This window comes from Nicotiana tomentosiformis, chromosome 6 (assembly GCF_000390325.3).
Source record: "Nicotiana tomentosiformis chromosome 6, ASM39032v3, whole genome shotgun sequence".
In the NCBI taxonomy this organism is placed as follows: domain Eukaryota; kingdom Viridiplantae; phylum Streptophyta; class Magnoliopsida; order Solanales; family Solanaceae; genus Nicotiana; species Nicotiana tomentosiformis.
Window position 1 is genome coordinate 138,553,605 of NC_090817.1, and position 72,089 is coordinate 138,625,693.

Below are 72,089 nucleotides of genomic sequence, written 5' to 3' on the forward strand. Positions count from 1 at the left end.
CCGTATGCCCGAAATTCCCAAATATAATGGAATGACCGACCCCAACGAGCATGTCACTTCTTACACGTGTGCCATCAAGGGAAATTTTTTGGAAGATGATGAGATCTAATCTGTATTATTGAAAAAATTCGGTAAAACCCTGTCAAATGGGGCAATGGTATGGTATCATAATTTACCATCTAACTCTATTGATTCTTTTGCTATGCTTGCAGATTGCTTCGTAAAAATATATGCCGGAGCCATAAAGGTCGAGACCAGAAAATCGGACATGTTCAAGGTAATACAAAAGGATAACGAGATGCTAAGGGAGTTCGTATCTCGTTTTCAAATGGAACAAATGGATCTGCCACCAGTCACAGACGATTGGGCTGTTCAAGCTTTCACTCAAGGTCTAAACGAGTGAAGCTCGTTGGCTTCACGGTGGCTGAAGCATAATCTAATCGAGTACCCAGCTATTACTTACCGATGTGCACAATCGATATCAATCCAAAATAAGAGTTGAGGATAACCAATTGATTTCTAAGTCCGTTACAAAAAGAACTACCAAGCAAAGGTCGACTAGAAACCGATACCGGCCATATAGCGGAAATCCTCCAAGCTCGGTCTGATAAAATGGCAATCAACTACCAAGCAATTGGAACGTGTAACGCCTAAAACGATACTACTGCTGAGGTATAACCCCCCCCCCCCCCCCGTTCAATCATATTTCTAAACTAACCCTTGCAAGTGTTCGACCAAAGATAGACAGATTATTCAACTCGAAGCCTTTAGGACATTACAAAGCATGGTGTTTGTCCCAAATAGGGATTTTGGTGAGATTTTTTTTTAACAAGGCAACCATTGATCGTGCAAACAATTCAACAGTATCCGAGGCCTCTTTACAATCAACCTCGAATACTGGAGGGCATTATCATTGAACGTATCTGTGATGATTATCAAGTTCGGTGCAGAGGAAGTTACTTCGTTATTTCATGACCAACAGTGTCTCGACAGGAAACGTTGTAAGAGCCAAATGATCAAAACGAACCATGCTCATGTAGTTGGCCCGAGCCTTGACGCAAAATATGAACACATGTATAATGACTTGCAAAAAAAGTTCTCTTCTTTACCGATATCTTATATCCAAGATTTATTATGCAAACAGGATAGAGTTCGAGCAAGCACTCACTCGATCACTAAACCTACGGGCTACTTTTATTTTGAGTTCGGGCGAATCAGCCACTCGACCAATCAATGACTATGAGCTACATTACTTCGAGAAAAATTACTCATTATTTCGAGTTCAAACGAACACTTGACTATTTAAGGCTGAAGGCTGTTCGAGCCCGATAAAGCAAATGGGACTACCCACAAGGCCCGAAGGCAACAGAGATTAAAATTCAAACTATCTATTTAGCTTAAAAGGCTATTTTGCTTCAAAAGGAAGAAAGATTTATATTTACAAATTTTTGTACAAAGGCGGCAACTCAGCCAAAAGGAAGTTCTTTATACAAAAACCGAAAGCGGTATCAAAAGAACGCAACAAACTACCTAAGGCCCTAAATGACTCAATCTTCATCGGAGGCCGTGTTCTCGGCATCTTCCTCATCTTCAGACTCCCCCGAATCATCGGAGTCCTCCTCAGGAAAGGCCAACCTTCGAGCTTTATTCTCCTCCACCCTGGCGACTTCAATATCGGCCCCAATATCGAAGCCCTGAACTTTGACCTCCTCGAGAGCTTCTCTCCGAGCTTGCCATTTTGCCTGTTCGACCATGCTCTTAGCTTTGGCTTGGTTAACCTCAACATCGATCCTGAACTGAGCCACTTTGGCATCGGCTCTTTTATTGGCCACAATCACCTCAGATCTGGCCACTTCAAGTTCTTTAGCCAAATCTGCTTTATCTGAAGTGGCCAAATCCAACCGATGCTGAAGCTCTTTCATCTTTTCGATCAGCTCCGAAGCATTTTCTTTCGCAGATCGAAGTTGGGCATCAGACAGCTCCAACTACACTTGAATGACTTCCTTTTTCGAGGCAAGGATTTCCATACACTTTTTAAATTCTTCTGCCTCGGCCAGTAGCGCATCTACCTGTGAGTTAAGACGTCCAATTTGCTCGATCCTCTGTCGAACCTGCAGAATCGAATCATTAGTGGTTATCTCTTTTTCATCTTCATTGTCATGGAACATTCGGAATACCTGCTCAGCCATCTCCTCATGCTCTTCCTGAGCCGCTGTCAAATCTGCTTGAAGTTTTTCACTAAGGAGCTTTTACGAGTCACTCTTCTCAGTGAGGCTCCGAACCTCGGCATCATGCTCCTCCCGAATTCGAAGAAAGGCCTCGTGATTCAACACCGAAGCCTACAAACAGAAGGAGAAACATTAGAATTACTTACAACTCTAAGTGAAGAGACAGGCAGGCCCCACCGCATTCATTACTGATTGATCTTCTTCGATCACCAAGGACCGAAGGTAACTGGCAATCCCCACAGGGGGAGAAAAAATTCGGCTATCCTCAGGTATGGAGAGCACTATCTTCCGCCTACGGTCGGGATCGATACTCGGGGATGGGAATCGGTCCACCAGTTTGTGAATCGATGAAGGCTCGGTAGAACCCGACCACGATGCTTTTTTTGGTACCGGCATTCCACCAAAATCGGTAACCTCCTCCGAAGCACCTAACTCAAGCCCCTACAGAAAACCGTGGATATCGGCCGACTCCTGAATGCCCTCATAGGACCGATCCTCCAACATGCTGGCCTCTCAAATCATGGCATCCGAAATCTGAGGGGATCCGCTAATGTCAACTATCCCGAACGCATCCCTTGAAATATATTCTACTGCCCGAGAAGACCCACCCTCGGTATCCCTTTCAATCATCTTAGCTCGAGAAGGGATAATCTCGGCTTCTTCTTGTTCTGGGATTATGGCCAGGGTTCCCTGATTTGCTTCCACCAAATTGGAAGACTGTTGAATCATAACATTAGCCCGTACGCAGGCTAAATTCTCCTCTCCTTCTTCAGGCTCGTCCCTTAAATGGCGGACCACTTTCGAAGACATAACACCAGAGCCCCCATTCGGCTTTCGAGATCTCTTAGCCGGTTTCTTCTTTTTCGAGCTCGGGGAGCCCGGTACGTCTTTTCTCTTCCTTTCTTTTACATGTTTCAGGGCAAGAACTTTTTCACCACCAGATGGGGGCCTCATGACTACATCTTTCCCGAGTCCTACAAAGGGGAAAAGGGGAGATTTACCATACAAACTGATAAAGAGACAAATCGATAAAAAGATTTACCATGACTGTGGGCCTCCCATCGACCCTTTGATAATTCGATCCAAGCACGCTCGGAGTACGGTCTCTGCAACACCAGACCTTCGACCTATTGTTTAAGATCGGGGATCGGTTCCGGCATCCGAGCTACGACTGTGATAAGAAAAGAAAAATGGATCAACAAAATGAAAGGCAATCACAAAATCAAAAAGGGCAAAGAGAAACGTTTACTCACGGCTCATATTTCATTTCTCGGGAAATAGCAAGTCATCGGTAGGGATCAGGTCCGAGGTTTTGATTCAAACAAAATGGCCCATCCAACCCCGATCCCGAGTCTCGTCTATGCTCGAGAATGGCGCTTTGGTTGCTCGGCGAGCAAGCTTGATCAATCCTCCTCGATAAAGTCGGGGACTGTAAAGGCGCATAAGATGATCGAGGGTGAAGATACGCCCCTCGACCTTGCTCGAGAAAAAAACGAAGAAGAATCACTATCCTCCAAAAGGAAGGGTGGATCTGGCCGAGGGTCACATCATACCTCTTATAGAAGGCAACGATGACAAGGTCTATAAGGCCTAATGTGAAAGGATAAGTGTAAACACTTAAGAACTCTTCGACGTGGGTAGTTATTGATTCATCAGGGGATGAGATTACTACGAGTTTATTATCCCAGTTCATTCTTGTATGACTTTATCGAGAACTTTCTCGGTAATTGAACAATCGTACCTCGACATCGGCTCACACCGACCCAGTATCGGAGAAGGCTTTTCAATTTTAAAATCGCCTACAGTCGAGCACCCTACCGGAATGAATTCCTCAGGGCGGGGCTCTTCCACATCTTCGCCACCAGCATGTCGAGATGAAGAAGCGGTCGCTTTTTGCGGGACAGTTCTAGACATTTTTTCCATTTAAAATCCCTTGAACAAAGAATGGGAGTATTTGGTGTTTTAAGAAAGAATTTACAGTAAAACTCACAGATTTGCAGACAGAAAACTAAGAAAAGACGAAAAGGAACTTAGAAAATTTGGAAGATTGAAGACGTAAAAGAGATGAATGGTAGAAGGAAGGGCTATTTATAGATTGAAGCAATGACAGTTCAATATCAGTGGTGGCCGACCACCGTCTCACACATATTAAATGCCTTGGTAAAATTGAACCGATGGGACAGCTATCACGTACGTCATGCTCGGGATCGATGCAAACGTCAGCATATATCTGATCGAGCTGTTGGAAAATCATATCGTTTCTCGCCACATCCTTTCCCGAGAAACTAGGGGACTATCTGTATACGATCGAAATAGATTTCGACCTTCGTACGATTGATCGAGGTCAAAACATAAAGGATCGAAGAAAGACTTCGTAATATCAAGATGGGTTCCGAAGATAGTATGAACGAGCTTCAGATTTCAGGTATAGATCAAACACCGAGTTCGAAGTCATTATCGAGCTCGGGTCCGAATCAAATTATGATGAGATGATTTCGAGCTCTAGAAGCAATACCGACCAGCATCGAGGCCGATCGACCCCAAATCATCACCTGGTTTCGAATCCACATCAAGCTCTAGCAGCAATACCGACCGGCATCGAGGCCGATCGAGCTCGATCTCACAGACAAGAGTCGTTGCAAACACACTAAGGAAGAGAATCTCGGCGGAAATTAGGAAAAAGTTGATTTATAATAGGTTCTCCACTATGTATTTTTTTATTATATCTAAAGTAGGATCATCCACTATAAAAAAGATGAATATATTTCACTGGAAGAAGTTTTTTACTTACATTGTAATTCAAGCACCATATTGTTCCATATTGAAGAATTGTTCTTGTAAGCTTTATTAATTGGTCCATTGTGCTGAGTCCTAAAAATCATCTTCTTTCCTATCTTGTTTTTATCGCATTATTTACGATCCATATTCGATATTTCTATTTATCCCTACGGTTTGTATCAAGTTATATCATATATTCTTAGAACTACGCACAAATTCAACTCTATCCGTTTTTTGGGTAAACGGACAAGAACGAGTGAATCTAGTTTCGAGAGCATGCCTTACTCTAATTTTGTAAACATAAATTAAAAGAGATGTCTTCTAAAACTGATAATATTAATCTGGAGAACCGCATCGGATATATAGGGCAGTCTTAAACCTCACAGAAGAATGCTATTCTTCCTAGATTGTGACATGAACAGAAAAGTAAAGAAGGTTGTGAAATGCACAAAAAAACAGAGAAGCGGTGAAATTGGAGATGGGACTGGATTGGACGCGAGAATGAACCCTTTCCTTTATACATGGGTTCTTAATTTTCAAGCCCCGTAACTTTCTGTTTTTGGTTGCCATAGTTTTTTCCTATTAAATAAGAAAAATAACAAATCAATATAGAAACACATTGATTGAACAATCCTCACCTGAACTTTTACAAAGAAACATGCAAGTAACAATTTTTTTATTTTTTTTCTATTTTTTTATCAATTCTATCTGCCATCTCCAAAAGAGTAAACTTATGGCATTGAGATTCTAGTTTCACCTTTCCAAATGAGAAGAAAATTACTCCTAAAAATAATGTTAAGTTAAAAGCAGAACATAAGTAGAATAATTTCACTCCTTCTAGGAATACAAAAAGATAAATGAAAATTTAAAAAATTACCCGTGAGTGTAACATACAAATTGCTTTTGATGGTCATATCTTTTGCTACCAAAATCAAATTTTCATGGCACTTAATAGGGCATTCTTTCATAGCAAGAACCATTTTTTTGTGACCTTGAAAAAATATGTACAAAATAACGGACAAACACTGACAGTAATCTATAGAATAACTTATAGTTTTCAATTTTCATGAATTAAGAAATATGATAAAACTAAAGAAGAACAATAGTAATTTAATCAAAATAATGGATGCTAAAAATCATATTTAAAGTGAGTGGTATTTAATTTTAAAGACCTATATATAATATTTTAATCCTAAACTTGTACATGTTTTACTATTGTTATTTGCAATGGAAGATGTTGCTTTGCCGATATTAGAGAACCAGTTAAACCTTATTTAAATTAAATAAGAGATCGGCCACTTTAATCTTCATAAATTGTTAGAATTTTATAGTTAATTAAAGAAACTCTATTCACTTCTGTCGTTATTTATGTTGCAATAAATTAGAATCGATCAAGTTTCCATGCTTACCTAATTAACGTTAGGTAATTTTTCTGTTTCTCTTTTTGTTAGAATAAGAAAATCTTTTAATTGATTTTAAAGCCTAAACCTAATATAAATAAGGAAAGATTTAATAAACTAAATTTTATTTGATTTTAATGTCCTAAATATTTGGAGAAGTGCTAAATGACAAGATTATCCGATGTAAAATCATATTTTAAAGGGTAAAAAAGACGAACGACATTTCGCTAAGGACCTTCGTGCTTTTAATATAATATAGATAGATTATAAAACAAGTAGGCTTTATTGTGATATATTTTATGGGAATCTTACAAAAGTATCCCAAGTAAGTCCTAACTTATCAACCTCTACCCATTAATCGTAGACTTATTAAAATTAGCCAAACACATATAAAAATTAAAAACCCAAATAAATAAGGTTCTTTCTCTCCAAGAATCACATGCAAAGATCTCCTTTATATTTTTAAGCATGATCAGCAAAAATAGATGCAAGAAATAAAATTTCATGGATGAGGTAGCAAACAAGATGATAAAATACAATATATATATATATATATATATATATATATATATATATATATATATATATATATATATATAAGATTCCAAAAATCTAAGCAAAAAGGACCTCTTTCAATGTGTGGTTAAAATTCATTGAAAACATATAGATGAGTCAATATACAAAATTTGAGGAAGATTGGAGGTGATTTGGACTGATTTGGTATCAAAATTCGTAGTTAAAATCGAGTTCAAAAAATTCCTCTGCGACACATGTATCACACACACAAATATACATGGATATATATGTAATACACATTTGATACAAAAATAATACATATGTGATACACAAATGATACACAGTGTGATGTACATATTATTTATTTCATGTTCATCTTCTACTTCGAATTTTTAATTCAAATTACCTCAAAACTCCACCAAATCATCCCAGAATCGAGATTCAAACTCCTTAAGATGTTCTCAATCTATTCTAATGACACTCACTCAAAAAAAAAAGAAGCAAAAATTTAACCTTTTTTAGCTACAAATAGCTAATTGACTAATATTAGTAATATTTTATAAATTGACCAATTTTTGTAATAAACTACTTATAAATGAACATAACTGATAGATTCCCATATTTTACTAGAGAAGACTACACAACCTACCTATGAGGCGCAAACTAATTACCCGTATTTGCCCATTTAAAAATTATTTACAATTTCTACCTATTTGATCCAAATCTATTTTCGGACTACCTATTCCTCTTTCTCCCTTGAATTTGTTTTACTCGATATACCAAACAGTGCATTTTCCAATTTAATTAAACTCCCTAGCTTTCTCTTTGTGAAAAAGTATGAAATCCATTCAATAATCCAATAAGCTACCTTCGTTCATGTTGCGGTGCATATTTGCCTTCGCATTTGAAGTACAAAATATTAAAACACCCAGCTTCATTTTTGCAAGCTTACTTAGTAGATATTACAATTTGATAACTAAATAATTTGGTCTTTCTTTATTCTAGGTAGCACATACGATTACTTAATATATTAAGTTTCCCAAATCTAATTTTTGTATATGTATGAAGACCCACCATTATTGAGCTTGAAGCCCATGAATTTGAAATTTTATTTTGAAGTTTATTATTTGATTCGAAGTGGGTGCTATAAAATATTGCTTATAGTACCATCGAGTAAGTTCAACAGATCTAAATTTTTGTGTGTATTTTGATATCCACCATTATTGGGCTTGAATCTCTTGAATTTAAAATTTTTATTTTGAAGATTTCTTGTTTGATCCAAAGTGGGTATTGTTAAATATTGTTTATAGTACCTTCTGGAAGTTTATATTGAAATTTGATCGCATTTGGAGCTGATTTGAGGTGATATATTGTAGGAGTATATAGCTATACTATAACAGTATATTGTTATAGTATATAATATACTGCAACAGTATACTGTAATAATCAAAGAAGAACAAAGTTACCCAACAGTATACTGCTACGGTATACAATATATTGTAGGAGTATATAGATATAATGCAACAATATACTGTTATAGTATACAATATACTATAACAGTATACTATAATAATATGCAATATACTACAAGCGTATATTATAATAGTATACAATATACCATAATAGTATATTTCGACTGTTATTTGTTGAATCATCTAGGTGCTATTGTGCAAAGCTAAAGTCATGATTATAGCAACATTATACTATTATAGTATATAATATAACATTATACCGTAATAAATAAGTCTTTTTATTTTTTTTTATTTTTTCCAACTAGGTCCTTACAAATATTTTCTTAAATGAATTTTTTATGGAGTTGCATAAAAATAATATTCATTATATAAGAAGTAGGTGTTGGAAGACATAAAATAGTAATATACTTATTTGGTATATTTATATGCAGTTTTGGTATATATTGTGACAAGTATTTTATAATAACATTAAATACTAATATGCCATTTTATTATACTAATACACCATGTTATATAATGATATATAATTTTGGATCCTATGTGCTAGAAATATTTACAGTAATACATATATTTAAAAAAAAGAAAAAAATGAAAGATAAAAAGAAAACTAGAAATAAGATCTACTATATAGATTATTTTTTTTATAATTGATATGGAGAAAAAGAAAAATATGAAACAAAGAAGGGAAAAAAATACTCTATCAGTTATTTTTTATTATATAACAAATGGAGAAAAAAAATAAAGAAAAGGATCAAAAGAGTGGTGATCATCAATAAGTATTCTATGATCCATGGAATAGGTAGACCAGGTAGATACTTTGGTTTGGGTAGAGGCGGGTAAATTATTTGTGTTGGGTAGGTATTTGTGAACTTATCCCATTTTACTAACCAAAAACATAGTTTGGACCCATTTAAATGGAAGAATCTTGACTAAGCCCAAATTCCTTGTAAGTTGTCACATAAGAGACAAACAAATACAGCCTAAAGTAAGATAACAGAACTTCCAGGCTTCTTACTATAATAGAGTACATTTTATTAAAAACCATAGCAATGGATGTATTAGGTGCAGTTGCACCCATAGCCTAGACTCGAACTACATACTATAGTGGTGCATACAAAGTAACAGTTGTATTCTGTATCGAGACTTCAAATCCTGAATCCGTATCTGCATTAAATTACCGGACTTAGGAGTTTGATCTGCAGGGGTTTTGTTTGCTTCTCAGGAATAATCCATTTTTTGCCATGTTCCAAAATCGTAGAAATATTCCACAATCTGCTCTGTTCTCAACTGCTTCATCCCTAATTTGTGAGCAAGAAATTTTCCTTGAAGCTTTAGCATTTTGCTTATATACACCTCCCAAACACTTGCTGTAAAAAGGAGACTTTAAAACACCAGAACTTTTGGGAGAAAATGAGCCAGCCGATGCTTTGACAAGGGCACGATTTAGCTGTTTGGCAACAGCTTGAAGTTCAAATGAATCGTAGAGATCGCTGCCATTGTGCCGAGGGCTGAGCCTGAACATACATGCCGGAGTAGCAGCTGCCATTTTTCATTTATTTCTTAATTTGGTGACATGAATTGATCTTCATCTAATTGTAAAGATATATAGTTGGAGTAACGAATACGAATATTCAACTCGTTACGTTGGAGGTGACGGAGTTAGTGAACGGACTTCACAAAGAAATCTTTAGTTGATTTTTATGCTTTATTGTTGGCAGTTTCGTTAGTTGCTAATTAATCCAGGCTTTGGGATAATACACTATCAACTCGTACACATTAATCTCAAACTAATTTGTGATTGAATCAACTACATACAGATCAACGCTTTGTAAAAAAATTATAATGTGTGTTTATTTTTCTATGAGAAAATAAAGTTATAATGATAATGTTGAACCCACTTAATTGTGCTAAACATAATACACAACTCATTGGTAAAGTGGGTTCAATTGTTTTTAAAGGATCCTGAGTTCGAAACCAATCAACAACAAGTACAACTCTTTTCCAATATAAGCTGTTTCTATATTCATTAGGAAACAGAAACCTATACGGTTTTTATTTCTTTTTTTTATTTTTAAATGAAACTATAATCTAAAATGAGTATACCTAAGTTGCACATTTTGCTTCTTCTTTTTAAGGTGCAAAACTTATTTCTTTGTACATTACTTCTTCATATGTTTGATGAACTCGCTTGGTTAAAATCCTGAATCCGCCACTGACTAAATAAATCCATCCGGTTAGTCTATGTAATCAGTGGCATACCCAAAAAAATTTATAGAGTCAGTGTTAATCTATTGTCCTAATTCGGCTTATACATCGGTTTGGAGTAAGGGTGATGGAGTTTTAAAGCTTTACTACTACAACAAATTGATGCTGACTTCGCACTATTTTATAAATGGGGTTTATTTATTGAATACACACGTTAATTTTTAGAAGAATATTATTTACAAACATTCTGTATTTATCACTTTTGATGATATTTTAGGCATTTTTAGCTGTTACCAATTACTATTTTTAACTACATAGTACCTTTGCTCTATCATTAAATCAACCTTAATTGCTACTAAGATGACATAAATATATATATATATATATATATATTCGTAAACATTTAGAATTAAATCGTTATTAATTAACATATGTGTTGCACATGATACTAAATAAAAGCAAAGAAAAAAAAAATAATGTTTGGATGTTTATTACTTATCTTTATACTTCATGTAAGCATGATAATATCACTTAGAGTTGGTAAAATTATGACAAACAATGTCAAAATATTAATATAAACACTTGTATACTAGTTCTAGTCAAGAACAAAGGATTCAGGATTTAATTAGGTTAGTGGTTTCGAGGGGGTAATATACATATACACTTTTATGCATATGTATAAAATGTCTCAGTCGAGAACAATGGGTTCGACTGAATCCGCTACAACTATATCTACCTCTGAGTTGTACACATACTCTAGTTAGATACAGATTCAGGATTTAAATTTTATGTACATAATTGTGGAAGTTGTCAATTCAATTGAACTTGCTTCTAATAGTTAGTAGCGAGTAAATGTTGCACATAGTCTTTTACAATTTGAATAAAAGAAAATAACCCTGCAAAGATCTTTTGTTGTGTGTTTTCTCAAATCTTTTGTATGTAAAAATAAATATCTCTCGAAAAAGATGTAAAAGGGAAAATAAATTTGGAGAGGGGCACAAAACCAATTGGCCCCAAAACTAGCCATAAAGAGGAGAAAAGTTAGAAGTCTCCGGTCAAGAAACTAGCCATAAACATAAAGAGAAGAGTAATGTTGGAAAATTAAAAATCTCAAAAGAGGGTGTTGCTATCAATTTGCTGTCAGTGTCTTTTGCAGCTAGTAGGGATAAGTGTATCTTTGAATCTGCGGTAAAGCCAATATGCCAGTGTTTTTAAGAGCGAGAAGCGCAAAAAAGCGACAAGGGCTCGCCTCGCTTCAAAAGCAAAGCGCAAAGCGAAGCGCACGCTTTATTAAAGTGAAGCGCAATTCTTAAAAAACATAATGTAAACCTTGCAAAGACACAATATAAAATTATAAATAATCAAAAAGTTCAAATTGTCAAAATCAAAGCTACTAAATTACTAGGATCAACCTCTTATTCTTCTACTCTTCTTGTTCTTCTTCAAGATTGTCAAAATCTTGAATTCCTCTATTATCTTCATATTGCTCGTCATCTTCCTCCCCTCCCTCCTCTTCCTCTTCATGATCACTTTCATCTTCATCAATTAGGGACAGGGATCGACTTGTAGTAGCCACACTTTTTCCCTTCCTAATCGAGCTTGAACTTGAAGTATTCCACCTTAAACCATAAGGATTCTCCCCAACTCCACTAGCAACCGCAACATCACCCCAAGCGAAATTAGAGTCGCCTTCAAATACTTCTTCATCTTCACAATTTTCGGGGACTCTGGGTAGCCACTCATTAGCCTCATCAATATTGTCCAAAAGAATTGGATCAATTAGATTGCGGTGGTTGTAGCGACGCCTCAATGCTCTATTGTATTTTATGAACACTAGATTATGGAGGCGCTTCAAGGTTAGTCGATTCCTCTTCTTTGTATGAATCTGCAAACAAGATGTGTCAACTAATTAGTAGGAGTTGGGACAATTGAGATATAATTTACTTTTATCTCAAAACACAAAATAATTCTTTTTATTTCTCACGTGTTCAAAAACGCTCCAGTTCCTTTCACATCCGGATGAGCTACAAGTTAAACTTAGAACTCTGATGGCGAAAGTTTGTAAATCCGGAGTCTCTACACCATATGGGTCCCACCACTCAACTATAGAAGTGAAAAAAAAATTTCAAGAGTTAATAAGTATAAAAAATACATTAAAGTTAGAGCTATAAAATATAGAAGCACTTGGTCACCTGGCAATTTCGTCTTTCTTTGTTTAATAGCAAGTCGGAGCTTAAAAAGTCCTTCAGCTGCCTTGTAAATAGCAAGCTGATCTACTATCTTTTCTTGCAAGTCTTCATCTGGGGTCAACTTGATAACAACCTTATGGAATTCTGTCCACACTTCTCTAGCCATTGAATTATTCTCATGCTGATCATAAAAGAGTGACGGGTTCAGAATAAGTCCAGCTGTATGCAAAGGTCTATGAAGTTGCTCACTCAATCTTGCATCAATGATCTGAAAGACCTTTGCATATTTCTGCTCATCAGTGAATGATGCTTGAATAGCCTCCTTGGCCCTATCCATAGCTTCATAGAGGTAGCCCATTGGTGTTTTTGCTCCCCATCTACCAAACGGAGTACTTTAACCAAAGGGCCACCAATTTTAAGAGCATGAAGGACATTATTCCAAAAAGAATAAGAAAGAATAATGCGTGCAACATCTTTCCCTGTACTTTCCTTTGCAAATTTACTCTTGCTCCATTCCTCTGAAGTGAACAACTTTCTCAAATTGGATTTTTGCAAGTGGATACTATGTAAAGTCAAGAAAGCAATGGTGAACCTTGTCTTGCCCGGTTTCACCAAATTTTTTTGTCTGGTGAATCTTCTCATCATATTCAATAACAAGGGCCGCTGAGAAATATAAGAATGTACCCTAACGCCCTGGCCAAAAACTGTAGAGAAGGGTTTTTCCTTGAAAATGTCCCCGGAGATTAAGTTGATACAATGAGCCGCACATGGAGTCCAATAGACATTCTTGTACGCTCCTTCCACCATGCCACCCGCTTTCACATTTTCACTCGCATTATCAGTGACCACTTGAACAACTTTGCTTGGGCCAATCTTTTCAATGGTGTTCTGAAAATGGTGAACATTTTGATGTGGTCAGTGGATGAGTCGCTAGCATCAATGGACTCAAGAAACAAACATCCCTTAGGAGAATTCACCAACAAGTTAATAATCATTTTCCCAGTTCTTGCCGTCCACTTATTCATCATAATGGAGCAGCCATACTTGTTCCACGCAACTTTATGTTCCTCCACAATTTTATTAGTCTCCTCCACTTCCTTATTTAGATAAGGACCTCTGATTTCATGATAAGTGGGAGGCTTCATTCCAGGTCCGTATTGACCAACGGCCTCAATAAAGTCTCCAAAAGTGTCAGTATAGTTGACACAATTGAAGGGGAGCCCAGCATCATAGACCCATCGTGCAAAAGCTCTAACTGCACGATCCCTCAAAATGTCCTTAGCAATTTTTTGTACATCTTTTCCACCGCTCTTTCCTTCCGGCTTCTTTGGGAAATAGCAATCTATAGGACCTTTAGTCCTACTCGTACCCGTCGATCCATGGCTTGAAGAGATTGCATCTCTTCCCCGTTTTGTTGGAAGTGACAATTCTTCAATATCATCATCACCATCATCATCAAGATTGGTCACCAATGGTTGATGACTCATTTGATTTTTTTGCTCCTTCTTCTTCTCAACAAAATTCTTTATTTCATCCCTCACCTCTGGTGGACATTTCGGACAACTTGTGACGTTTCTATCGCCACCAATAAGATGGAATTTAAAGCGATAAATTCCACCCGTTGTAATCTTGTTACAAAACTTGCATACAATATTTGTAATCTTCTCATTAACTCTATCGCCATATCGCCAAGCCGGGTCTTTATCTTTCGATCTTTGAGACATTTTGAAATCCCTATTAAGATATAAAAAAATACATAATCAAATAAACTGAAAATACATATAATATATATAATAATTAATTTTATAAACCGAAATACACATTAAAAAAATCAGATAAACTAAAATATAACATATATAATTTTCTAAAATGAAATACATATAAAATTAATCAAATAAACTAAAAAATATAACATATATAAATAATAATTAATTTTATATACTGAAATATACATTAAAAAAATCAAATAAACTAAAATATAACATATATATATATATATATATATATCAAATAAACTAAAATATAACATATATATATAATAATTAATTTTCTAAAATGAAATACATATAAAATTAATCAAATAAACTGAAAATATAACATATATAATAATTAATTTTATATACTGAAATATACATTAAAAAATCAAATAAACTGAAAAATATAACATATATAAATAATAATTAACTTTATATACTGAAATATACATTAAAAAAATCAAATAAACTAAAATATAACATATATATATATATATATATAATAATTAATTTTCTAAAATGAAATACATATAAAATTAATCAAATAAACTGAAAATATAACATATATAAATAATAATTAATATTATATACTGAAATATACATTAAAAAATCAAATAAACTGAAAAATATAACATATATAAATAATAATTAATTTTATATGCTGAAATATACATTAAAAAAATCAAATAAACTGAAAAATATAACATATATAAATAATAATTAATTTTATAAACTAAAATACATATTAAAAGTAATAAATAAGAAGAATAAAAGGGGGGAAAAACAAAATGGGTTAGAGATAAAAGGAAGAAGAAGACGCTGAATTCTGAACAGTGCAAACTGGACTGTCAGAGATAAACGAAGAAGAAGAAGGAAGAAAGAAGGAAAAAGAAAGAAAAAAAAGCAGAATCTGACAGGAACAAGAAGAAGAAAGAAAGAAGAAAGAAAAAAAAGAGAAGAAAGGAGAAGAAGAAAATTACCTGGACTGGTCAGCAATGTCGATGAAGTTGAACCCTAAGCTTTGGTCGACCTCGATCGAAGAAGAGAGAAGATGAAATGGCCAATTTTTGTCGATTTAGGGTCTGTTTTGTATAATAAAAAAACAGACCCAAAGTTTTTTTTTTTTTTAAAAAGGGCCCTCTGCGCTTTTTTAAGAGAAGCGATCGCTTCATCGCTTTACTCGCTTCGTCGATTCCTCCATTGAAGCGTGCGCTTCCCTCGGTCGAGTAGCCTCACGCAGCTAGAAGCGACACTGGGTCGCGTCGCTTCGCGTTTAAAGCGACGAAGCGATCGCTTTTCTAAACACTGCAATATGCACTATCAATCGATCAATGGACTGTGCCTCGTTCAATAAACGAACTGCACCTCAATCCTAAACTAGGTGACGCGAACTATGTGAGTTCTGAGTTCTCTTTACGATTATTCAGTCCGGATATGAAATATTTTCTTTTGTTATGCTACGAAGTTTTGGTTAGAAAATATTATTTGAGAAAGGAGAAGTTAAAAGGGATCAGCAAGTCTGAAACTTCTATTTTTGATGCACAAATGATAACAATGATGGTGAAGACTGGAGACCGAGGAAATAAATTTGTTAGAAAGAAAACTACTCGATGCAGAAGATATTAAAAGAAGATCTAAAGATTTTAATTGGAGAACGAGGTAGAAATAAAAATTTGCAAAAACAGAAGAAAATTATTAAATGAGACAAGAACTAGAATCAAACTCAACAAGTGAAGCTTTTCTTTGTTTTTCTTTATCTGTTCTGATAGTAAGTCTCCCCATTGCTTCCTTGAGCAACAAACTAGCGTACCAGCACCTCTTACACACTTGGGTTTTTGACTTCAATCAGATTCAGAGAGATTAATCATAGTTATCAGAATTCTAGACTTTAGTTTCGAGCAGTAAATCAGTTTCACATTGATAAACATGAAAAGCAGAATATACTTGGCCACATATATGCAGACAAAGTTTTGAACCTAAAGGCAGTTACGATACAAGAGAGCAAGTTTCCTGACATAGCTTTTCATTAAAAGACTTATAATAAACATGCTCAATTTTTGCAAGCAATATGCACCTTTGATTCTATTCATCTCAGATTTCACGAATCTGTTTGCTACACAGGATTGATTTCAAACATACAACTTTTGGAGGTTTTTCCAGCATCCAAGACAGTCTACCTACTCACAGCATAGTTAGCCACTTCTCATTCACACAACTAGAGAAAAACCAAATTCTCTACATAGGAGATAATCTATTCTGTAAACTAGGATCTTATGTTAGTGCAACTACAGATGATTCGCTCTTTGAATCCTTCTCATCCTTCTTCTTGGGGTTCTTCCCCTTAGTAAGAATCCTGTTTTTCTCATATGACTGCCAACTTTGGCTTTGTGATCCCGTATTGTCACACAAGGAATGATATCCTTACAGCATCATTGACAACATTAACTTAGTTTTAGCCCCCCAAAAATACTAATACTCTCCATTTGAGCATAAATGAAAAAGGAAGTCACTTGCATGGGTAAAAAACCATCTATTTGGTTGATATATCAGAAGATGGAGGAGCCTTGCTAGTGGCAGCAGATGAGCAACTTGTTGATCCTTCAGCTTCAACAAGTTTCCGGAGTCTATCTTGAAGGACTCGAACTCGATTCTCAGTTTTACGTAGCTTTCTCCATCTATAGGCAAACCAAAGCCCAAATCCCCCATATACAACTATATATGAACCCCAAACATAGGGGTAAGTTTCTGCATTCTCTTTGATCTTCTGGTACTGTTGTTGTATCTTGTCTGCGCAATTAGTATATGAGTAACTTTCCAACTGCTTGTCTGATGCAGCTGGATGTTGACTACCTTCACTTTTTTCCGGAGAACTCATTGCTGGTCCCTTGTTTACCGCCTGAATCAGTCCTTAGAAACAGCAAACCACCACGTAGATGTTTTGTCGCTTGGCTGCTGAAAAAGTGCACTACTTGGTTACGTAGAGCAAGAACATCATAAAATACTACAAATACCCGAAGATTATTTGGTCTTAACCCTCCCTAGAAGGCAGACAATGTTCTCCAATACTTGGTTACTTTGACGCTTTCACATTTGCAATTTGTTACGAGTTATTACATAGTAGTAATACTTAGTACATGTTATGATGCAAACAATTTTTGGCAAACATCGATCTAAATCCGAAGATACATCTTAACCCCATATCCAAGATACGCTCCATCATATCTGGAAGGTTTCACCAGGATAATGCTAATCTCATGCTTTTTCTATTTCACAATATCTATGAGATATTGTATACTATTAAAAATTTCTACATAATTTCAGAGAAACAAATAAAGAGACCTTGTCTCTGAGCACACTGAGAGGCAAGGATAGAACTCTGATATCAAAACCCCAAATCATGAAAAAATGTCTATCTTGCCTTTTCAAAAAAGGTGCTTGGAAAGGCAAGGATAGAACTTCATAGTCCATAGTAACAACTGATTTGGTCACTAATTGAGTAATGGAAAGTTAAATACAGGGCTCGAGTTTGTTAGTTGTTTGGATTGGGTGTTGTTCCAATCAATTGGAAACATCAAGAGGAGTTCAAAACTTAAATTTGAAGTGATTTGGAGTAGATTTGAACTAAGTTTGAGTTAAATTCCAGAAGAGAATCAAAGATGAAGACGAAGTCAGTTTTAGTATAATAATGTATATGGGTGTATAAACACCTCTTATACACTATTATACACTTTCATACCCCTTTATACAAGCCCCTGTAAACGAATTTCTTTCACGATTTTCAGTTGCAATTCACGTTCAAAACACGTCCAAATCTCCTTTAAATGGCTTCAAATTTTGTATATAACCTCCCTTTACTATTTCTAACAAGTCTAAATAACTCCCACTCCAAAATTTTCACAAAAATGATATTCGAAATTTAAACCTGCTTATTTAAGCTTATTCAACAATGGTGGATTACCTTAAAAATCTAATTTTCACTGCCCAAATAGATTTTATTTGTTGAACTAATGTTTGAGTCACAATTACTGAATCTAAGATTGGATTAGAAGCATGAGCATGTTAAAAAAGAAATTGAATAGCAATTTCGAGAACCTATTTGGAGTTGGATGTTGAATCTTAGCCTATTATTTTTGGGCTACAACTTTGCAAAGTTAACTATAGGCCACCTAGTTGCAATGCACGTGTGAGTTGTATTTATGTGTAATTCCCTCACTTTTTTTGATAATCGACAAATCCCTCGGGCCAATGGCGCAAGGCCTGAAACTCAATAGATAATGGCACGCCCTCTACCCTTCTCCACTTTAATATCAAGCTTTTTTTGCGTTAGGGTTGTGCGCCTAATCCGCACATCATGTGTTACGCTCTTACTACTAGAACAAACCCATGGGGGCAATGATCGACACTTCAACTAATATTTTGAAATGTAATTCTTTTTCCATTTTATATACCAGAAAAATTGTGACTTAAAAGGTCAGCAGAGGATTCAAAAAGACTTGCTTTTGATGCTCCGCTGTACCGACCAGCAGCGGGATGCTACTTACGAGCTGGTCAGGGACAGGTTCAGGTCACTCTTTTGATGCCATGACTAAATCACATTTCAAATAATCTAAAATTTACTTTTAAGACTACTCTAATCACTCCTTCTGTCCAAACAGATCGGGACAGAGGGAGTTAGCTTCATCAAATTGGAGCTTTAATTCGTAAAATACCCAAATAAACTCTAAAACTTCGTACCTTCAAACAAACCTTGATCTTAAATGGTGTAAGTTTGGGTGGGGTGGGAGGAAAGGGGAGCGGTGGTAGGGTTCAAGGAAGGGAAGAATTAGAGCTGCAAATACTAGCACAGCATATCATGAAGAACAGATTCAGGCATTACATCACATTGCTAGTAAATGAACGGCATTTTGGTTCATGCGGAGATAGGTCGAAGCAGTAAATTCAAGCCAGAATAAGATAATCACTAAAAGCAAACAAATTTTCATATTAGACCAAAACTGAAAATACAGATGTGAGAGAAGAAAATAAAAACATACCTAAAGCAGTAAAACAGCACTAATGACCAAGCAAAGGTCTGGAAATAGAAGATGAATCTCGAGCTCCCGGCAGCGCACAACAGCAACAAAGTTTCTTCCGCAAACCCAGAGAAATCGACACCAAATTCCAGAAATATTGAAGCCAATCCCTAAAATTCCAACTTCCTTTTTTTTATTTTTGTTCGAAACTCTTTTTTTTCGGATTTTTCCAGATCTCTTTTTTAATTGCAGAGTGTTTCTGCGTGAATGCTAGTGTGTTTGTGTGGATCAGGGATGAGTGTGAATCTGTGTGTTTCAGCCGTGAGAATGAAAATGAGAGAGTGAAGAAGGAAAGGGGGCGGCGACTAGGGTTGGTAAAAGGGGGGTCATCCGTTCTTTTTAAAATGAGGAGATTAGGGATGTTTTAATGAGTGGGGAAGGGGAAACGACATCGTTCTGTGTCTGAACGGCGTCGTTTCTGAAGTGGGGATATGGACCGGTTTTGGGTAGTGGGCTGGGGCGAAATTGGGTTTCTAAAGGGGATGGGCTCATATGCTGGCCCAATTCGGCTAATTAAGCTCCAAAGTCAAGCTTCTCTATCTCGGTATTTGCAGCCGTATCCTATATTTGCGCCACCTTTTAACCAGTATCCTATTTTTTAAAATTATTGATTTGGTAGCCATCTCACAAAAAATTCGTAATAATATGACAATTATACCCCTGACAAAAGATATAAAACGATCTCCTCCTCTCATCTCAGCAACTTTATAAAAAAAATCAGAAACTTGTCCAGATTCATCTTCAGAATCACACTTGCATGAAGTTATTTCACCTTGAAGCCAAAACTTAATGCTAATATAGCATGAAGTTGTTTCATCCTTAAGCTAAAACTTCATGCTAATATAGCATGAAGTTGTTTCACATTGAAGCTAAAACTTCATGCTAATGCATGCTGAAATTATTTATCGTGCAATCTATAGTTTTATCATGAATTTCATCTGAAACTCCACTCTAAACATGCTGAAGTTATTTAGTTCATTTGCTAAAACTTCAGACTAAACATGCTGAAGATATTTAGTTCATTTGCTAAAATTTCAGACTAAACATGCTTAAGTTATTTAGTTCATTTGCTAAAACTTCAGACTAAATATGCTTAAGTTATTTAGTTCATTTGCTAAAATTTTAAACTAAACATGCTTAAGTTATTTAGTTCATTTGCTAAAACTTCAGACTAAACATGCTTAAGTTTTTGTCTTGTAGTATGTGATTTTCTAATGAGTTTTTGCTAATGCGTGCTGAAGTTATTTAGTTCATTTGCTAAAATTTCAGACAAAACATGCTGAAGTTATTTAGTTCATTTGCTAAAACTTCAGACTAAACATGCTGAAGTTTTTTAGTTCATTTGTTAAAATTTCAGACTAAACATGATTAAGTTTTTGTTTTGCAGTATGTAATTTTCTAAAGAGTTTTTGCTAACGCATGCTGAAGTTATTTAGTTCATTTGCTAAAATTTCATACCAAAACATGCTGAAGTTTTGTAACGCAGTCTACAGTTTTGTCCTGACTTTTATCTGAAACTTCAGTCTAAACAAGCTGAAGTTTTTTAGTTTATTTGCTAAAACTTCAGCCTAAACATGCTTAAGTTTTTGTCCTGCGGTTTGTCAATAGTTTTTTATTAAACAAGGGCAAAATCATCTTTTTAAAACATTTTTAACAAAAAAAATGGGTACGGATGCAAACGAAAAAATAAAACGGATATAAGTTAAAAATAGGCGACCAAATAGGGCGCCACTTGCAATTTTTACTCTCTATCTTCTTTTAAATCTCATTTTTAGCCACTAATTGAATTATCATAATGGGTAAACTAAAATTGCAAAATTAACCTCTTTACTACTTTAACTAGCCATTAATTAATTAATTAACTTTAAACTATGTGAACTAATGGAAGGTAAAATCAAAAGCTAAAAATGTAACCATGGCTATTGTACTTTTTGTGATTTTCATTTGACAATGAACTTAGTTAACGTAATTAAATCCTAAATGCAATTAAGATCTAAAATTCTATGGTTTTAAAATATTTCTAAGCATGCATGAACAATGCAAACAAATGCAAAATAAATTAGATAAAAATGAAGAACAATTCCTACAATTTCATGAAGTAATTAAAGAAAACTATTAGGAGTGATTTGCATCAGGACAAAAATTAGGTGCTCACAATAATTAATAATATGGTATAATATTAAAATAAATCATATATATTTATCATAACATCCTTATATCCTGAAAAATATAAAATGTGACTTTGGTTAGGAAAGGGAATAGGGCAATAAATAGAGCTTCAGCTTAGAATTAGACCTTCTGTAGACGGAACTTCAAACTTCTGGATAGGCCTGAGAAAGCCTAGACAACACATATTTAGTGGAAATATAAAAGGTATATAAGTGGTATAATATATATTTTGAATTATTTATACGTTTGGTATAATTAAAAAATCTTAGATAATACCTTGCTCCACTTAAAGTGTGTATCATTATTATACAAAATGGTATAATGATGGTATTAAGTATATTTGCATTTTTGTTTCCTGTGTATATCTAACAAATATGTTAATGGTATATATGTGAAAAGCTTTCATAATTTGATGGTATATATAATTTTTCGTTATCATGACAACTACAACATTGGTTAAGAAGTGCTCTTTTTAGGGGTGTGGCGGAGTTATTGAAGGGTAGCAGTCAGATGATTATTGTGTAGGGATAGAGTTTCACGGTGGAGAGGTGACTATGAAGCTTTTGGGTACGATGGAGAAGAAGGAGAATCAACGGTAGAGTGGCTGCTAGGGTTTCGAAATAAAAAAAGTGATACTTATTATTTACGAAAGAGAGACAGAAATTGTGATGACCCAATATGTCTTCTTTATTTTTAAATATTTATTTATGTATTTTGAGACCTCAAAAAGTATTATTCAGTATTCATCGACTTGCGTGCATAATTCGTAATTTTTTTCAGAGAGTTTTTATATGAAAAATTGATTAAAATGTGAAATAGAGCTTTAAAACTCAACTGAGTTGACTTCTGTCAACGTTTTGAGCCAACAGACCCGGATTAGTATTTTTACAGTTTCGGTAGGTCCGTATCGTAATTTGGGACTTGAGCGTATGCCCAAAATCGAATTCGAAGGTCCATAACTCAAATTATCAGCATCTAACGGAAATTAGAAATTTAAAAATTTAAGAATTCCTAAATTTGGTCATAATTGGGGTTTTGTTGATATTGGGTCCTGATTTAGATTTCGAGAGTTCGATCATCTTCGTAATAATATTTATGACTTATGTACAAAATTTTAAATTATTCTGAGGTACGTAGGCACGTTTTCCGTTAGTTTTGAAAAAAAAGGTTTGATTTTATAAAGCTTGAATTTCTAAAGTTTAACCGGAGATCTGACTTTTGAGAAAACGACCACGAAATAAAATTTTGATAATTTTAATAGCTTCGTATGGTAATTTCAGACTTATGCTCATGTTCGGATTTGGATTTGGAAGTCCGTAGGACAATTCGGCGCATTTTGGCGAAAGTTGGAAAATAGAAAATTTTTGGAAAGTTTGACCGGGAGTTGACTTTATTGATATTAGGGTCGGAATTCGATTATGGAAATTGTAACAGCTTCATTATGTCATTTATAACTTGCATGCAAAATTTGAGTTCATTCCGAATTGATTTGGAATGTTTCAGCGCGAGTTATAGAATTAAAAATTTCATAAACTCTTAAGTCTGAATCGATGCGCGATTTGTAGTTTCGACATTTTTATGTGTGATTTGAGATCTCGAGTAGGTCCATAATATATTTTGAGACTTGTTGGTGTATTCGGATGGGGTCCTGAGGTGCTCGGGTGAGTTTCAGAGTGGTTTCGGACCATTTTAGATAATTTTTAACTGCTGGTTTTTGACAGGAGTGTGCGAAATTTCTAATGCGCAGAGCTGATTTTGGAAGCTTATATCTTGCAATCTATAAGGAATCTGAAAATTATCAAAACATGAGAGTTGTAGCTCTTTGATTCTAGTTGCCAGAAAAATAAACCATTCATCATTTGGACATTTGTACAGAAAGTTGTGATCGATTGACGGAAGGCTGGTAATGCAGTTTTTGTTTGCGTGGCAGTGTATATTGCCAGAGCACACGGCTGATTTTGGAAGCTTATATCTCGCAATCTATAAGGAATCTGAAATTATCAAAACATGAAAGTTGTAGCCCTTTAATTCTAGTTTCCTGAAAGATAAACCATTCATCATTTGGACATTTGTGCAGAAAGTTATGATCGATTGACTAAAGGCTGGTACCGCAATTTTTGGCTTGAAAATTTTGAGACAAATCGCATCTCAAAGATGCGACTTACCTGGACAGAATATATATGTCTGGAATCCGATATTTTTGTTCATTTTTAGAGTTTTAGACCTCAATTTTGGGAGTTTCAGAGGCATTTTTCACGAGTTTGAATTGGGTAAGCATTCTTTATCCGAAATTAGTTATATTTCATGATTCCATACTCATTTATATCATGAATCTGTGAATTTATGGAAGAAAAATCAGATTTTTATAAAATCTTCCAAAAACGAAAATTTAAGATTTGAAAGCCAATCCGATGTCGGAATTCGATAAATTTTGTATGGTTGAACTCGTATCGGAACGGGTGTTCGGATTTCGTGAGTTTTTTCGGGATTAGAGACACGTTCCACTATTGATTTTTGAAATGAATTTCGAATTTTAATTCGGAAAATTAGTAATTTTATATGGAATTAATTTCTACGATTCGTGTTGAGAATATTGAATTGTTTGTGACTAGATTTGAAGCTTTCAGATATCAATTCGCGAGGCAAATATTTATTGGAATTTTGAATTTGGTTGCGAAGCGAGGTAAGTATCGTGGTTAACCTTGACTTGAGGGAATAGAACCCTTGAATTATTGTTACATGAATTTCATGTGTAACGACGTATAAGCTAAGTGACGAGTACATATATGTCGTCAAATTGATTGTTTGCACATTTATCTGGAAATCATAAATTATTTAAATCATGAATTAATTATTATATTAATTATTTCTCTCATATTCCTTGCTTAATATTATGCCATGAATCCATGCTATATTTGCTACATGCTTATTTGATTTATGTGACTTAATTGTTACTTGACATTTAGCATACTAAATATTAAATTACATATTTCCTCCTTAATTTTCATAATTAATTGCTACTTGTCAATAAGTTGTCATCACTTGTTTCTAAATAAATCATAATTATTATATGCTTGTTGTCTTACAATTTCATATTAATTATTATATTTATTGGAATAATTTTTTTTATAAGAATTGGTAAATTATATTAATGAGGAGCGGGTTGCACGATGCAACAGAAATAAAAGTGAATATATTGGAGGAACGGGTTGCACGCTGCAACAGAATTGGTTGAAAGTGCATATATTGGAGGAGCCACAACATAATTGATTGAAAAGATATATTGAGGATCGGGTTGCACGCCGCAACAGAATTAAATAAAAATAAATATATTATGGGATCGGGTTGTACACAACAACAGAATTGAATATGAATATATCGTGGGATCGGGTTGCACGCCGCAACGGAAAATAATTTAAGTAATAATTGGTTATGACTGCTGAGTTGGCTTGATTGTTGATATGATTTACCGGTTTAATTTCTATTTATGTTCTCCTATATTGTTATTATTTTTATTGTGTAAAAGTTAATGTAAGTGACATGCCTTAGCCTCGTCACTACTTCGTCGAGGTTAGGCTCGGCACTTACTGGGTACATGGGGTCGGTTGTACGTAAACTACACTCTGCACTTCTTGTGTAGATACCAGAGTTGGTCCCAGCGACGTACAATAGATTTGCTCGGATTCAGCTATCCACAGGAGACTTGAGGTATAGTTGTACGGCGTTTGCAGCTTTGAAGTCCCCATCTACTTTATTTTAGTTGAGTATTTCTATCAGACAGCTTTATTTTTATTCAGACCCTTATTTGTATTATTCTAGTAGTTCGTGTACTTGCGACACCAGTTCTGGGATGGTATTTAGACATCGCCATTATTATGGTTTACTTACTTTATTTCAGATTTTATTCCAGTTATTAATTTCTTTATTCTTAATTAAATTAAATTGTTAAAAAAGAAAAATGGTTAAAATTATTCTAAAGTTGGCTTGCCTAGCAAGAGAAATGTTAGCGCCATTACGGTTCCAAAGGTGAAAATTTTGGGTCGTGACAAGTTTGTATCAGAGCACTAGGTTACATAGGTCTCACGAGTCACAAGCAAGCTTAGTAGAGTCTGAAGGATCGGTATGGAGACGTCTGTATTTATCTTTCAGGGGCTATGGAGTTTAGGAACAATTTCACTTCTATTATACAATATCGTGCGATTTTATTCTATCATTAACGATTGAACTCTTCTATTCTTGTCCTATCGTAGATGGCGAGAACACACACTACATCTATAATCGGATATGAGCCAGAGCCCCCAGTGACAGCTACGTCTAGGGGCAGAGGCTGAGGCTGAGGTCGTGCCAGAGGCCGAGGTAGAGGCAGAGGCAGAGGCAGAGCTCAATCTAGAGCTCGAGCAGCAACACCTGTTGTAGAACCTCAGGTGGATATAGAAGCGAAGGTTCCAGCTCAGATGGTACATGTTTGACCGGTTCAAGTTTCGGAAGGATTCATAGCTACTCCAATACTTCAGGACACTCTAGTCCGTCTGGTGAGTCTTATGGAGGGTGTGGCCCAAAATGGTACATTTCCAGTGGCACCAGTCGTCTCGCAGGCTGGGGGAGGAGCACAAACTCCCACTACTCTCGCTCCGGGGCAGATAACTCCCCAGTATCAGGCTCCAGTAGCCCATCCAGTTGGGGTAGTTCAACCAGTTGTTGCAGCACAGGCCGGTGATAGGCCTGCTTTGTCTTTTGAGGCTTTGTTGAGGTTGGACAATTTTACCAAGCTATTTCCAATCCATTTTAGTAGTACACCTTTTGAGGACCCACATGATTTTCTTGATCGTTGCTATGAAGTATTGCAGAACATGGGGGTAGTCGAAAGCAGTGGGGTTGATTTTACTGTGTTTCAGATGACTGGTTCCGCCAAGAGGTGGTGGAAAGATTATGTATTTACTAGACCAGTTGGTTCACCTGCACTTACCTAGGAGCAGTTCTTGCAGCTATTTCTGGAGAAGTTCCTTCCGATCACACTGAGGGAGAATTACCGCAAACAGTTCGAACGTATCCAATAGGGCAGTATGGCAGTCACTCAGTATGAGACTCGTTTTGTGGATCTAGCCCGTCATGCTCTTCTTCTGCTTCCTACCGAGAGAGAGGGGGTGAGGACGTTCATTGATAGACTCGTTCAACCTATCAAGCTATAGATGGCCAAGGAGACCGGGAGTGAGATTTCTTTTCAGACGGCTGCTAATGTCGCCAAGTGGATTGAGATATTTCTTTCACAGGAGAGATGGCCAGTGTTAGATAAGAGGCCCCATCATTCCGGTAATTTCAGAGGCGCCTCATTTGGAGGCAGGAGTACTTATGGTAGGGGTCATCCTCCTAGGCCATTTTATTCAGCACTTCAGACTTCTCACAGTGCTTCAGGGAGTCAAGGTCCTTATGTTCCTTACCCTGGACAGCCAACATTCAGTGCGCATTCAACTCCTATTAGTGCACCACTACTTTAGAGTCACCATGGCAGCTATTTGACCCGTTTGGGTCAGCTTCAGCTTCAGCATCCACGACAACAAGATGGGTGTTATGAGTGTGGGAATATTGGTCACATCAGGAGGCATTGCCCTAGGTTATTGAGCAACAGATCTCAGCAGAATTCTCATGCCATCATGCCAGCACCGGTTGCTCTATTACTCGCCTAACCAGCTAGGGGCAGGGGTTAGACTGTTAGAGGTGGAGGTCAGACTACTAGAGGTAGAGGTCAGATTGTTAAAGGTGGAGGCCAGCAAGCTATGTCATGTCTTAGAGATTTAGTTTAGACTGGTGGGACCCAGCCCCGATTCTATGCTTTCCCATCTAGGCCTGAGGCCAAGTCATCTGACGTCGTGATCAGAAGTATTGTTCCAGTTTGCCATAGAGATGCCTCAGTTCTATTTGATCCAGAATCTACTTACTCCTATGTGTCCTCCTACTTTGCTTCATATATGGTTGTGCCTCGTGATTCTCTGAGTGCGTCTATATATGTGTCCACGCCGGTGGGAGATTCTGTTGTGGTTGATCATGTCTATCGTTCGTGCGTGGTTACTATTGGGAGTGTTGAGACTAGTGTGGATCTTCTACTTCTCGACATGGTAGATTTTGACATCATACTAGGTATGGATTGGTTGTCACCTTACCATACTATATTGGATTGTCATGCCAAGACGGTGACCTTAGCCATGCCGGGGTTACCTCGATTAGAGTGGAAAGAAACTCCTGGTCATTCTACCAGTAAGGTTATTTCTTATAGGAAGGATCGACATATGTTCGAGAAGGGTGTCTAGGCTATTTGGCTTATATTCATGATCCCAGTGCGGATGTTCCTTATATGGACTCAGTACCAGTTGTTCGTGAATTTCTAGAAGTATTTCCTGCAGATTTGCTGGGGATGCCACCCGACAGAGATATTGACTTCTGTATTGATTTGGTTCCGAGCACTTAGCCCATTTCTATTCCAACATACCGTATGGACCCGCCGGAGTTGAAAGAAATGAAGGAGCAATTACAAGACTTGCTTGATCAGGGATTCATTAGACCTAGTGTCTCGCCCTGGGGTGCAACAATGTTGTTTGTGAAGAAGAAAGATGGTTCAATGTGGATGTGTATAGATTATCGGTAGTTGAACAAGGCTACTATCAAGAACAAGTATCCGTTAGTAAGAATTGATGACTTATTCGATCAGCTTCAGGGTGATAAAGTATTTTCGAAGATTGACTTGAGGTCTGGTTATCATCAGTTGAAGATTAGGGCATCTGATGTCCCTAAGACAACTTTTCGGACTCGGTATAGGCATTATGAATTTCTAGTAATGTCATTTGGGTTGATAAATGCCCCAACAACATTTATGAATTTGATGAACTGGGTGTTCAAGCCTTATTTGGAGTCCTTTGTGGTTGTATTCATTGATGACATCTTGAATTACTCCAGCAATCGAGAGGAGCATGAGCAACATTTTCGGATTGTGCTTCAGACTTTGAGGGATAATCAATTATATGCCAAATTTTCAAAATGCGAGTTTTGGTTAGACTCAGTTGCCTTTTTGGGGCATATTGTATCGCTAGAAGGCATACAAGTGGACCCTAAGAAGATTGAGGCAGTTCAGAACTGGCCTAGACCTACTTAAGCTATAGAGATTCGGAGTTTTCTAGGTCTGGCAGGTTATTATCGCTGTTTCGTGGAAGGGTTTTCATCTATAGCAAACCCATTGACCATACTGACCTAGAAGGGTGCTCCATTCAGATGGTCAGACGAGTGTGAGTCGAGCTTTCAGAAGCTCAAGACTGCTTTGACTACAACGCCAGTGTTGGTGTTGCCCACAGGTTCAAGATCGTACACAGTGTATTGTGATGCATCTCATATTGGACTCGGTGTAGTATTGATGCAAGATGGCAGGGTGATTGCATATGCGCTGCGACAGTTGAAAGTTCACAAGAAGAATTATCCTGTTCATGACTTAGAATTGGCAGGCATTGTTCATGCGCTGAAGATTTGGAGGCACTACCTTTACGACGTGTTATGTGAAGTATTCACAAATCATCGTAGTCTACAGTATCTATTCAAATAAAAAGATCTCAATTTGAGGCATAGAAGATGGTCAGAGCTGTTGAAAGACTATGATATCACCATTTTGTATCACCCGGGAAAGGCCAATGTGGTGGCCGATGCTCTGAGTAGAAAGGCTGTGAGTATATGCAGCCTTGCTTATATTCCAGTTGGTGAGAGGCCACTAGCTGCAGATGTTCAGACTTTGGCCAATCAGGTTGTGAGGTTAGATGTTCCGGAGCCCAGTCGGGTTTTAGCTTGCACAATTGCTCGGTCTTCTTTATATGAGCGCATCAGAGAGCGACAATATGATGATCCTCATTTGCTTGTCCTTAAGGACATGGTGTGGCCTGGTGGTGCCAAGTAGGTCATTATGGTAGATGATAAAGTTCTGCGGATGTAGGGTCGTATTTGTGTTCCTAATGTGGATGAGTTTCGTGAATTAATTCTTGAAGAGGCCCACAGTTCCCGGTATTCTATTCATCCGGGTGCCGCCAAAATGTATCAAGATTTGCGGCAACATTATTGGTGGAAAAGAATGAAAAATGATATAGTTGCATATGTAGCTCGGTGTTTGAATTGTCAGCAAGTTAAGTACGAGCATCAAAGACCTGGTGGTTTGCTTCAGAAGTTAGAAATTCCTGAGTGGAAGTGGAAGCGTATCACTATGGATTTTGTTGTTGGACTCCCACAGACTTAGAAGAAGTTTGACGCAGTATGGGTCATTATGGACAGGTTGACTAAGTCAGCACATTTCATTCTAGTGGCAATTACCTATTCTTTAGAGCGGTTAGCTAAAATTTACATTCGTGAGATTGTCCGCCTTCACCGTGTGCCTGTGTCTATTATTTCAGATCGAGGTACGCAGTTTACCTCGCACTTCTGGAGGGCTGTACAACGTGAGTTAGACATGCGGTTTGAGTTGAGTACAACATTTCATCCACAGATAGACGGACAATCAGAGCTATGTTTCGCGCTTGTATTATAGATTTTGGAGGTTCTTGGGATAAGTTCTTGCCACTTGCAGAGTTTGCCTATAATAACAGCTACCGGTTGAGCATTCAAATGGCTCCGTATAAAGCATTATACGGGAGGCGATGCCGTTTGCCAGTTTGCTTTTTTGAACCGGGAGAGGCTCGGTTGTTGGGTACTGATTTGGTACAGGATGCCTTGGATAAGGTCAAGGTTATCTAGGATCGACTTCGCACAGCTCAGTCTAGGCAAAAGAGTTACTGATGACCGTAAGGTTCATTATGTTGCATTCATGACTGGAGAAAGAGTATTGCTCCGGGTTTCACCTATGAAAGATGTAATGAGATTCGGAAAGAAGGGCAAGTTAAGCCCTATGTATATCGGACCCTTTGAAATTCTTGAAAGGGTGGGGGAAGTAGCCTACAAGCTTGCACTACCACCTAGTTTATCAGTAGTTCATCCAGTGTTCCATGTATCTATGCTCCGAAAATATCATGGTGATTCGTCTCATGTGTTAGATTTCAGCTCAGTCCAATTGGACAACGATTTGACTTATGAGGAGGAGCCGGTAGCTATCCTAGCCCGACAAGTCCGATAGTTGAGGTCTAAATGTTATCCCTCAGTTCGGGTGCAATGGAGAGGTCAGCCAATTGAGGCAGCTACATGGGAGTCCGAGCCGGATATGCGGAGTAGATATCCCCACCTTTTCACCAGCTCAGGTATTTTTCTAACCACTTTCGAGGACGAACATTTGTTTTAGAGGTGGAGAATGTGATGACCCAATATGTCATCTTTAATTTTAAATATTCATTTATGTGTTCTGAGACCTCAAAAATCACTATTCAGCATTCCTCGACTTGCGTGCGCAATCTGTAATTTTTTTGGAAAGTTTTTTTTAATGGAAAATTGATTAAAATGTGAAATAGAGCTTTAAAACTCAACTGAGTTGACTTCGGTCAATGTTTTCAGCTAACTGACCCAGATCAGTATTTTGACAGTTCTGATAGGTCCGTATCATGATTTGGGACTTGGGCGTATGCCCGGAATCGATTCGAAGGTCCCTAGCTCAAATTATCGGCATTTAACGGAAACTAAAAATTAAAGATTTAATAATTCCTAAATTTGGTTATAATCATTGTTTTAAAAGGCGTTTCTGGGGCGAGCCCAGGGGCGAGGCGTACCAAAAATGCCCCGGGGTGATGGTGTGGGGCGAAAGTCTCAAGAGGCGTACGCCTCACAATTTGGGACGTACACCCAGGCGTTCGGGGCGTACGCCCGGGCGTTCGAGGCACGTTTTTTTAGTAAGGATAGGCCCTAGAGACGTTTTCAAATTAAAATAAAATTTGTTGAATTAGTGCTTCATATAATACCCAAATTCTTAAAAGTCAGTTTGGTAATTACTCAAAAGGTTTAAAAAGGAACTCAAAAGTATTAAATTTAAAAGTAAAGACCCTTTTTATTGATTTAAGCCCTAATTCATGGTTTTTCCAATTTTTTATCTTGTCCGCTAGTCTGCTAATATCTCCCAAAAGCAACGAATATTTAATTTTTTTTTACAAATACAAAGAGAAGTGAGAGAACTACATTCTTCTTCATAGCAACAAATTCAAAGTTCAAATTGCAGGTTAATCATCCTTTTTGTTCCTCTATATATAAAACTTTATTCTTTTAGACTCAAATTACTTGTGCTTGTAAGTAACGTATAATAGATTATTTTGATTAGTTTTTTGTGGGGATGGAGCACACACATATATAGTTTTCTTCAGTTTTTATGCAATTTTACCTGTTTATAAATATTTACTATCATTATATTATTTTATAAAATATTAAAAATTAAATACCTATGGGGCTTACGCCCCGTGCCTCGGGGCTTACGCCCCGCTGAGACATATGTAAAACGCCCCGCCTTACGCCTACGCCTTTTAAAACACTGGTCATTATTGGGTTTTGTTTGATACCGGGTCCCGATTTAGATTCCGAGAGTTCGATCAGCTTCGTAACAATATTTATGACTTATGTACAAAATTTTAAGTTATTCCGAGGTACGTAGGCACATTTTCCGTTAGTTTTTGAATAACATAAAAAGTTTGATTTTATAAAGTTTGAATTTCTAAAGTTTGACCTGATATTTGACTTTTGATCAAACGACCCCAGAATAGAATTTTGATGATTTCAATAGCTTCGTATGGTGATTTCGGACTTAGGCTATGTAACGACCCGACCGATCGTTTTGAGTATTTAAGTCCCGTTCGACGGCATAAGGTCTTGAGAAGCTTCGTATTATGTGTATTGACTTGCGTGCGTGGTCGAGTGCAGTTACCGGATAATTCGGAGTCAAATCGGAAGAAGGATTCTAATTTTGGAAGCTTAAGTGGTAAGAGTTGACCGGAATTTGACTTTTGTATAAACGGCTCTGGAATGGATTTTGGATGATTTCAACAGTTTCTTATGGTGATTTTGCACTTAGGAGTGCGTCCGGATTTGGATTTGGAGGTCCGTAGGGTAATTTGGAGCATTTCAGCGAAAGTTGGAAAAGTTGAAGTTTTGAAGGTTGAGAAGTTTGACCAAGAGTTGACTTTGGCAATAACGGGGTCGGAATGAGATTCCGAGAGTTGGAACATCTCCATTATGTTATTTGGGACTTGCCTGCAAAATTTGACGTCATTCCGGGTTGATTTTATAGGTTTCAGTGCGAGTTTTAGAAGTTGGAAGATTTGAAAGTTCATAAGTTCGATTCATGGTGCGATTTGTAGTTTCGACGTTGTTTGATATGATTTGAGACCTCGAGCGAGTCCGTGTTAGGTTATAGAACTTGTTGGTATGCTTGGACGGGGTCCCAGGGTCCCGGGGTGTGTTTCAGACGTGTTTCAGATGATTTTTATAGTTTTGAGTAGGTCTGGTTCTGGTGTTTTCACACCTGCGACACTTTGGAGCACAGGTGCGGCTCCGCTTCTGTGTGAGCCTGGTCGCTTCTGCGATTGTTGAGGTCTGGGAGCAAGCTCGCTTCTGCGGATGCTGGCACGCAGGTGTGAAGGTCGCTTCTGCGGTTGAGTGATTGCATCTGCGAAGGAGTCTGCTTCTGCGCTCCTGTCATCGCTTCTGAGGTGCCGCTGGTGCGGCTATGTTGTCCGCAAATGCGGAACTGTGCCTGGTAAGTTAAGTTCGTAGATGCGAACGCCTGCCCGCAAATGCGATAGCGCAAATGCGAAAGTCCTGGGAGAGAGTTTATATTCGAGGGTTTTGCCATTTTCTCCATATTTTGAGTTTTAGACCTCGGTTTTGGGAGCTTCTTTGTGGGGTTTTCAAGTAAATCGATTGGGTAAGTGTTCTTCACCTAGAATTTATTATATTCCATGATTTTATCTTTATTTTTATCATGTAATTTGTATTTTGAGTTGAGGAAAATGGAGGATTTTTGAAGAAAATTTTCAAAATGAAAAATCATGATTTGAGGAACGAATTGGTATCAGAATTTGATAATTTTAGCATGGTTGAACTCGTATCGGAATGAGTGTTCGGGTTTTGTGAAATTTGTCTGGTCCCGAGGTGCGGGCTCGGGGGTCGACTTTTGGGTCGATTTTTTAGATTTTGATAAAGATTGAGGCTTTATGATTCGGAATAGTTTCTTATGAGTTTTATTTGTGCTTTGAAGTTATTTTGGTTAGATTTGAGCCGTCCGGAGGTCATTTCACCCAAGAAGTTAATTTTAGAGTATCAGTCCGTCTTTTTTGAGATAAGTATCTTGCCTAACTTCGTGTGGGGGAACTACCCGTTAGGATTTGAGTCTTCTATGCTAATTGTAGTCTGTGTACGCAAGGTGACGAGTATGTGCCCGGACTTATTTGTGGAAAATTGGCCTTTTAGGGTTCTTAGGTCCTTGTATTCACTGAATATGCAGTTGTTCTCGTTATGATTACGTTTCTTAATTACTAGTTTCACTTCTATCTGCCTTAATTAGAATTAATTGCTTCATGATTCACTCTTGTTGCTTATTTGATTCATCCGTGCCTTAACTGAAATTGTTATCTCTACTATTTCCATGTTATCCTTTCCTAACTGCTTATCTTTGTTTGAAGTTATAATTATCTCTTTTGTAATTGTTCACCCTTAATTGAGGCTATGATTATCATTCTGCTGCTTATCCTTATTGAATTTGTTGTATCTATTTCCTAATTGCCCAACCTTAAAAGAAGTTGGATATCCTATAATTTAGTTGACTTGTCCTTATTTGGAATTATTCCACTTGTGTTAACTCCCTTGTTGTCGAACTGTATATTGTGGATCGTTGTTACATAGTATTTCCTTTCTTGTTAAACTATTTTTATCATGACTAGCATTCTCTATTGTGGCTACTCCTTGTGAATTAGTTCCTCTGTTCCTTTGAGTTCTGGAATTTATGAGTTGACTTATTTGTCATTGTTGTTGTTGTACTTTTTGTGGTGATGCACAAGGTTTCTGCCGTGCGGTTATTATTATTGTGATGCACGAGGTTTCTACCGTGCGGTTGTTGTTATGGGGTTGCACGAGGTTTCTGTCATGCTATTGTTACTATTGATATTTGCACATGCAGCATGACAGGGCAGGATATATATAAGTGGGTTGCGCATGTGGCGAGATAAGGTGGGAACATTATTATACATGTGTGGCGAGACAAGGCAGACATTTACTTTACTATTGCACACGTGGCGAGACAAGGTGGGATGTGTCAGGGAATTATTTGTGATGATTTGTGATGGCCTGAGGGCATTCTTGTTGTTAATATTTGTGTAGTGGTACACTTACCCGTGTGAGTTTTATCTTATGAAAAGTTGTGAGAAAACATCTTACGTGCTGTCTATTTCTTTTCCTATACTTACTAGCTGGCATGAACTATGTTAGGACACTTGCACAAGCATACACATAGTTAGGTACTCTTATAGGTTAAGAGGTGTTCTCGATATTATTGAGTATAGATGCACACCCTTGTTTACTTGCCTTCTATGTGAGAATGGCTCTATTTGGCACTTGAGTCGTCAGTGCGGCTATAAAGTGTAATGAGGGCACATGATGCCAAGTGTTAGGGTTCAGGTATTGGGACCCATGAGTGGTGAGTAGTCTGAGGTTTGGTACCTCGTGGAGTCTATTGACTAAAATCTGGTGTGAAGGCGGCTGTTTTGTTGAGTTGTTACTTGTCCTTTCTTTATTTGTGATTATCAGATTTAGGTTTTGTTCCTATTCATTCTTCTATGTCATTATTATGGTGTTCCGCTGATAGTTGTTGTTTTCCTTCCTTACTGAACTTTCCATTTTATTTGCCACTTCGCATAGTCTTTATATAGAACTATACTCTGTTATTCCTATACTTATACTTGTTCAGATTCTTTAGTCCAATAGGTGTCTTGACTGTTCCTTGTCACTACTCTACTGAGGTTAGTCTTGATACTTGCTGGGTACCGCTGTGGTGTACTCATACTACACTTCTCCATATTTTTGTGCATATCCAGGTATTCCGAAGTCAGTTGATAATTAGCTAGTTGTGCGGGTTGTTGCTGTGGAGACTTAAGGTAAACATGCTGCTGCGTTCGCAGGCTTCAGAGTCACCTTCTGATTTGTATTCACATTGTTTACTTTATTTCTAACAGTTGTATTTAGAAAATTATAGCAAACTCTGTAGAGCTTATGACTTGTACTACTAGTTTTGGGAATTGTAAATTTTATAGAGATTTCCATTTCAAAAATTGTTAGATATTATTTAATTATTGTTGTTATTCAGTAAATGTTAGGATTACCTAGTCCCTAAGGCTAGGTGCTATCACGATACCCAACAGAGGGAAAATTGGGTCGTGATAAGTTGGTATCAGAGCTCTAGGTTCATAGGTGCTACCAGTCATAAACGAGTTTAGTAGAGTCTTGCGGATCGGTACGGAGATGTCTGTACTTATCTTCGAGAGGCTACGGAACTATTAGGACAGTTTCACTTCCTTCATTACTATCGTGCGTGTTTATTGATCTCGAAGTTTGAAGCTTTTATCATTCTATTCTCTCATAGATGGTGATGACACGAGTTGCAGTTACTGATGACGCTGCCCCTGGAGCAGGTGTCACTAGGGGCAGAGGCAGAGGCCGAAGAGGAGCACGCGCTGCAGCTAGAGCATCTACCCGAGAAGCAGTTGAGGATCAGCTGCCAGTAGTCCCAGTTGGGGGGGGAGGTACCGGAGGAGCCTGCTGTTACCCGTGGACTTAGGAGACCTTAGCAAAGTTCCTAAGCATGTTTGGTACATTGGCTCAGGCGGGGTTGATTCCGATTGGCCCAGCTACTTCACAGACCGGGGGAGGAGCTCAGACTCCCGCCGCCCACACTCCAGAGCAGCGAGTTCATTTTAGTTAGGTTCCAGGTATCATGGCGACACAGCCTGTGGTCCTAGTTCAGCCAGTGGTTAGGGCAGCAACATCTGAGGAAGAATAGCTTAGACTTGAAAGGTACAAGAAGTACCACCCTCCTACCTTCAGTGGATTGGCGACAGAAGATGCCCAGGGTTTTCTGGAGAAGTGTCACCGCATTCTCCGTACTATGGGTATTGTGGAGACGAGCGGGGTTGCTTTTACTACGTTCCAACTCGGGGAGCGGCTTATCAGTGGTGGCGAGTGTATGAGTTGGGTAGCCTGGCCGAGTCAGCCTCACTTACAGGGGTTGCGTTTTCAGAGATGTTCCTAAGAGAGTTTGTACCTCAGTCCCTTCGGGATGCATGGCGCGCGGAGTTTGAGCAGCTGCGCCAGGGCACTATGTCAGTGTCAGAGTATGCTGTTAGATTCAATGATTTGGCCAGACATGCACCTGCTTTGGTCGCTACAGTTAGAGAGCATGTCCGTAGCTTCATTGAAGGGCTCAAGCATGATATTCGGTTCAGTATGGATCGAAAGTTAGAGTCGGATGTTTTGTTTCAACAGGTGGTAGGGATCGCTCGCTGAGTGGGGGGCATGTGGGATCATGTGATGACCCAAAATGTCATCTTTAAATTTAACAAGTAATTATGTGTTCTAAGACCTCGAAAAGTACCATTTATCACTCCTCGACTTGCCTGCGCAGTCCGTACAATTTTTCGAAACGTTTTTATGTGAAAATGGATTAAAATGTGAAATAGAGCTTTAAAAACTCAACTGAGTTGACTTTAGTCAACATTTTGAGCAAACGGACCCGGATCAATGTTTTGACAATTTCGGTAGGTCTGTATCGTGATTCCGAGGTCCCTAGCTCGAGATATGGAATTTTGATGAAAAATTAAAAGCTTGAAAGCTTAATGATTTTAAAGAAATTACTGATATTGGATTTATTGACCTGGGGTCCGTATTTTAGTTTCGGAGACCGGTGTAGGTCCACTGTAATATTTATGACTTGTCTGCCAAATTTGGTGAGAATCAGAGTTGATTTGACGTGATTCGGACGTCCGGTTGTAAAAATATAAGTTTTAAAGTTTTCTTGGAAATTTCCTTTGATTTGTGTCCGATTCGTAGTTCTTGGTGTTATTTTGGCAATTTGATCATGCGAGCAAGTTCGTATGATGTTTTAGGACTTGGGTGCATGTTTGGTTTGGAGCCCCGAGGGCTCAGGTTGGTTTCGGGTGGTTAACGGATCATTTTCGGACTTAGGAAATCTGGTTTTCGACAGACTTCAGGCTTCTGGTGTGTTCTTCTTCGCGTTCGCGAAGGTACTCTCACGAACGCGAAGAGCAAATTGGGGCTGACACGTTTTGTGCTTCGTGTTCTCGATAGAGTGATCGCGTTCACGAAGGCTTGAGGTTCAAAGCTTTGCGTTCGCGACCAAAGCCTCGCATTCGCGAAGGGAAAGAGGCTGGACAGGATTATTGCCTTCGCGTTAGCGAAGGGCATCTCGCGTTCGCGAAGGCCAAGCTAGGCAAGCTTTGCATTCGCAAAGTAGCCCTCACGTTCGCATAGTGTAAAATGGGACAACACAAATTTGTGCTTCGCGAACGCGAGGCACTGACCGCGTTCGCGAAGGGTAAAAGTCCCAGAAACAGAACTTAAGTTCTGGAAAATGGGATTCGTCCCATTTTCAACCCTTTTCCATTTTTGAGCTCGGGTAAGGCGATTTTTGGGCGATTTTCACGAAAAAATATTGGGGTAAGTGTTCCTTATCCTATATTGGTTATATTTCATGATTTCATACTCATTTATATCATGAATCCGTGAATTTATGGAAGAAAAATCAGATTTTTATAAAATCTTCCAAAAATGAAAATTTAAGATTTGAAGGTCCATTTGACATCGGAATTGGATAATTTTTGTATGATTGGACTCGTCTCGGAATGGGTGTTCGGATTTCGTAAGTTTTTCCGGGATTTGAGACATGGGTCCCACCGCCGAATATTTTAATGAATTTCGGATTTTTATCCAAAAAATTTGTAAATTCATATGTAATTAATTCCTATGATTCGTATTGAGTATATCGAATTGTTTGTGAATAGATTTGAAGCTTTTGGAGGCAAATTTAAAAGAAAAAGCTGTGGTCGAGTAATTGATTGGAATTTGCAAAGCGCGATAAGTGTCGTGGTTAACCTTGACTTGAGGGAATAGAAACCTTAAATTATTTGTTATGTGAAATGCATGTGAACGATGTATAGGCGAGGTGACGAGTGTCTATACATTGTCAAATTAATTGTTTGCCTGCTTACTTGAAAAATCATAAATTTTTAAAATCATGAATTAATTACTATAATAATTGTTTCTCTCCTATTCTCTGCCAAATATTAATTCTTGAATTCGTGCATTAATTGTTACATGCTATTTGAATTATGTGCCTTAATTGTTATTTGACATTTAGCATATTAAATATTAAACTGCATATTTGTCTCTGATTTCCATAATAATTTGCTATTTGCCTTTGTTTCTTTCATAATTAAATCATAATTATTGTATACTTGTTGTCTTATAATTTTATATTAATTGTTGCATTTATTGGGGAAATTTCTTCTATAAGAATTGGTAAATGAAAATGTTGGAGGAGCGGGTTGCACGTCGCAACATAATTAATTATAATAAATATATTGGAGGATCGGGTTGCATGCGGCAACAGACTTATTAAAAGTCCATATTGGAGGATCGGGTTGCACGCTGCAACAGACTTATTAAAAAGTCCATATTGGAGGATCGGGTTGCACGCTGCAACAGACTTATTAAAAGATTATATTGGAGGATCGGGTTGCACGCCGCAACAGACTTATTTAAAAGTCGACATACATATTTATATATTGGAGGATCGGGTTGCACGCCAAAATAGACTTGATTAAAATGAATATATTGGAGGAGCGGGTTGCACGCCGCAATAGAACTGAATGTGAATATATTATGAGAGCGGGTTGCACGCTGGAACAGAACCGAATGTGAATATATTATGAGAGCGGGTTGCACACTGCAACAGAATTGAATGTGAATATATTGTGAGAGCGGGTTGCACGCTGCAACAGAATTGATGGAAATGATAATTGGTTATGACTGTTGAGTTGGCTTAAATTATTATAAATGAGTTACCTGATTTATTTCTACTATTTGTTGTTGTTACTAATATTGCGTACAGGTAATGTAAGTAACACGCCTTAGCCTCGTCACTACTTCGTCGAGGTTAGGCTCAGCACTTACCAGTACATGGGGTCGGTTGTACTGATACTACACTCTGCACTTCTTGTGCAGATTTAGGAGTTGGTCCCAGCGGCGTACCATAGACTTGCTCGGATTTCAGCTACCAGAGGAGACTTGAGGTATAACTGCATGGAGTTCGCAGTTCTGAAGTCCCCGTCTATTTTACTTTAGCTGTGTGTTTATTTCGAGACAGCTTTATTTTATTCACATCTTTATTTGTATTTATTCTAGAAGCTCGTGCACTTGTGACACCAATTCTGGGATGGTATTTAGACACCGTTGCATTTATGGATTATTTCACTATATTTCAAACTTTGCTTCCGTCTTTGTTTCCTTGATTATTAATAATATAAAGATTGTTTAAAAATTGGTTGATATTATTCTAATGTTGGCTTACCTAGCAAGTGAAATATTAGGTGCCATCACGGTCCGAAGGTGGGAATTTCGGGTCGTGACAGTTGGTATCAGAGCACTGGGTTACATAGGTCTCATGAGTCATGAGCAAGCTTAGTAGAGTCTGAAGGATCGGTACGGAGACGTCTGTACTTATCTCTCAGAGGCTATGAAGTTTAGGAACAATATCATTTCTTTCTTATTCTATCATGCGATTTTATTCTATCATCGATGATTGAACCATTTTACTCTTATTCTCTCGCAGATGGTGAGAACACGTAATACCTTTACTGATGGACAGGGACCAGAACCCCCGGTGGCAACTATGGCCAGGGGTAGAGGTTGAGGTCGAGGTCGTGCTAGAGGCCGAGGCAGAGGTAGAGCTCAGTCCAGAGCTCGAGCTGCTGCACCTGTTGTAGAACCTTAGGTGGACCTTCAGGAGGAGGTTCCAGTTCAGAATGTACCAGTTTGACCAATTTAGGTCCCGGAAGGATTCATAGCCACTTAGTACTTCAGGACGCTCTAGTCCGTCTGGTAAGTCTTATGGAGGGTGTGGCCCAAAATGGTACATTTCCAGTGGCACCAGCTGTCTCACAGACTGGGGGAGGAGCACAAACTCCCACTACTCCTGCTCCGGAGCAGATGGCTCCCTAGAATCAGGCTCCAGCAGCCCCGCCAGTTGGCGTAGTTCAGCCAGTTGTTGCGGCACAGATCAGTGATAGGACCGCCATGTATTTTGAGGCCTAAGTTTACTAAGCTCTTTCCAGTTCACTTCAGTGGTACACTTTCTGAGGACCCATAAGATTATCTTGAACGCTACAACAAGGTGCTGCGGAACATGGGTATAGTTGAGACCAATGGGGTTGATTTTGCTGTATTTCAGATGACGAGTTCCGTCAAGAGGTGGTAGAGAGATTATACATTGACTCGACTAGTCGAATCGCCTGCACTTACCTGGGAGCAGTTCTCTCAACTATTTCTGGAGAAGTTCCTCCCTATCACACTGAGAGAGGAATTCCGCAAGCAATTTGAGCATCTACAGCAGGGCAGTATGCCTGTTACTCAGTATTAGTCCCGTTTTGTGGATTTGTCCTGTCATGCTCTCCTTTTACTACCTACGGAGGGAGAGAGAGTGATGAGGTTTATTGAGGGACTCATTCACCCTATCAGACTTCAGATGGCCAAAAAGACCGGAAGTGAGATTTCTTTTCAAGAGGCTGCTAATGTCGCAAGGAGGATCGATATTGTTCTTGCACAAAGAGAAAGGGCAGAGGTCTGATAAGAGGCCTCGTCAGTTTGGTGGTTACAATGGTGCCGCGTCTAGAGACAGAGGTAATTTTGGTAGGGGTCATCCTCCCAGACCATTTCATTCAGCACTTCATGCATCTCCTGGTGCTTCAAGGAGTCACAGTCCTATTATGCCTTACTCTGGGCAGCCAGTATTCAGTGCACATTCAGCTCCTATTAGTGCACCACCACTCCAGAGTTACTACAATGGTTATCTGGCCCATTTTGGTCAGCTTCAGCTTCAGTATCCACGTCATCAGGATGGGTGTTATGAGTGTGGGAACATTGGTCACATCAGGAGGTATTGCCCTAGATTGGCGAGTAACAGATCTCGGCAAGATTCTCATGCCATCATACCGTTAGAGGTGGAGGCCAGCCAGTTAGAGGCCGTCCCAGAGACGCAGTTCAGAGTGGTGGGGCCCAACCCTGATTTTATGCTTTTCCAGCTAGGCCTGAGGCCGAGTCATCTGATGCTGTGATCATAGGTATTATTCCAGTTTGCCATAGAGATGCTTCAGTTCTATTTGATCCAGGATCTACTTATTCCTATGTGTCATCCTATTTTGCTTCATATTTAGTTGTGCCTTGTGATTCTCTGAGTGCTTCTGTGTGTGTATCTACACCGGTGGGAGAATATGTTATAGTAGATCATGTCTATCATTCGTGTGTGGTTACTATTGGTAATCTTGAGACTAGTGTGGATCTTCTACTTCTTGATATGGTAGATTTTGATGTCATCTTGGGTATGGATTGGCTGTCCCCTTATTATGCTATATTGGATTGTCATGCCAAGACAGTGACCCTAGCTATGTCGGGGTTACCTCGATTAGAGTGGAAAGGAACTCCTGGTCATTCTGCCAGGAGGGTTATTTCTTATATGAAAGCTCGGCGTATAGTAGAGAAAGGGTGTCTAGCCTATTTGGCTTATATTCGCGATCCCAATACGGATGTCCCTTCTATGGACTCAGTACCAGTTGTTCGTGAATTTGCAGAAGTATTTCCTGCAGATCTGCCGGGGATGCCACCCGACAGAGATATTGACTTCTGTATTGATTTGGCTTCGGGCACTCATCCCATTTCTATTCCACCATACCGTATGGCCCCGCCAGAGTTGAAAGAATTGAAAGAGCAGTTACAAGACTTGCTTGATCAGGGATTCATTAGACCTAGTGCCTCGCCCTGGGGTGCACCAGTATTATTTGTAAAGAAGAAAGATGGCTCTATGCGGATGTGTATAGATTATAGGCAGTTGAACAAAGCCACTATCAAAAACAAATATCCGCTGCCAAGAATTGATGACTTATTTGATCAGCTTCAGGGTGCCAAGGTATTTTCGAAGATCGATTTGAGGTCTGGTTACCATCAGTTGAAGATTAGGGAATCTGATGTCCCTAAAACAGCTTTTCAAACTCGGTATGGGCATTACGAATTCCTAGTGATGTCATTTGGGTTGACAAATGCCCCAGCAACATTTGTGGATTTGATGAATCGGGTATTCCAGCCTTATTTGGATTCTTTTATGGTTGTATTCATTGATGATATCTTGATTTACTCCAGCAGTCAAGAGGAACATGAGCAGCATCTTCGAAGTGTGTTTCACACCTTGAAGAATAATCAGTTATATGCCAAGTTTTCAAAATGTGAGTTTTGGTTAGACTCAGTTGCCTTTTTAGGACATATTGTATCGGTAGAAGGCATAAAGATGGATCCTAAGAAGATTAAGGCTGTTCAGAATTGGCCTAGACCTGCTTCAGTTATAGAGATTCGGAGTTTCCTGGGTTTAGCAGGTTATTATCGTTGGTTCGTGGAAGGGTTTTCATCTATAGCAAGCCCATTGACCAGATTGACCCAGAAAGGTATCCCATTTAGATGGCTAGACGAGTGTGAGTTAAGCTTTCAGAAGCTCAAGACCGTTTTGACTACAGCGCCAGTGTTAGTATTACCCATATGTTCAGGATCATATACGGTATATTGTGACACATCTCACATTGGGTTTGGTGCAGTATTAATGCAAGATGGCAAGGTATTTGCATATATGTCGTGGCAATTGAAAGTTCACGAGAAGAATTTTCCTGTTCATGACTTAGAATTGGCAGCCATTGTTCATGTGCTAAAGATTTGGAGGCATTACATCTATGGTGTCTCGTGTGAGATATTTACTGATCATCATAGCCTTCAGTATTTGTTCAAACAAAAGGATCTTAATTTGAGGCAGAGAAGATGGTTGGAGTTGTTTAAAGACTATGATATCACCATTTTGTATCACCTCGGAAAGGCCAATGTGGTGGTCGATGCTTTGAGTAGAAAGACTGTGAGTATGGGTAGTCTTGCGTATATTCCGGTTGGTGAGAGGCCATTAGCTGCAGATGTTCAGACTTTGGCTAATCAGTTCATGAGGTTAGATGTTTCAGAACCCAGTCGGGTTCTAGCTTGCACAGTCGCTCGGTCTTCTTTATATGAGCGCATCAGAGAGAGGCAGTATTATGATCCTCATTTACTTGTCCTTAAGGACACGGTGCGGTACAGTAATGCTAAACAGGTTGTTGTGGGGAGAGATGAAGTTATGTGAATGCAGGGTCGTATTTGTATGCCTAATGCGGATGGGCTTCGTGAATTAATTCTTGAAGATGCACACAGTTACAGGTACTCTATTCATCCAGGTACCGCCAAAATGTATCAAGATTTGTGGCAACATTATTGGTGGAGGAGAATGAAAAAGGATATAGTTGCTTATGTAGCTCGGTGTCTGAATTGTCAGCAAGTTAAGTACGAGCATCAGAGACCTGGTGGTTTGCCTCAAAAGTTAGAAATTCCTGAGTGGAAGTGGGAGCGTATCACTATGGATTTTGTTGTTGGGCTCCCACGGACTCAGAAAAGTTGATGCAGTTTGGGTCATTGTGGACAGGTTGACTAAGTCAGCACATTTCATTCCAGTGGCAGTTACCTATTCTTCAGAGAGGTCAGCTGAAATTTACATTCGTGAGATTGTCCGCCTTCACGGTGTGCCCATATCTATTATTTCAGATCGAGGTACACAGTTTACCTCACACTTCTGGAGGAATGTACAACGTGAGTTAGGCACGCGGGTTGAGTTGAGTACAACATTTCATCCACAGACAGACAGACATTCAGAGCGCACCATTCAGATATTGGAAGATATGCTTCGCGCTTGTGTTATAGACTTTGGAGGTTCTTGGGATCAATTCTTGCCACTTGCGGAGTTTGCTTATAATAATAGCTATCGGTCGAGCATTCAGATAGATCCATATGAGGCATTATATGGAAGGCGATGCCGCTCGCCAGTTGGCTGGTTTGAACCGGGAGAGGCTCGGTTGTTGGGTACCAATTTGGTACAGGATGCCTTAGATAAGGTCAAGATTATATAGGAACGACTTCGCACAGCTAAGTCTAGGCAAAAGAGTTATGCCGACCATAAAGTTTGTGATATTGCATTCATGGTTGGAGAAAGAATATTTCTCCGGGTTTCACCTATGAAAGGTGTAATGAGGTTCGGGAAGAAGGGCAAGTTGAGCCCTAGGTATATCGGACCCTTTGAAATTCTTGAAAGGGTAGGTGAAGTAGCCTACAGGCTTGCATTACCACCTAGTTTATCAGCGGTTCATCCGGTGTTCCATGTGTCTATGCTTCAAAAATATCATGGTGATTTGTCCCATATGTTAGATTTCAGCTCAGTCCAACTGGACAAAGATTTGACTTACGAGGAGGAGCCGGTGGCTATTCTAGCCCGGCAGGTCCGACAGTTGAGGTCTAAGAGTTATCCTTCAGTTCGGGTGCAATGGAGAGGTCAACCGGTAGAGGCATCTACCTGGGAGTCCGAGTCGGACATGCGGAGTAAATATCCACACTTATTCACCAGCTCAGGTACTTTTTCTAACTCCGTTCGAGGACAAACGTTTGTTTTAGAGGTGGAGAATGTGATGACCCATAATGTCATCTTTAAATTTAACAAGTAAATTTGTATTCTAAGACCTCTAAAAGCATCATTTATCATTCCTCGACCTACGTGCATAGCCCGTACAATTTTCCGAAAAGTTTTTATGTGAAAATGGATTAAAATATGAAATAGAGCTTTAAAAACTCAACTGAGTTGACTTTGGTCAACATTTTGAGAAAATGGACCCGGATCAGTGTTTTGACAATTCTGGTAGGTCCGTATCGTGATTTGGGACTTGGGCGTATGCCCGAAATTGAATTCCGAGGTCCCTAGCTCGAGATATGGAATTTTGATGAAAAGTTAAAAGCTTGAAAGCTTAATGATTTTTAAGAAATTACTGATATTGGATTTATTGACCTCGGGTCCATATTTTGGTTCCGGTGCCCGGTGTAGGTCCACTATAATATTTATGACTTGTCTGCCGAATTTGGTGAGAATCGGAGTTGATTTGACTTGATTCTGATGTCCGGTTGTTAAAATATAAGTTTTAAAGTTTTCTTGGAAATTTCCTTTGATTTGGTGTCCGAATCGTAGTTCTTGGTGTTATTTTGGCAGTTTGATTGCATGAGCAAGTTCGTATGATGTTTTAGGACTTAGGTGCATGTTTGGTTTGGAGCCCCGAGGGCTCGGGTTGGTTTCGGGTGGTTAACGGATCATTTTTGGACTTAGGAAATCTGGTTTTCTGCAAACTTCAGGCTTCTGGTGTGTTCTTCTTCGCGTTCGCGAAGGTACTCTGCGAACGCGAAGAGCAAATTGGGGCTGGCACGTTTTGTGCTTCGCGTTCGCGACAGAGTGACCGCGTTCGTGAAGGCTTGAGGTTCAAAGCTTCGCGTTCGCGAAGGGAAAGAGGATGGCCAGGATTACTGCCTTCGCGTTCGCGAAGGCCAAGCTAGGCAAGCTTCGCGTTCGTGAAGTAGCCCTCGCATTCGCGAAGTGTAAAATGGGACAGCACAAATTTGTGTTTCGCGAACGCGAGGCACTGACTGCGTTCGCGAAGGGTAAAAGTCCTAGAAACATAACTTAAGTTCTAGAGAATGGGATTCGTCCCATTTTCAACCCTTTTCTATTTTTGAGCTCGGGTAAGGCGATTTTTGGGCGATTTTCACGGAAAAACATTGGGGTAAGTGTTCCTTATCCTATATTGATTATATTTCATGATTTCATACTCATTTATATCATGAATTCGTGAATTTATGGAAGAAAAATCAGATTTTTATAAAATCTTCCAAAAACAAAAATTTAAGATTTGAAGGTCCATTTGATATCGGAATTGGATAATTTTTGTATGGTTGGACTCGTCTTGGAATGGGTGTTCGGATTTCATAAGTTTTTTCAAGATTTGAGACGTGGGTCCCATTACCGAATATTTTAATAAATTTCGGATTTTTATCCGAAAAATTTGTAAATTCATATGGAATTAATTCCTATGATTCGTATTGAGTATATTGAATTGTTTTTGAATAGATTTGAAGCTTTTGGAGATAAATTTAAAAGGAAAAGTTGTGGTCGAGTAATTGATTGGAATTTGCAAAGCGAGGTAAGTGTCGTGGTTAACCTTGACTTGAGAGAATAGAACCCTTAAATTATTTGTTATGTGAAATGCATGTGAACGACGTATAGGCGAGGTGACGAGTGTCTATACGTTGTAAAATTAATTGTTTGCCTGCTTACTTAAAAAATCATAAATTGTTTAAATTATGAATTAATTGCTATAATAATTGTTTCTCTCCTGTTCTTTGTCAAATATTAATTCTTGAATTCATGCATTAATTGTTACATGCTATTTGAATTATGTGCCTTAATTATTATTTAACATTTAACATATTAAATATTAAACTGCATATTTTCTCTCTGATTTTCATAATAATTTGCTATTTGCCTTTGTTTGTTTCATAATTAAATCATAATTATTGTATGCTTGTTGTCTTATAATTTTATATTAATTGTTGCATTTATTGGGGAAGTTTCTTCTATAAGAATTGATAAATAAAAATGTTGGAGGAGCGGGTTGCACGCCGCAACATAATTAATTATAATGAATATATTGGAGGATCGGGTTGCACGCCGCAACAGACTTATTAAAAGTCCATATTGGAGGATCGGGTTGCACGCCGCAACATACTTATTAAAAAATCCATATTGGAGGATCGGGTTGCACGTCGCAACAGACTTATTAAAAAGTCCATATTGGAGAATCGGGTTGCACGCCACAACAGACTTATTAAAAGTCCATATTGGAGGATCGGGTTGCACGCCGCAACAGACTTATTTAAAAGTCGACATACATATTTATATATTGGGGGATCGAGTTGCACGCCGCAACAGACTTGTTTAAAATGAATATATTGTAGGAGCGGGTTGCACGCCGCAACAGAACTGAATGTGAATATATTGTGTGAGCAGGTTGCATGCTGCAACAGAACCGAATGTGAATATATTGTGAGAGCGGGTTGCACGCTGCAACAAAATTGAATGTGAATATATTGTGAGAGCGGGTTGCACGTGTAATGACCCAACTTGTCATTTTATGAATTTACGCCCCGTTCAGTGACTTAAGGTCTCAAGCAGCCTCGAAATATGTATTATGACCCGCGTGTGTGGTCGAGTTTGATTTACGGATGATTCGGAGAGATTTGGGACACTTAGTCCCTGAGATGGAAGCTTAAGCGTTAGGATTTTTATCGTAGTCAAAACTGTGTGAAGACAACTCCGCAACAGAGTTTTGTCGGTTCCGTTAGCTCCGTTGGGTAATTTTGGACTTAGGAGCGTGTCCGGACTGTGAATCTGAGGTTTATAGCCAATTTAGGCTTGAAATGGCGAAAGTCGATTTTTTGGGAAGTTTGACCGGGGGGTTGACTTTTTGATATCGGGGTCGGAATGCGATTTTGAGAATTGTAACAGCTCTGTTATGTTATTTGGGACTTGCCTGCAAAATTTGAAGTCATTCCAGATTGATTTGATATGTTTCGGCACAAGTTATAGAATTTGAAAGTTCAAAGTTCATAGATTTTGATTTGGGCTGCGATTCGTCGTTTTGATGTTGTTTGAGGTGATTTGAGAATTCGACTAAGTGTGTATGATGTTTTAGGACTTGTTGGTGAATTTGTTTGAGGTACCGGGGGCCTCAGGTGTGTTTCGGGGTGGTTTCGGATCATTTCAGGATGTTTCAGAATTGCTGTATCTGGTATCTGACTTCCTTCTTCGCGAACGCGAAGAGAGTCACGCGAACGCGAAGAAGAGTTTTGAGGCTGCTGGGATTTAGCCTTCGCGAACGCGAATGAGGTCTCGCGAACGTGAAGGTATGCCTGAAGAACCTACGCGAACACGAAGGTATGCTTGAAGAACCTATGCGAACGCGATGGGCCAGCCGCGAACGCGTAGAAGGAAGGAGGGGATTGGGCCTGGAGTCATCAGCCTTCGCGAATGCGAAGCTTCAATCGCGAACGCTAAGCATTAGGACCTGAGTGCATCGTGAATGTGTACTGCTTCACGAGAGCTTGAATGCGAACGCGATGATATGCATGGTAGGCCTTCGCGAACGCGATGCTGGTAACGCGAACGCAGAGAAGAAATTGAGGCAATGAGTTTTTGGCCTTCGCAAACGCAAAGCAATGGTCGCGAAAACGAAGAAGACCTATCTGGGCATAATTAAAAGTCCCAAAACGGGGGTTTGAGTTCATAACTCAAAATCTAATTTGGAGCTCGGTAGAAGGCGATTTTTGGAGAGATTCTTGCGTGGGTGTTTGGGGTAAGTGATTCTTATCCAGTTTTGATTAATTTCATGATTATGTCTTTGAATCCATCATTTTATTCGGATTTAATGGAGGAAAAATCAAGATTTTTGTAAAATCTTCCAAAAACAAAAATTTAAGATTTGGAAGTCGAGTTGTTATTGGAATTCGATAAAATTGGTATTGTTGAACTCGTATCGGAATGGGTATTCAGATTTCATGAAAATTATGTCGGGTTTCGAGAGGGGGGTCCCGCGTTGACTTTTTAGAATAATTTTTTAAGTCGACGTATTATTATCCGGAATTATTTCTGATGAATTTTAATGAAGTTATACAATTAATTTGGATAGATTTGAATGGCCTGGAGGTCAATTCAAGCAAGAAAGCAATTTTAGAATATCGGCATAACTTCAAAGAGGTAAGTGTCTTACTTAACCTCGAGTGGGGGAAATTCTCCTCAGGCATTGAGTTTTATGTGCAACTTGGGTAATTGAAAACCATGTACGCGAGGTGACGAGTACATACTTGGTTTATATGTGCAAATTTTATTGAGTTAAAGTTTTGAGCATATTGTGTAGTAAATTGGATAATTGTTGGCATATATTTAATCATCTACTTGTCGTGCCTAAACCCTTTTTGTTGACTCTGTTGTTATATGACAATGTGATGTGATTGTTATTTGATTATTTATGAAATTTCGTGAATTTGCTGGTTTGATAATTATTGGAATTTAATTTCATTTTGGATTTTTCCCTCTGCAAATAATTAATTAAATGATCTTAAGAAGAGGTGTTTATATAATTATTGAAAATTTGATTTTTTATGGAGACTTTGATGTATGTTGAGTAATTTCTATCTCTATTGATTGTTTATGGGTGTTGTACACATTGTGTGGAGCATTTGGCTATTTCCTGTGAAATTAATTGACTTGGTTGTAGCTTTGAAATTTGGTTGTGGCCATTGGGCAAATTGTGATATGAATTAATTTTTGTTATGTTGTTGTGATAATTTCCCGTGTAAATTGTTGTGTTGTGTGAGTTGTTATTTTGGGGAGATAAGGGTGGCATTTCACCGTTGATATTATGTGGTTATAAGGGTGGCATTTCACTGTTGTGTTTGTTGGCTATTGATATTTTCTGGGCGGAGTGATAAGGGGGGCTATAGGAGCGATAAGGGTGGCAATAGGAGCGATAAGGGTGGCTATTGATATTTTCTGGGCGGAGCGATAAGGGTGGCTATAGGAGCGATAAGAGTGGAAATATGAGCGATAAGGGTGGCTATTGTCAGGGACGATATATGATGATGTGGGGTTGTGGTGTTGACAATTTTCATGTGATGTTGTGATTTTTTTGTGTTTATTTTTATACCTTGTGCAACTTGTCTTGTTGTTAGTAAATTGATAATAGTCTGATTTATGTTGAAATTGGGAGCTTGTGGCTATTGTCAGATGGTTTATAAAATAAAATGTGGGCACGAGGTGCCGTGAATTGTTATATGAAATGGGGATATTGGCACGTGAATTGTCCGTGCAGTTGTGATATAAAATTTGGGCACGAGGTGCTGTGATGAAATGATAATGATATTTGGCACGTGAATTGTCCATGCAGTTGTGATATGAAATGAGGGCACAAGGTGCTGTGAAAATATGAAAATGGGCTAAGACCCATGTTTACGAAAAATATGAAAATGGGCTGAGACCCGTATTTTGATAATTTTGAAATGAGGTGTCACATGGTGACTTTTTAAATGAAAGAATTATATTCAAAATATTTATTTGGAAGGATTTTTATTTAGAAAGTATTATATAAAAGAATTGTATTTTGAAAGATATTTATTTGAGGAAATTATATTTGAAAAGATTTATTGAAAGAATTATATTTGAAAAATAATTATTTGAGAAAATTATATTTGAAAGAGAGTTATCTGGAAGAACTATATGAAAGACATTTATTTGAAGGGCTTGATTTAATTGGGTGTAATTGTGTTTATTAATTGTTGAGTGATATTAATGGTATTCTTGTTGTCTGTTGTGCATATCACTGGTTGTTTTATCCTGCCTTTATTATTATTTGTTTCCTATTATTTTGTTTATTATATTGCACAGGTTATTAGACTAGTGAGTGTCTTGACCGTACCTCGTCTCTACTCCATTGAGGTTAGTCTTGATACTTACTGGGCACCGCTGTAGTGTGCTCACTCTACACTTCTGAACATTTTGTGCAGAGCTAGGTATTGAAGATAATAGACTTGGGCAGAGTTAAAGTGGGATCGTAAGGATTCAAGGTAGAGCTGCTTAGTCGTCGCAGTCCCTTGGAGTTCTTTCATTTCATTGTACTGTTAACTTGTAATCAAACAGTATTGTATATTCGGTTCTCGTGATCATTCTATGTATTCAGTTAGAGTTCATGACTCAGTACTACCAGTCTTGGGAGGTTGTATATTCATATTTGTTCCGCTGTCAGTTTTGATTATTTTTTTTTTTTAAAAAGGCTTCAAAAGGTAATTTAAATCGACTTACCTAGTCTTAGAGACTAGGTGCCATCACGACGCCTGTGGTGGGATTTTGGGTCGTGACAGCACGCTGCAACAAAATTGATGGAAATGATAATTGGTTATGACTGCTGAGTTGGCTTAAATTATTATAAATGAGTTACCTGATTTATTTCTACTATTTGTTGTTGTTACTAATATTGCGTACAGGTAATGTAAGTGACCCGCCTTAGCCTCGTCACTACTTCGTTGAGGTTAGGCTCAGCACTTACCAGTATATGGGGTCAGTTGTACTGATACTACACTCTGCACTTCTTGTGCAGATTTCAGAGTTGGTCCCAACGGCGTACCATAGATTTGCTCGGATTTCAGCTACCAGAGGAGACTTGAGGTATAACTGCATGGCGTCCGCAGTTCTGAAGTCCCAATCTATTTTACTTTAGTTGTGTGTTTATTTCCAGACAGCTTTATTTTATTCAAACCTTTATTTGTATTTATTCTAGAAGCTCGTGCACTTGTGACACCAATTCTGGGATGGTATTTAGACACCGTTGCATTTATGGATTATTTCACTATATTTCAAACTTTGCTTCCGCTTTTGTTTCCTTGATTATTAATAATGTAAAGATTGTTTAAAAATTGGTTAATATTATTCTAACATTGGCTTGCCTAGCAAGTGAAATGTTAGGCGCCATCACGGTCCGAAGGTGGGAATTTTGGTTCGTGACATATCAGGAGAGAGAGGATAGACGAGGCCATGAGAGAGTTCATGCGAGGTCAGGAGAGAGAGGACAGGGAGGCGAGGAGGCCTCGTAGGCTAGAGAGATCTATTGGTCCTTATTTAGGAGGCAGGGTACGACATGGTAGAGGTTTTGTGGGTCAGCCAGTTTAGTTTGCACTTCCAGCTTCGCACGGTGTTTCAGGTACTCATGGGTCTCAGGGTACTCGTACTATGCAGTTTTCACAACCACGTCAGTAGAGAGGTTGCTTTGAGTGTGGAGATACCAGCCACATGGTGAGAGATTGTCTCAGACTCCGGACATATGTGTCACAACGGTGTATTCAGGCGAGTAGAGGGCGCCCAAGAGGGGGAGGCCTGACCCGTTGATGTGTTTCATATAATAGGCTGTCACAACCCAAAATCTCACCTGTCATGCTGGCGCATAAATCAATACTAGGCAAGTCGACAATCTCAATAAACTACCATATCGTTTAAAATTTGAAAACGTAATAATTAAATTCAGCGGATAAAATCTCATAAATACAAATATAACACTCCCAAAATCCGGTGTCACTGAGTACGTGAGCATCTAATATGAATACAATGTCTGACTGATAAAAACCACTGTCATAAAGTACAGAATAGTACAATAACTGAAGAAAAGAGAGACAAGGTCAGCGGACGCCAAGCAACTACCTTGATAGTCTCCAACTGATAGTACTCTGAAATCTAGCAGTCTCCGTGTCCGAAAGAACCTGGATCTGCACACGAGGTACAGAGTGTAGTATGAGTACAACTAACTCAATAAGTAACAAGACTAACCCACCTATTTTAAAACAATTAATTTAATAGCAACACGACCCCATGGGTCCCAAAATATCGGCACATAACCTAAACATGATCTTTAATAAGAGCCTCACCTCAATTTCTCTAACAAGTGGGAAATGTTCAGATAATAACATGATTCTTTAATTTTTACAACTTCATAGAATTTATTCAAGTTACACTTTCAATGGCGCACGTCCACACGCTCGTCAACTATCGTGTGCGTCACCTCCAAACAATTCATATAACACCCATTCGGGGATTCATACCCCTAGAACCAAGTTTAAAAGTGTTACTTACCTCGAACAGTGTAATTCTCACTCCGCTATGCCCTTGTCTCAAGCATTGGTCTCCGAAAGCCTCGTATCCAGTCACAATTAATTCGTTTCAGTCAACACGATTTATAGGAATTAATTCCATAAGAAAATACTAATTTTCCAATTAAATCCGAAAATTAACTCAAAAATTGCATGTGGGGCCCACATCTCGGAACCAAACAAAAGTTAAAAAATCCGAAAACCATTCAACCACGAGTCTAACCATACTAATTTTACCAAAATCCGACCTCAACTCGACCCTCAAAGCTTCAAATTAAACCAAGAGGGTTTTCTAAATTTTCCAACTTAATTCACCCATTAAATGTTAAAAACAACCATGGATTCGGGTAATTTAACTAATATTGAGTTAAGAACACTTACCCCATTGTTTTCTCTGAAAATCTCCCAAAAATTGCCTCTATCCGAGCTCCAAATCGGTAAAAATGGAATTCGTCCCATTTTCAGATCTTAAACATTCTAACCATGTTCGCATTTGCGGACAAAAACTTCGCATTTGTGGATGAACAATACCTCCCATGAATAGTGTTCGTAATTGCGATAAATTGTTCGCAATTGCGAGTGAACAGTGTTTTTGCAATTGCGATAAATGGTTCACAATTGCGAATGAACAGTGTTTTCGCAATTGCAATAAATGGTTCGCAATTGCGAATGAACAATGTTTTCGCAATTGCGATAAATGGTTCACAATTGCGAATGAACAGTACCTCACCAGAAACCAGCAAACTCAAACTTCTCCGAAATGATCCGAAACCACCCTGAAACTCATCCGGAACCTCCCGGACACAAACCATATATGAATTTCATTCATAAAACATTCTACGAACCTGCTCGCTAACTCAAAACACTGAAAAGAGGTAATCTTGACCTGATATTGACCATGGTCAAACTCCCAAATTTCTTAACTTTACTAGTCTTTCAACCAATGATCCAAAAATTCAACTAAGCCCCTCGGGACCCGTCAATTCATACCAACAAGTCCTAAAACATCATACGAACTTAGTCGAAACTTCAAATTAAATCAAACAATGCTAGAACCACGAATCATATCCCAATTCAAGCTTAATGAAACTAAGAAATTCCAACTTCTACATTAAATGCCGAAACCTATCAAATCACATCCGATTGACCTCAAATTTTGCACAAAAGTCATAAATGACATAACAGAGTTATGAAAATTTTCAGAACTAGATTTCGACCCCGATATCAAAAAGTCAACTCCCTGGTCAAATTTCCCAAAAATTCAAAACTCTATACAGAGCTATTGGAATCATCAAAACTCCATTTCGGGGGTCGTTTTCATATAATTCACCATCCGGTCAATTATTTCAACTTAAGCTTCCAAAACAAGAATTGTTCTTTCAATTAAATCCTGAATCATCTGAAAAACCAAACTTGACCACCCTCGCAAGTCATAATAAACATTTCAAAGCTGCTCGAGACCTTATGTCACGACCCAAAATCCAACTAGTCGTGATGGCACCTAACCCAACCCGCTAGGTAAGCCAATTATCAACTATCCAATTCCAATAACAATTATTGAAGCAATTTAAGTAAAGAAAAAAAATCTTAATCTTATACATTCCCCATGAACTGGTAGTATAAATCATGAGCTTCTAAGAATAGAGTTTAAAAAGCTGGTATGAAGCAATATATCATTTGTCTAAAAAGTACATAAACAAAGTTTTATGAATCTAAGGCTGCCATGAACAAGAGGCAGCTACAACCGGAACACATGTACATCTTCTGATCCAGCTCCCAACGAACACAGCAACATCAACAACCAACATCTGCACGCAAGGTGCAGAAGTGTAGTATGAGTACCGACCCCATGTACTCAATAAGTAACAAACTTAACCTTAGGTCAAAAGTAGGGACGAGCTTGTACCAAGGTCGGGTCCACCACCAATAACCAACAATAGTTCATAACAACATAAAGCAAGTAATAAAAGAAGTAACTCAGTGAAAACCCAAATCATTTACGGAAGTTGCCAAAATATGAATAAGTTTGAAAACAGTAATTTTTCCCAAAAATCCTTTCAATAATAAATAATATGTCTCATTTTCTTTCCAGATAACCCGTGAAAAATGCATCACTATGCCCATATGCCAAAATGTGTGAGAAGTCATAAATGACGTGATACCGTACAATATGAGGAAAATGCATCTCTTTGCTTGTATGTCAAATGTTCATGTCAATGCGATGCAACTCAGTGAAAAAACCATATGTATACTCTCAGAGTATCATTTCACTCAGTCCTCCCAATCACTCAGTCCTCCCAGTCACTCAGTCCTCCCAATCGCTCGGCACTTGGCACTCGCACTCAGTAGGTATCTGCGCTTACTGGGGGTGTGTACAGACTCCGAAGGGGCTCCTTCAGCCCAAGTGCTATAATCTGCACGGACAACTCACGTGCTGCACGAATAACTCATGTGCTATAGTATCAATATCTGTATTCGCACGGACAACTCATGTGCTATAATAAAGCCTATAAGGCCTGCTGTAGGCGGGCAGCCCCGATCCACATAATAATAAAGTATATAAAGCCAATATGGCCTTCTACAGCGTGCACCCCGATCCCATAATTATCCTTACAATCAGGCCCTCGGCCTTACTCAGTCATCAATCTCTCTAGCCTCTCGGGCTCACAATGTCATGAAACTTGTCCAAAATGATGATATGATACATCAATAGATAACAATAGAGACTGAGATATGATAGGCAATGAAATGAATATGATTGAGTATGAAATTTCAATTTAAACAAATAATTCACATCAATATGACCTCTTTGGGTCTCAATAATACTGGCACATAGCCTCAACATGATTTTTAATATGATTCTCAGCTCAATTTCTTTAACACATAAAACTGTATGGAAAATGCCAAGATTATTTGACTACAGAAATCCACAAAAATAATTACGTCACAATTTCTATGGTGCACGCCTGCACGCCCGTCACCTAGCATGTGCGTCACCTCCAAACAATTCACATAATACGTATATTGAGGGTTCATACCCTTACAATTTATAATTTTATATTAATTGTTGCATTTATGCTCCAGAAATCCCATTATGCACGTATCAACTTCTGAATGGCTCGAATCTAGCCACAATTAATTCGATTCAGTCAATACCAATTATTGTAATTAATTCCATAAGAAAATACTAATTTTCCAATAAAAACCCTAAATTAACTCAAAAATCGCCCGTGGGGCCCACGTCTCGGAACCTGACAAAAGTTACAAATTATGAATGCCCATTCAACCACGAGTCCAACCATACCAATTTTATCAAATTCTGACATCAACTCGACCCTCAAATCTTCAAATTAAAGTCTATGAAATTTTCTACTATTTTCAACCCAAAACACTAATATGTTGATAAAAACAATAATAAATTCGTATAATTTAACCAAAACCGAGTTAGAATCACTTACCACAATCCATATGGTGAAAAGCGCCATAGCTCCAAATGTGTTAAAATGGCCGAAACCTCAAAATATAGTTTCTGTCCAGGCATTTACTCTTCGCGATTGCGGAAAATGCTTCACGATCGTGAAGCACAAAAATTTCCAGCCCAAAATTTGCCCTTCGCGATCGCGGAAAACCACTCGCGATCGCGAAGAACAAACTCCCCAACTCTTCCAGGCAGCCTCTAGTATAATGGTCATAACTTTTTGTACAAAACTCTAAATGACAAATGATTGACTATCTGAAAACTAGACATCAAGGGCTACAACTTACATTTTTGGATCATCTCCAAATTCCTTATAGATTGCTAGATATAAGCTTCCAAAATTGGATCAGTGCAACAGAGATTTTGTTCTACGCGATCGCGAAAGAGATTCCGCGATCGCGATTAACAAGGCCCTAAGCCGCTGTTTGCTCTTCGCGAACGCGACCAAATGTTCGCGGTCGCGATGCACACCTCTATAGACAGAAACCAACAATTAAAAATGGAATGGTCTGAAACCACCCCGAAACTTACCCGAGCCCATCGGGACCTCAACCAAATATACCAACAAGTCCTAAAACATCATACGAACTTAGTCAAAGCCTTAAATCATATCAAACAATGCTAAAACCATGAATCATGCTCATATTCAAGCTTAATGAAACTAAGAAATTCCAACTTCTACATTCGATGCCGAAACCTATCGAATCACTATTCCATATTACCACGTACGTACCCGGGGGTGATCCCGTGCCACCCCATTCTATATAGGCCTGACAACATAACACAATTGAAGATCATTACTTTAACCTTAGTCCTTAAAACCCTTGGAATTCAATTCCCAACATTCTGAATTTCTTAGAAGACCCGAATCTCACATTTACACACTGTATAAGTATGAAAAAGCTGCATCGAGCCATAACCATAACCGCGGATACAATCACATAACATACTACACCACTTGAAAGCTCGTAGCACCATTTCCAATCACAGTAACTACTCCAAAACCAACCAGGTACTGATATTAAACCCTATATCAAACAAAACCTCATTCCAAAACCTCCGTACACTGCTGATAATGAAAGAAACATGCGGAAATCTCATGAGCCCTTATCAGATCAACAAGTCATGGAGCTATCTCACCCCAACTATAACCATAATCACTTTCTAAGCCGACTTTCAATATTATACTCCCAAATATACCGTAATCAAACTTGATAGTACCCATTCTAGGTCCAATGACCTTATATTATTAAACACAACTCTCCCACATACATGCCACATCAATATAACTCCAGCCACAACTGCACAATCCGTGTACCCAAATATGGGAGATGTCTCAAGGAAGATAACCATATTGCAAGTTCAACAAGCACCACCACAACCACAATGTTACAACCAACTCCTCAAATTTCGTGAAGAGGATAACCGTAGGTGAATGTGCACAATTGTAGAGGAAGGAAATTATGAATCAGATAAATTATCACAGAAATAAAATTCCCATACACGGCACAGACAACTCACATGCCAATAATATAAATCGCCTGGTATGGTCACAGGCCTCCAGTCCCTGCATATCATACCAGAGCAATTAAACAAGTACACTTGTATATGATAATGAAATAAGATTCTCCTGCTCCTGGATTGGTATAAATAACACGCCATATTGTAAGCATGTGCAAAGTCTGCTATCACACTTCAAATCGGCAATTTAACGCAGAAATAGTAACTACCCCATTTATTCAGGGAATTAGCCTCTTTGTAACCTCAAGTGTAGCCCTGATAGTTCTCAATAAAGGTAAGAACACGAGAAACATTATAACTTTATGCTTAACAGTCAACTCTAGGCATATCATAGCCTAAGCATTCTTTCGAGTATAAATACTTGCCCCAATGCCCGCACATTGGCTCAAACCTCACATATATGCACACTTATAGCGCGTAGCTATCACAAATAATTAACACAACTAGTGCCTCCACTGAGTTAAAATAGAATACTCACCTCAAATAGGCCTCAACCCGAAATAATATACTTCTGAGAACTCCCAGTCTCCAAATTCATCGAACACATGAATCACCGTAACTGATCCCAACTCCAATACTAGAATGACTAACACATCTTCCATTCACGATAATCCTATGAGGAATACTTTCATAATTCTTCCGTGCCACATAGCAATAATTTGAATATTAGCAGTCTATCAACTAGGTGAGTACTGCAATACCGATGAACGTCCGTAAGTCAAAACACAACGCGCCTTCTGAAATGCACACCATTCTTAGGAATTACCGAGCAGCTATAACATTCATCAAAATATTTGAAACTAACCATGCTGTCCAACATTCGTTATCTTCTCTTCAAGACTGAACTGTCGCCTTGTATATGTAAATCCTAATCCCGCATAACACAACACATCTATTATGCCATCAGGTGACAAGCACAAGAATCCCATTATCAACTCTGAGTCACCAGCAAATTACATACCCGGTTAGTTAGAAACCTTCCTCTTGCTTCCTTCCAGGAGGAAATCACAATACACAATACGTTTCCCACAACAGTAGAAAATATCCGGTTCAAACCATGGTAGAAACCATCAAGAACATTTTGAAATCCATCTGCACATAACCAAGCAATTAGAACTAAATTCCTCTAACTCGACCAAACCATGTAGGTCCCCAACACCCAAGAATATTGCCACCAAAACATCTGTAGAGCCCCACCACATCATAATTACCCCTATAAATACCACAACTGAAACACCCACTCTGAAAATACCTTATTTGAGTCTAAGGCCGTTTCATTCACCTTCCTGATACCGAAATATAAAATCTATAATGATATAAAAAAATGCCACAAGTCTTGACACCATCCAACTTAAATCTCAGATTTTTAGCCATAAACAAATCCGCCAAAAATTCTCAATTGTTACATATTAATCTTGAATCCATTAGAACTTTCTCGAGAGTCACCCCCTTTGTTCAAATCCAAATTACACCGCCCAAATGGGCCAAAAGAACGTGCCCTATTAGCACAACAACACTCAAAAAAGTAACTCTACTTTAATACCACCTATCAAATTCATACTCCGTGCGCACTACATCATTTAAAAATAATAACTCACTCATCCCACTATTTTTATATACTCATAAAGCGTAATATAACCCATATTTAGAAATTTTCTTACTCGAGTCATTCTCGAACTCTACCTCTGCAAGTCATCACTGATTCCCAAGTATACTTCAGACCAAAACAAAAATAAAATTGACACATAACCATGAATTGAATTATAAATAGCAGGCTCCCCCACTTGGCTCAAAGCCATTGATTAAAACACTCGATAACTCACAATACACATACTCTATTACTGCCTTAATACCGCAGTCAGTTCAACGAAAATTCTTCTCAGACCCATGCAACACCAACCATAAAATACCTCAATCATCCGCTAATCTCGCATTCATTCCTTTGACAGTCAAGTCAACTTTCTCAACTAGATTCAAATTCAAATCTCAACACATATAACCTGCTAGTAGGAAAGAAACTCTCCAATCAACATTATAAGAAACACACCTACATAGATTACTTTGCAGGAGATAACCCACCTACTTAGCCTCAAATTGGCATCTTGTTATACCCTTTCGCATCCATAATTACTACGCAATCACGTAATCTTCCTGAGTCCAAACTCATTAACAAGACATGAAAATCTAATTCTCTCCACAATTAAACTACATGACAGATCCTTCAACACACTCACAATTCGAGATTGTACTTCACATCGAACGGATATCAAGCACCTAATGGCCTTCTTTACATTCCAAGGAAACACTTTTCGTCACATTCACATCGTCTTAACACATCCCGCAGTTACATCATACTCATTACAAAGCCATTTCACCGCTCATCGAGCCACAAATTCCACTCGTAGGGACATTACCAGACATATGAGTCCAAATGTACAAGTTACAACTGAAGCTACCGAGCTTAAGCTACGGTTCAACCATGGCCTCAAGTCCTCCAGAATGGCCCATCACCAAAACACAAAATACACATTTCGAACCTCGTTCATGAAACCACAAGCCGGCAATACACATCTGATACCGAGCGCTCATATGCGCACACGAATGTATGGAAGGAATTCAAAGAGTTATGTCTCAAGCTGAATCAATTTCGCACGATAAGGAGAGAAAGATGGGAAATTATCCTAAATGCCATGTAGCCTCTCGATGATAAGTATGGACGTCATCATACCGATCCGCAATACTCTACTAGATACTTGCTCATGACTTGTAGAACCTATGAACCTAGAGCTACGATACCACCTTGTCACGACCCAAAATCCAACTAGTCGTGATGGCACCTAACCCAATCCGCTAGGTAAGCCAATTATCAACTACCCAATTCCAATAATAATTATTAAAGCAATTTAAGTAAAGAAAAAAAAATCTTAATCTTATACATTCCCCATGAACTGGTAGTACAAATCATGAGCTTCTAAGAATAGAGTATACAAAGCTGGTATGAAGTAATACATCATATGTCTGAAAAGTACATAAACAAAGTTTTATGAATCTAAGGCTACCATGAACAAGAGGCAGCTACAACCGGAATGCAGGTACATCTTCCGATCTAGCTCCCAACGAACACAACAACATCATCAGCCAACACCTGCACGTAAGGTGCAGAAGTGTAGTATGAGTACAACCGACCCCATGTACTCAATAAGTAATAAACCTAACCTTAGGTTGAAAGTAGTGACGAGCTTGTACCAAGGTCGGTCCACCACCAATAACCAACAACAGTTCATAACAACATAAAACAAGTAACAAAAGAAGTAACTCAGAGATAAAATGCTCAGCTTAATCATGGTTTCTGAAAATAGTTCCGCCTTCCAAGTACATCAGTGAAAATCCAAATCGTTTATCGAAGTTGCCAAAATATGAATAAGTTTGAAAACAATAATTTTTTCCAAAAATCCTTTCAATAATAAATAATATGTCTCATTTTCTTTCCAGATAACCAGTGAAAAATGCATCACTATGCCCATATGCCAAAATGTGTGAGAAATCATGAATGACGTGATACCGTACAACATGAGGAAAATGCATCTCTATGCCTGTATGTCAAATGTGCATGTCAATGCAATGCAACTCAGTGATAAAACCATATGCATACTCTCAGAGTATCATTTCGCTCAGTCCTCCCAGTCACTCAGTCCTCACATCCACTCAGTCCTTCCAGTCACTCAGTCCTCACAGTCACTCAGTCCTCCCAATCGCTCGGCACTCGGCACTCGCACTCAATAGGTACCTACACTCACTGGGGGGGGGGTGTACAGCTCCGGAGGGGCTCCTTCAGCCCAAGTGCTATAATCTGCACAGACAACTCACGTGCTCCATGGACACCTCACGTGCTCCATGGACACCTCACGTGCTATAGTATCAATATCAGTATCCGCATGGACAACTCATGTGCTATAATAAAGTTTATAAGGCCTGCTGCAGGCGGGCAGCCCCGATCCACATAATAATAAAGTATATAAAACCAATATGGCCTACTACAACGTGCAGCCCGATCCCATAATTATCCTTACAATCAGGCCCTCGACCTCACTGAGTCATCAATCTCTCCAGTCTCTCGGGCTCACAATGTCATGAAACTAGCCCAAAATGATGATATGATGCATCAATAGACAACAATAGAAACTGAGATATGATATGCAATGAAATGAATAGGACTGAGTATGAAATTTCAATTTAAACAAATAATTCACAACAATATGACCTCTTTGGGTCTCAATAATACTGGCACATAGCCTCAACATGATTTTTAATATGATTCTCAACTCAATTTCTTTAACACATAAAACTGCATGGAAAATGCCAAGATTATTTGACTACAGAATTCCAAGGAAACAATTATGCCATAATTTCTATGGTGCATGCCTACACGCCCGTCACCTAGCATGTGCATCACCTTAAAACAATTCACATAATATGTATATTCAGAGTTCATACCCTCACCTCCAAGATTAGAAGAGTTACTTATCTCGAACAAGATGAATCCAATGTCGAGCAAGCTAAACAATGCTCCAGAAATCCCATTCTACACGTATCAACTTCTGAACGGCTTGAATCTAGCCACAATTAATTCGTTCAGTCAATACCAATTATTGTAATTAATTCCATAAGAAAATACTAATTATCCAATAAAAATCCAAAATTAACTCAAAACTCGCATGTCTCGAAACCCGACAAAAGTTACGAAATATGAGCCCATTCAACCACGAGTCCAACCATACCAATTTTATCAAATTCCGACATCAACTCGACCCTCAAATCTTCAAATTAAAGTCTATGAAATTTTCTATTATTTTCAACCCAAAACACTAATATATTGATAAAAACAATAATAGATTCGTATAATTTAAACAAAACCGAGTTAGGATCACTTACCCCAATCCATATGGTGAAAATCGCCTAAACATCGCTTTAATCCGAGCTCCATAGCTCCAAATATGTTAAAATGGCCGAAACCTCAAAATATAACTTATGTGCAGGCATTTACTCTTCGCGATCGCGGAAAATGCTTTGCGATCGTGAAGCACAAAAATTTCCAGCCCAAAATTTGCCCTTCGCGATTGCGAAAAACCACTCGCGATCGCAAAGAACAAACTCCCCAACTCTTCCAGATAACCTCTAGTATAATGTTCATAAATTTTTGTACAAAACTACAAATGACAAATTGTTTAACTTTCTGAAAACTAGACATCAAGGGCTACAATTTTATTTTTGGATCATCTCCAAATTCCTTATAGATTGCGAGATATAAGCTTCCAAAATCGGGTCAGTGCAACAGAGATTTTGTTCTATGCGATCGCGATTCACAAAGCCCCAAACTGCTGTTTGCTCTTCGCGAACGCGACCAAATGTTCGCGATCGCGATGCACACCTCTGTAGATAGAAACCAACAATTAAAAATGGCTTAGAAATGGCCCGAAACCACCCCGAAACTCACCCGAGCCTCTCAGGACCTCAACCAAATATACCAACAAGTCCTAAAATATTATACGAACTTAGGCGAAGCCTCAAATCACATCAAACAATGCTAAAACCATGAATCGTGCCCCAATTTAAGCTTAATAAAACTAAGAAATTCCAACTTCTACATTCGATACCGAAACCTATCGAATCAAGTCCGATTAACCTCAAATTTTGCATACAAGTCATAAATGACATAACAGACCTATTCTAATTTGCAGAATCTGATTCCGACCCCGATATCAAAAAGTCAACTCCGCGGTCAAACTTCCAAACTTAACTTTCTATTTTACCCATTTCAAGCCTAATTTAGCTACGGGCTTCCAAATAATTTTTCGTACATGCTCCTAAGTCCAAAATCACCATACAGAGCTATTAGAATCATCAGAATTCGAATCCGAGGTCGCTTACACATAGATCAACATCCGGTCAACTTTTCCAACTTAAGCTTTCCATTTAAGAGACTAAGTGTCTTATTTCACTCTAAATTCTCTCTGGACCCGAACTAACTATCCTGATAAGTCATACAACAACTATAAAGCACAAACGGAGCAGTAAATAAGGGAACAAGGCTGTAATACTCAAAACGACCGGCCGGGTCGTTACACCTTAAGTCACCGAATGGAACGCTAATTCTGAAAATGACAAGTCGGGTCATTACATTCTCCTCCAGTTAAACATACGTTCGGCCTCGAATGTGCCAAGTGTTATTCCTAAACCTTCAAATCACTATTTCACCTTATCACGCACGTACCGGGGGGTGATCCCACGTCACCCTATTTCATATAGGCCTGACGACACCACATAAATTACTAATTTAGCAGTAGCCCATAAATCTTGGAATCCAATTTTCAACATCCAAAAATTTCTTTTCACGACCCGAATCTCATATCTACACTCTGTATGAGTTTTAACAAGCTGTATTAAGCCTTAGCCATAACTCCAGATGTAGTCACATGATATACCACACAACCCACATACTCGCAATAGTTTCTAATCACTGTAGCTGCTAAAAAAACAAACCCGATACCGGTATTAAACCCCATATCAAACAACACCTCATTCCAAAACCTTCGTACACTGCCAATAATGAAAGAAACACATAAAATTTCATGACCACTTACAAGATCAACAAGTCATGGAGCTTTCCCTCGTTCAACAAGTACCATAGCCAATTATTTAAGCCAATTTCTAAATTATTCTTCCAACAAGCTGTAATCAAACATGATAGTATCCATTCTAGGTCCAATGACCTTATATCACCAAACACAACTATTCTAGCTATTCCAGTGTAATCCTACCTTTCCAGCACAGAATATTATTTAAAACCAACTCATCAAATTATGTGAAAAGAACATATGTGTGTGCATGTGCACACTTTTTTTCTTCTCAAATTGCACCGATTAGGCGATAGCATAGCATATAGAGGAATGAAACAATTAATCAGATAAACGATCAAGGAAAAAGAAATTTCACACACTGCACGGACAACTCGCGTGCTAACAATAGTACCCGCCCGGTATAGTCCCAGGCCTCCAGTCCAAATATATCATATGGGAGCATTTAAATAGGTATACATGTATATGATGAGTATGATAAGATTCTTATGTTCCTGGACTGGCATAAATGACATGCTAAAATGTAGGCATGTACAAAGTGTGCTATCGTAGCTCAAATCAAAAATCTTTCATCACTGAGGCATTTATCAAGTTCATTCAAGGATTTTAACTCCTATGTAGCCTTAATCACGGCTCAAATAGCTCACGCAATGTTACAGATATGAGAAACATCATATCTTAAAGCTCAACAGTCGATTCCAGGCTTATTATATCCCAAACGCAATCTGAGCATGGATAAATAGCCCTCTAAAAAGTCCCCAATGACTTAACCATAACACATACTATTATTTAGTTAACTTGGCCACACCTTCACAGTCTGCGGCCCAGAAACAATTTGCTTCTGAGAACTCCCAGTCCCCAAATTTGTAGAACACATGAACCACCGTAACTAATCACAACTCCAACACTCGAATGACTAAAACATTCTTTATGAGCGATCATCCCACTAGGAATATTTTCATAATTCTTCCGTGCCACATATCAATAATTTGAATATCAGCAGTCTATTAACTAGGTGAGTATCGCAATACCGATGACATCCTAAAGTCAAAACACAATGCGCCTTCTAAAATGCGCACCATTCTCAGGAATTACCGAGCAGTTATAACATTCATCTAAATGTCTGAAACTGACCATGTTGTCTATAATGCATGACCTTCCCTTCAAAACTGAACTGCCACATTGTACATGCAATTCTCAATCCCACGGGACACACTGCCTCTATTTGACCACCATACAAAAAGTACGAGAATTTCATATCAACTATGAGTCACCGGTAGAATACATACCCGATTAGTTAGAAATCTTCCATCTGCTCCCTTCCAGGAGGAAATCACAATACACAATATGTTCCCTACATCGGTAGGAAATATCTGGCTCAAACCATGGTAGAAACCATTAAGAACACTTTGAAATCCATTTGCACATAACCAAGCTATCAGAACTGAATTCCTCTAACTCGACCAAGCCACACAGGTTGCCAAATCCGAAAGTATTGCTACATAACACCCGTAAAGCCCCACCTCATCATAAGAACCAAAAGAATCGAGCATACCATTACCATATTGATCCAGTATGTTACCCATTTGTCCTATTTTCTTTGAGTTTCTTCTGAATTACCCTCAAGTTGACAATTCTCCTTGTCAGGACACAACGATCCTTACCCAAAGCTCACTACAAGACATCCTAACATAATACCACATCACCCTAAGGTTCATAAGCCATTGTATTCTTCTTAAGTACCTCCATAAATACCATAACTGTAACGCTCACTCTGAAAATACCTTATGCAAATTTAAAATTATTCTTCTTAGCTTTTTTATACTAAAATATAGAATCCATAATTATACAGAATTACCGCAAATCCCGGCACCACTAAATATAAATCTCAGATTCTATCCATACACAAATCTTCTCGATTGCTATATATAATTTTTGAACCCATTAGAACCTTCTCAGGAGTCACCCATTTTTCTCAAATCTAAATTGCACCACCCAAATGGGCTGAAAGACACGTGCCTCATTAGCACAACAACACTCAAAGAGGTAACCCTGCCCTAACACCACCAATCAAATTCATACTCCGTGCGTACTACATCCTTCACAAATAACAACTCACTCATCCCATAATTTTTATATACTCATAAAGTGCAATATATCCCGTATCTAGGAATTTTAGAATTCAAGTCATCCTCGATCTCAACCTCTTCAAGTCATAACTAATCCACAAATATGCCTCAGACCAAAACTAAAATTTAACATATAAACATGAAATTGAATTGTCAATAGCAGGCTCCCCCACTTGGCTCAACGCCATAAATTAAAACACTCGATGAATACTCTATTACTGCCATAACACTACAGTCACTTCAACGATAATTCTTCTCAAGCTCATACCACGTCAACCATAAAAATACCTCAATCGTCCGCTAAGCTCGCATTCATTCTCTTAACACTCAAGTCAACTTTCTCAACCAGATTCAAATTCAAGTCTCAACACATACGCCCCGCTGGCAGAAAAGAAACTCTCTCTATTCACATTATAAGGAACACAGCTACGTAGATTACTATGCAGGGGATAACCCACATGCTTAGGCTCAAATTGTTATCTTGTTATACCCTTTCGCAACCACAATTACTACTCAATCACTTAATCTTTATGAGTCCAAACTTATTAACAAGACATAAGACTTTAATCTGTCCCACAACTTAACAGCGTGAAAGATCCTTCAAAACATTCATACTCGAGACTGTACGTCACATCAAAATGAAAATGAAGCACCCAATGGCCCTTCCTTTATATTTCAAGGAAACACTTCCCATCACATTCAAATCGTCTTATCACATCCCGCAGTCACATCATACTCATCACAAAGCCATTCTACCACTCATCGAGCCATAAATTTCACTCGTAGGGATATCACTGGACATATGAGTCCAAATGTACAAGTTACAACTAAAGCTACCGAGCCTAAGCTGCGGTTTAAACCTGGCCTCAAGTCCTCCAGACTAGCCCATCACCAAAACACAAAATACTCATCTCGAACCTCGTTCATGGAATTATAAGCTGGCGATGCACAGCTGATACTGAGCGCTCATGTGCGCATACGAATGCGTGGAAGGAATTTAAAGAGTTATATTTCAAGCCGAATCAATTTCGCACGATAAGGAAAGAAAGATGAGAAATTATCCTAAATGCCCTATAACCCCTCGAAGATAAGTATGGACGTCATCATACCGATCTGCAAGACTCTACTAGATACTTGCTCATGACTCGTGAGACCTATGTAACCTAGGTTCTGATACCAACTTGTCATGACCCAAAATCTTACCTATCGTGATGTCCCCTATCTCTATACTAGGAAAGCCGACAATTTCAATAAACCACCATATCTTTTAAAATTTGAAAACATAATAATTAAATTCAGCGGAAGAAATCTCACTAATATAAATATAACACTCCCAAAATCCGGTATCACTGAGTACATGAGCTAGGGGTGGGCATAAAATCCGAAAAACCGAATTCTGAACTGGACCAAATTAATTCGGTATTTCGATTTCAGTTTTTTCAATATTTTGGTATAATTCGGTATTAAATTTTTGGTATTTCGGTATAACGGTACGGTCCTCGATATTAGGATCTTGAAATTTCAGTATACCGAAATACCGAGTTTTTAAAGAATTTCATGTAGGACCTATACTACCCAGCCCAACCCAATATGTGAAATGTTGTATCTCTACACTGCCCCAGTGCCCAGCCCAACCCAATAAGACTAGGCCCAACTCTTACCCTCTTTAGTCTTTCCCTAGTTTCACACTTTCACTTCACTACAGGAAATTAGAAACGGAGAAACAAAAACCTAACCTAAGAGATCGACTGTGAGAAAGAACTCATAGAAGTGGGAACCTAAGTACTGGAGTGCGATAGAGACAAGTCAGACGATGTCACAGCGACTTCACGACCTCGGCACCGACGACTCTTAAGTGTGACTGCTGCTTTCCTCATTTTTTACCTTCATTCTTCAATCTTCAACTCTTCAATAGGTTCATAACTTTTCATTCTTGAATCTTCAGTTTTTTTTATAATAACAGCTGTATTGTTGGAGAAAGAATGTTATTTTGAATTTTGGGGTATGAATTTTGATGCAGCTGTTGCACTCGTTATTGCCTTGCACTGTTGGCAGCTTTGAATTGTGCACTTTGAATTGGCAGCTTTGAAGTTTGAATTATGCATTGTTGCACAGTTTCACTCGTTAATCGTTATTGCCTTGAATTGTGCACCGTTGCACACTTTCACTCGTTATGGGTGAAAGTTTGTCACTCGTTAGTATTGCCTTGAATTGTGCACTGTTGCTTAGTGTTGAATTTAGCGATTATTGTCACTTGTTAGTGTTGCTTATTTAGGGATTATTAAATCGAAATCGTATTGAAATAAAATAAGAAATACCGAACCGTACCGAAATACTTTGGTACGGTATTTGGTATACACAATTGATAAATCGAATACCGAAATACCGAACCAAAATTCTTAAATACCGAACCAAAATATCGAATGCCCACCCTTAACATGAGCATCTAATATGAATACAATGTTTGACTGATAAAAACCACTGTCTGAAAGTATAGAACAATACAATAACTGAAAGAAAGAGAGACAAGGTCAGCAGACGCCAAGCAACTACCTTAATAGTCTCCAACTGATAGTACTTTGAAATCTAACAGTCTCCATGTCCGAAAGCACTAGGATCTGCACACGAGGTGCAGAGTGTAGTATGAGTAGAACCAACTCAATAAGTAACAAGACTAACCTCTGGGCTGAAAGTAATGATGAGCTTCGCAGGTACAATCTAGTATAAATAATGGTACAGAAATGTAGGCATGCTTTCAAGTTCAACAGTTAAATTCAATATAAGTGAAATAGATCAATACTGCATGATATAAGGAATATGACATCTCAGTGGAAAGATCTCATGTAATACTAGTCACAAATCATTTGGTCACTTGGTACTGTTTATGGCTAATCTGGCCCACGGATATTCCATCCCGTACATATATATATATATATATATACATGGACTAATAGTCAGTCTCTCAGTTTCGTATAAGGCCAATCCAGCCTTGGGAAATTTATCCCCAAATATAAATGATACGGACAAGATCCATGTCCAGGTAAATTCATCACAATATAAATATGTAAGGCAAGTCCATGCTCTGGGAATATCCATCCCGAATATATATAATCATCTACGCTTACTAGGGGTGTGTACAGACTCCGGAGGGGCTCCTTCAGCCCAAGCGTAATATAAAGACGATATGGCCTACTGCAGGCAGGCAGTCCCGATCCATATAATAATAAAGCCAATAAGGCCTGCTGCAGGCAAGCAACCCCGATCCATATAATAATAAAGCCAATAAGGCCTGCTACACGCGGGCAGCCCCGATCCATATCATAATAAAGCCAATAAGGCCTGCTGCAGGCGGGTAACCCGATCCCATAAATATCCTCACAATGGATGAGCATGACTCAGTATAAAATGTATATTTTAAAACAATTAATTTAACAGCAACATGAACCCATGGGTCCCAAAATATTGACACGTAGCCTAAACATGATCTTTAATAAGAGCCTCAACTCAATTTCTCTAACACGTGGGAAATGTTTAGATAATAACATGATTCTTTAATTTTTACAACTTCATAGAATTTATTCAAGTCACACTTTCAATGGTGCAAGTCCACACGCTCGTCAACTATCGTGTGCGTCACCTCCAAACAATTCATATAACACCCATTCATGGATTCATACCCTCAGAACTAAGTTTAGAATTGTAACTTACCTCGAACAGTGTAATTCTCACTCCGCTATGCCCTTGCCTCAAGCATTGGTCTCCGAAAGCCTTGTATCCAGTCACAATTAATTTGTTTCAGTCAATACGATTTATTGGAATTAATTTCATAAGAAAATACTAATTTTCCAATTAAATATGAAATTTAACTCAAAAATCGCCTGTGGGGACCACGTCTTGGAACAATGTTTTCGCAATTGCGATAAATGGTTCGCAATTGTGTATGAACAGTATTTTCGCAATTGCGAATGAACAGTACCTCACCAGAAAACCAGCAAACTCAAACTTCTCCGAAATGATCTGAAACCACCCTGAAACTCATCCGGAACCTCCCGGACACAAACCATATATGAATTTCAATCATAAAACATGATACAGACCTGCTCGCGAACTCAAAACACTGAAAAGAGGTCATATTGACCCGATATTGACCATGGTCAAACTCCCAAATTTCTTAACTTTACTAGTCTCTCAACCAATGATCCAAAAATTCAACCTAACCCCCCGGGACCCGTCAATTCATTCCAAAAAGTCCTAAAACATCATACGAACTTAGTCGAAATTTCAAATTACATCAAACAATGCTAGAACCACGAATCATACCCCAATTCAAGCTTAATGAAACTAAGAAATTCTAACTTCTACATTAAATGCCGAAACCTATCAAATCACGTTCGATTGATCTCAAATTTTGCACACAAGTCATAAATGATATAATGGAGCTATGAAAATTTTCAGAACTAGATTCTGACCCCGATATCAAAAAGTCAACTCCCTGGTCAAACTTTCCAAAAATTCAAATTTTGCTATTTCAAGCCAAATTCCCTACGGACTTCCAAAAAATTTTTCGGACACGCTCCTAAGTCAAAAATAACCATACGGAGCTATTGGAATCATCAAAACTCTATTTCGGGGTCGTTTTCATATAATTCACCATCC

General features: G+C 38.3%; 2 protein-coding genes and 1 long non-coding RNA gene across 3 annotated transcripts; all 3 read right to left on the reverse strand.

Annotated features, from left to right (window-relative positions):
• Positions 1-11,923: 11,923 nt before the first annotated feature.
• LOC104100762 (uncharacterized) lies at positions 11,924-13,146 on the reverse strand. Its single transcript, XM_009608073.4, has 3 exons — positions 12,792-13,146; positions 12,584-12,702; positions 11,924-12,484 (listed from the first exon to the last, which is right to left on the reverse strand). The coding sequence occupies exons 1-3, from the start codon at positions 13,144-13,146 to the stop codon at positions 12,023-12,025; spliced, it is 936 nt and encodes a 311-aa protein (XP_009606368.3). The 3' UTR covers positions 11,924-12,022.
• A 460-nt stretch (positions 13,147-13,606) lies between these two features.
• Positions 13,607-14,512, reverse strand: LOC138894841 (uncharacterized). Its single transcript, XM_070179571.1, has one exon. It carries the CDS (start codon positions 14,510-14,512, stop codon positions 13,607-13,609), a length of 906 nt encoding a protein of 301 aa, XP_070035672.1.
• Positions 14,513-16,007: 1,495 nt separating this feature from the next.
• LOC117277865 (uncharacterized) lies at positions 16,008-19,952 on the reverse strand. The gene is made up of 2 exons (XR_011408896.1): positions 19,576-19,952; positions 16,008-17,494 (listed from the first exon to the last, which is right to left on the reverse strand). It is a non-coding gene; the product is annotated as an uncharacterized lncRNA (long non-coding RNA).
• Positions 19,953-72,089: the final 52,137 nt, after the last annotated feature.

Excerpts from the sequence above, each read along its gene's own strand:
- LOC138894841 (XM_070179571.1), bottom strand. The coding sequence starts at position 14,512 with ATGTCTCAAAGATCGAAAGATAAAGACCCGGCTTGGCGATATGGCGAT.
- LOC104100762 (XM_009608073.4), bottom strand. The coding sequence starts at position 13,146 with ATGGGCTACCTCTATGAAGCTATGGATAGGGCCAAGGAGGCTATTCAA. Across the intron at positions 12,703-12,791 it reads AAGAAAGACGAAATTGCCAG|TTGAGTGGTGGGACCCATAT; the intron begins GTGACCAAGTGC and ends TCACTTCTATAG. Across the intron at positions 12,485-12,583 it reads ACTGGAGCGTTTTTGAACAC|ATTCATACAAAGAAGAGGAA; the intron begins GTGAGAAATAAA and ends TCTTGTTTGCAG.